Genomic DNA, 68,775 nt, shown 5'->3' on the forward strand with positions numbered 1-68,775 from the left:
AAAAAAACTGTGTATCTTTTCTAACAGAACTACGCACGTACATATGTGCAGGTAAACACACAGAAACGGGCCTGAAGAGCACAGACCAAATGACTGAAGGGTTACCTCAGGAAAGGAACCGGGCTGAGCACGGGTTGGCAGGTAAATGGGAAATTCAGTTTTGCTATCCTTCTGTCTTGTTTGAATCTTGTAGAATAGGTACTCCTGGGTTGCAGAAAACATGAAAAGCTTCAATGCCCAACGCTCCAATCCATCCATCCACAAGCAAAAGGATAGCTCTCCCAGGTGGGAGGGAGGGGGAACCTTCACCAGGACACGGATAGTGTTGTTCGCTCTCATCCCTCCCTGACCCAATCCTCCCCCTCCACTCCGCGCCCCCACCAGATGACCCCCACACAAAGAGCAGCCAAGGGGCCTCATTGTAACACTCATTTTTATATAAATATCCGCAAGTCATGTTACAGAATAAGCCCCACCGGGGAAAAAAGTCAACGTTATGTTTTTGTTAAACGGACCCCTGCCTTCTAGGTTGGGCCCCAGCCTGGGGGCGCCTGCTGCTTTGGGAAGGCTGGGACTGCCCCCGAGAGGCTGCTGCAGAAGCTGCCTGTGTGGCCCACCCCCGGGCCGACCCCCTTCTTTGGTGTGTGGTACGTGGTGACCTTCTCTGCCCACCCCCACCCCCAGCCTAGGGTAGGGTTCTGGGGAACAGGGTTCTGGAGGGCAGGGCCCAGGAGTCCTGGGGGCACTTGGAAATGGAGTTGGGGGATTGAGCCACTAAGAGGTGGAGTCTGAAGCTTAGAGATTGAGCCTTTTGGGGTGGCACACAGAGGTTAACAGGAACAAGTTGCGGGGGGGGGGAGACCTGGGCTGTCAGCCAAGCAGGAAGCATTTGCCCTTCTTTCCAGCCTAGGTACCCAGGTCCCTTCCCCTGCTGCTCTGTCTCCTGCTGACTCCATGTTCCCAGGGATAAGCCCTGGGTTCCTGCCTGTCCCCTCCCAGCTCTTCCCTCTACAACCCCCCCTCCCCCCCACAGAGAGGCCAGAGGCTAGGAACACAGCACCAGTCTGAGGATTTAATTAACCAGGAAGGGGGATTATTGGGAGGGGCACCCCTGTAAAAATGTACAAAAGGTCTGGGGGGCTATGTGGAAGGGGAGATAAATATGTACATGGAACCCCCCTTCCATCAGCCCCTCCTCCCCCAGCCCTGAGAGGGCATGAGGACTTGGGTGGTAGGTGAAGGGGAGGCGGGGGCACTTTGGCCTCTGGCTTACTGAGCCCTTGGGGAGGCAGGCCAAGGGCCTAGGGGCCCTCAGGGGGAGCGATGGTGTACCTCAGGAGGTCATGAGCTATGACCTCTGACATGACCCCCACTCTCACCTCTCATATACACACACACAGACACATATACACACTCTCACACACTCACACACACCCCTCTCTCTAGAGGTTTGTGACCTCTGCCCTCCCAGTGACCCCAAGGTCCATCTGATGCTTGATCTTGCGGGGGCTGGGGCTTCAGCTCCCAGGTTCAGTGACCTCAGAGGTGGCTGGTGAGGTCATGACCTTTGCCCTCCAGCCCTGGCTTCAAACCTCAGCTCTAGGACCTTGTCATTAGGAAAGGGGGATGGAGCTGTGCCCCCGCCCCTCCCCTCCCCTCACCTGTCAGCCCGGGCTGGGCCAGGGGCCCTAGGTGGGGAACTGGGCCGGGGTGCGGGCACGAGCGGAGGTGGTGCCCCCAAAAGGGCTCCTGGAGGGGTCTTGCTGAGAAGGTGAGGGGTCCCCGGGGCCGCGGCGGGTGGCGGTGGTGGCGCCAGGCGGCTGTAAAGCAGGGGATGGGCAGGCTCCAGACCGTAGAGGCGGGCGGCGGCCACAGCCCCAGGGCCAGTCAGCTCCTCACCAGCCTCGTAGAAGCGGGGTGGCCTGGCCAGGCGAGGGGGCCCTGCCAACCAGGTCGGCTCCAGGAAGCCAGTGCAGCGCTCTGGGGGGCTAGGGCCCAGAAAGGGGGGTGGTCGGGGCCTCTCAAACAGCAGGTGAAGGCCCTGAGGCCCGGTGGTGGCGGCAGCGGCAGCGGCAGCAGCAGCGGCAGCAGCGGCAGCGGCGGCGGCAGCGGCGGCGGCGGCCTCCTCCTTCCGCTCCTCCTTTACCCGCACGGATTCCTTGGCCGGCCTGGCCCCTTCCTCGCCGGCCCGGGCCTTGGGAGTGGCAGGAGAAACTCGGAGCTGGGGCCGCGAGAAGGGGAGGTCCCTGGGGAGAGAAGGCAGGGCCTGCAGCGGTCCGAGCAGCAGGCCGCTGGTGGCACCGAGGGTGGGCAGCGCGGGTGGCGGGGAGGCACACCTGTCTTTCTCCTCCTTGGTGAGAGAGGGCTCCCTCCGCTCCACAGGCCGCTCCTTGTCTGAGCCTGGCGTCCGGGCGGCCTCAGGGGGCCGGACCCAGGCAGGAAAGGCCAGAGGACTGCGGTGCAGGCGGCCCCATGGGTCTGGCGGGGAGGCGAAGGCTGGTGGGGCCCCTGGGCTTTCTTTCTGGGCAAAGACGGCGCCGGAGTCTAGACAGAGGGTGAAGCAGAGGGTGACAGGAGCCACGAGGAGGAGGAGGAGGAGGCCCCATCGGGGACCCCCCCCACCCCTGGCAACCAGCCCACTGCCAGAGCCACCCACCCACCCTGCCCAGCACTCACTGAATGTAGGGCTGCCCAGGCCTCCAAAGGCCCCGTTGGAGAGGGCAGCCAAGGAGGCGAAGCTTGTGGGACGCCCAAAGGGATCTGCAGGAGGAAAGGGCAATGGTCAGGGCACTGGGCAGCCAGGGCTGCGCAGGCGCCAAGACTGGCAGGGAAGGTGCGGCTCAGCAATCAGGCCCTGGAGCCCTCAGCTGTTCCGACTTGGTTTTAACAACAGGGTGCTGCTGTTCCTTGGGCCTCGCAAGATGCTGAGCTTTGACATGCATCGTGGTGTTTAACCTCACAAACGACAAGCCCCACGAGAGGCAGACAGGACCACTCCCACTTCAAGATGACGAAACAGGCTCAGAGAGGTGAAGTGACTTGCCAACGGTCAGTCATCTAGCCAGTAAGTGGTACACCGCCCCCCCCCCCCCCCGCCGGCCTCTCTGACTCCAGAGATCAGGCTCTAACCCGATAATCCCCCATACCGGCCACCCAGACCAGCTCTACAGTAAACCGTTTGCCTGGAGATCTCTGCCAGCTTCCTCCCACCTGACATGCAGGGCCCTTCCCGACCCGACCCTAATCTCATGCATATAGCCAGTCAGAACAACTAACCTATTCCACTACGGGAACACCTCACACCTTTCTTTTCCATGAACACGTTCCCCTGTGCCATCAAGCTCAATGCCCTCTCTACCCAGACCCAGCTGAAATCTCCCCGCAAAGCCCGCCGAAACTGCTAGGAGCCGGAGCCAGTGCCGCTGCTCTGCCTGGGCCCGCACAGCCCTCCTCCAGCCTCCTCTCCCAGGTGGCACACTACCTCTACCACTGGCTATTTCAGAGACCGCATCTGAGCTGGCAGAGCCTGGCAGTCACTCTGCCCTGCCCTAGCCCACTGCATAGAGATGAGGTCAAGGCTCAGAGGGGTTAGAGTAACTCGTCCAAGGTCACAAACCAAGTGGCACCAGGCCTATCCCCATTCCAGCTGCCTCTCAGGTCTAACTTCCATCCCCAGCTTGAGAACGCCTCAAAGTTAGGGACTGGGCTGGGGTTGCCCAACATGCCCTTGGCTCTTACCAATGTGGGTGCTGGGGCTCAGGAAGGGTCCGTGGGCCCCGGGAGCTGCCGTGAAAGGGTTGGCTGCAGCGTGGACGGCACCTGGGGCAGAGAGGTGGGAGATTCTGGTGAGGCTGAGTGGGCGCAAGGTGGGCCTCGGGCTATAGAAAGGGAACCTCCGGCCCCAAGAGGGCTGGCCAGACTCACCAGTCGCAGTGAAGAGGGAGGCGGCCGGGTGGGAGAGCTCCTGCCCAGGGGGCAGGGCCCCATAGGGCCCCGGAAGGCAGGGCAGGAGGTCGTTCCGAAAGTCAAGCTTGTGGGAGTCGCCCTGCGTGGGACAGGGAGAGGGGTGGTGAGTGAGGAGCCGGGTGAGATGCTGCTCTTGCTCTTCCACCCCTAAGGCCCCCCCCAAGGGCTGGCTGGCGCCAAGATGGGGCTTGGGTGCCTAACTTCTGCCTCTTTCAGAGCCCTCTCGGGCCACCCCCCCCTCCTCAGTCGGAGAAGCTAGTGCTAACTGTGAAAATGCTCAGGCAGCGACTGGGGACAGGAGGGGACGTTTCTGGCCAAGATGCGGCCAAGCTCTGCCAAAGGCAGATGCCCAGGGCTCAGGCCAGCCCACTCGCCCCACAGCCCTCCAGCCCCAGTACCTTCATCTTTTCCTGGTGTCTCAGGATCATGTAAGCCACGCGCACGTGCATGGCACACCACTTCCCTGGTTTCTGCCGCCCCAGAAAGATAACCAGAGGGAAAGGGAAGGAAAGAATGTTCACTCATCACCCACTCCAGGCCTGGTCCTCGGCCCAGCCTTTCCACACAACATCCCCACTCGTCACCCCTACAACTGAGGGATGACTAGGTTCGCTTCATGGCCTAGGAAACTGAGGCTCAGAGAGATAAACTGTCTTGCCCAAGGTCCCACAGCCGGTTACGTCGGAACCCAGGTCTGTGGCATATACGCCTTTTGCCCTTTCTGCTGTTCCAAATCTGGCTGCCTCCACGTCTTGGGCTTCTCACTCATTCCCAAGCAAGACCCGCCCTCAGCCAAATGCCCTGACACCAGCCCCCAGCCTCATGCAGCCTGAGGTCCTCACCAAACTCACCCTCAAAGGTGGCCGGAAATGGTCGGGGATCTGGGGATGGCAAAGCAGAGGTTGGCGGCGATTCAGACCTGTTTACTGTCCTGGGCACCTCGTCTCCACAGTCCCAAATCCCCACCCAAACACTGGAGACCTTGTGTGGCTCCCTCACGCTTTTCCTGCTCCTATGAAGACTCCTTTCCCCATCTCCTGCACTGGGCATCTCCCTTCCAGCACTAAGTTCCTGAACCGGGCCCCAAGGACGTGCCCTGCTTGGAAGACTAGGGACTGACTGGGTTAGTGGGCAGGCAAGACAAGTTTCTCAACCAGACAAGTCATTCTATCAACAGCTTTATGTCATGAGATTCTGTGTAAGATTTCTTTAGAAAAAAACCTTTACTGCTGCTAGAAAACACAATAAGATATCTGGTCTAGTCTCCCCTCTCGGAAACATATCCTGTGCTTTTCCCGATGTTCCCAGAGCCATGGGCTCGAAGGCTGCTCCCCGTGCCACTTCACAAAGGGGCAGCTTATCTTTTCATTGTTTTATGGACAGGACTTCCTGGTATGATGTCATTTAAAAAAAAAAAAAAAGAATTCCGTAATTTAAAAAATTTGAAAACTCCTACAAAAACCACTGTCCTAGTGATCTTATTTCTAGGGCAACTTCATGAAATTCCTATTCCTCATGCCTGGGAAACTTTGTCATTTACAGAAATTTCCTCTCGTCAGATTCTCAGGGATAGTCCCGATCGTACAGTAAAGGGAAGGATCAGGGGTTCACTCTCAATCAACTCTGCTCTCCCTCAACATATACTCTAGTTCCCCAAGGACCTGCCTTGGCCCCCCCTCACCTGTGTCCCCTTTTGGGGAAGCCCGCTCGGCACTGGCCCCAGTCGTGGTGGCAGCTCGGGGTTCGTGCTCTGGGAAAGGGGAGTGGAGGATCAGTCAGGAGAGCTGGCACCAGGCATAAAAGGGGTCCAGAACCAAGCTGGGGGCTAGGACAGGGAGGGAGCATAGCTCTGAAGAAAGCTGGGTCCACAATGGGAGGGCAGGAGAAAGGGCATGGCTCTGGGGAATGGAAGAAGGTATGTGGACCCCGGGGTTGGGGGCAGGGGGCACAGTGGTGTCTGGGTTTGCAGGGGTGGGAGGTGGTGGCGTTTGGATTGGGAGCTCACCTTGGGCTGGAAGGCCCCCTGCAGGGAGCCAAAGGAGACAGCCGGCGGGAGGCCCGGAGGTAGGCCGGGCACTGCGGGAGGGAAGGCCGTGTACGGCTGCGGAGAGAAGGGGACTGGTCCAAGCTGGGGTTGGAGGTGCGGCCCACGTCTGGTCTGCCCATCAGTCCTCAGGCCTCCACCCTAAAACCTCCCAGGGAGCTCTCCCAGGCTCAAGACTCTCGCTTTTGAAGCTGAAGACTGGACCCCGACAGTCAGGGCCACACACACGGATGCCTCTGTGCCCACACACCACACCACACACACACACACTCACATTATGCCGGAAAAGGCCTTCCATCTTTCCTGGGTATTTCTCAAACTAGGGAAGAGAAGGGAAGAGTAAGCTGCCAGCCAGGGACCCAGGACCTTCCCCTGGAAGCCACACCCTCCCTCCAAGTCTCTGGGCCTCATCAGCGGCCCAATGAGGAGCTCACCATGTGGGGGCCGTGGGGTGGCAGCAGGCCCGGGGGATAAGGGGTGAAGTGCTGGTGGGTGTGCTGGTGGGTGTGCTGGTGCTGGTGGTTGTGCTGGTGGAACTGGAAGGCCAGGGGCCGGGCCGAGCCCCCTGCCCCCACCACCTCGGGGCCACCCTGGGCATTCAGGTAGCGAGAGTTCAGGTCCTGGCCGATCAGGTCCTGCTCTGTGGGAGGGGAGGGGGAGAAGGCTTTAATGTCTGTCGCCACCAGGACAGCCTCCTCGGGCCCGGGTGACTGGCCTTCCCTCCTGGCCTTGAGCCACTCCCTCCTCAAGCCCTGATGTCTGCTGAGGTCCAGGTGCCCCAAAGCCGGCTGGGCCCAAGCCCGGGGCCATGGCCCCCCACCCCCCACCCCGGCCAGGACCCCAAACTCACCAGAAAGGGCGTTAGCGGCTGAGGCCCCAGGGTGCCCTGGCACCTGCAGCAGGGGTGGGGGTGGGGGCAGGGTGGGGCCAGGGGAGAACAAGGAGGGGTGGTGGGGTGGTGGGGGGGGCCGCAGCCCGGGGGGGGGAAAGCTGTGGGTGGACAAAGGCAGGGGCAGTGAGGGCGTCGGGGGCCGGTGGGTGAGCTGCGCGGACGAGGAGGAGGCAGATGAGGAGGAAGAGGACGAAGAGGATGATGAGGGGGGAGGCTGAGCCACGGGAGGGGCCGGGGCCTTGGGGGGCGGCCGTGAAGAGCTGGGGAGAGAAGTGGGGAGATGAGTGAGGGGTTGGGAGGTGCCAGCTCTGACGGGAGGGGGTCAGAAGCCTGGGCGAAACCTTGACCCTGGTTCTCCAACATGGAAGGTGGTAGAACCCGGCCCCCAGGACCCCCCACCCCCACCCGGGGAGCCCATCCTCAGACTGAGGTAACCCCCACACCCGGCAACCCCCTCTCTCTCCCTCTCTAGATCTCTTCCACACAGCTGCCTCGGACGTCTCCGGCCACGTGACTTGCCCTTTCCTGACTCAACCGCGGCACGAAACCCGTCACTCACTGTGACGCTTCCTTACAACAGGCCACCTGGGTTCCCACCCTAAGACAGTGGAAGCAGCACCTCGCTGGCCTGGCCTAGGAGTCAGGCGACCTGAATTCTAGGCCCGTCTTGCCATGAACACCCTGGGTGACCTTGAGCAAGTCACTGCCCCTCTCTGAGCCTTAGTTTTCTCAAGAACAAGAAAAGAGAACGGTAACGATGACAATAATAGAGACAGCACCGATAACAGAACGGTATCAGTGACTCTTACCCTTCAGTGAGCACTCACTGGAGGCCAAGTGCTGGCACCTGCTTTACATGCTAATCCAAATCTCCGCCATGTCACACCACCTTCCCAACGGCTGCCGCAGCCACGTACCCGCCTGCACCGTTTACTTTTTTTCACTTAACTCAGTTCCTTGCTTTTTAACTTAGCCTTGCCCGAGCAATACGTGTGACGTCAAAGAGTTGAGGTACTGATGTGTTTTTCTAAAGCCCGTTAACAGCTAAAATAAAAGTTGCCTCCGGAACAGCTGAAATTATCTCGCATACGGCTAACGATGCACGGGCACACTTTGGGAAACACTGCACGACCTCATCGTCGATCCTCACGACAGCTTTACCAGGAGAAAGGGACCATTACCAGTTCTTTTTGACCGAAATGGAAAATTGAGGCTCAGAGAGATGAAGTGACTTTTCGAAAATCACACAGCCACGACAAGCGGCAGAGCAAGAATTTGAACCAGGTCTGACTGACACCAAAGCCAGCACCCTTAATTAATCATGTCAGCATTTCCCAAAGTGTGTTCTGAAGAACACTATTCCTAGCAGATGTGCCTTACAAAAAGGCCTCAGCAGCGCATAAAGTTGGGAAACGGCACAGAGAGCACTTCCCTGAACAGAAATGTCCGGTGAAACGGTCCTGGGAAGCCCTGTAAGCGAATAATCACTTTACATTTGCTTCACCCAGCGTCTCTCAAGCTTTTCAGCCTCAGAATCCTTTTTTCAAGTCACATCCCATAGGCACCATCCCATGTCCCAGCCACAGAATGCAGGGGTTGGCGCCAAAGTGACCAGGTCCTTCCAGACCAGACCAAACCCCTGGACCACTCACCTGCCAGTGCTGAGGTCCAGGCTGCTGCCATAGGGAGAAGTGCGGAGGCCGAAGGGCGAGACCCGAAGCTGCAGCTGGGGCTGGGGTTGGGGTGGCAGACTGGGGGCGGCCGGCAAGGGTGCAGGGGGTGAGACAGGAGGCCGAGGGGCCGGTGGAGGCGGTGGTTCCTTCGGGGGGAAAGGCACTAGCAGCGGGTCGGGCCCTGGGGGCTGTTCCTGGCTCCGCTCCAGGCCCGACACTTTAGGGACCACGGAGAGTTTTGCTTCACAGTTCCCATTGAAGGCGCCGTGGGGGCCCGAGGCTGCGAGGACAGGACAGCAGATGTATTCAGTTGCGGCCCATATTCCCCCAAATTCCCTCCCTTGTATCCAGCCCCAGCCCTTGAGACCAACCTTTGCTGGTTGAGACAGTAAAGGATGGGTCGAGGTCATCATCGGAGACCTGGGGAAGAAGGGCAGGGACAGGGTAAGGTTTGGGTCAGGCGAGGCCCTCACCCAGGAAAGCTAATAGCCCCCAGGGCCTGCTAGGAAGTGGCAGTGCTGCCAAGTCTATTCTATCTGCTTATGTGAAATCCAGCAAAGACTGTGGGTTCCGGGGGGCCTATGCTTGAAGAAAGGGGTGGGATAGCTAAGCCTCAGAATTTGATAGGCCAGGAGGACTGAGTTGAGGCGGCACTCGTGTAGCAGAGAAGTAGGCACATCAAAGCCAAAAATGTCAGTTGTCACTAACTGCTGGCCCATATGCCCACCTGACTTACAGATCTGTTTGGCCCACAAGTGTCAGCAAAAACCTTTGAAACTAATTGCTGATATTTACAAATTCAGGAATTCCTCGTACAAACTCAGACTTGCAGGTTCTCTTAAGAATTGGCTCCTATTCTTGCATGGCAGCAATTAGCTAGGACTAGACAGTGGTCACCTCTTTTAGACAGACAAGAACTCTGGTTCACCACAGTCCCTGTCCAGCCAACTTTTTAAACTAAAACAAGACACCCATCAAGGAATACAATTTTTAGTCAGTTATAGGGATAAAGTGAGAGCTACTAAAACACATCATTTCAAAACAAGCAAATCCGACCAAACAATAAACTGAAACAGAACTTTATAAGACGTCTTCCTACACTGATCACAAGGGTTTGGTGTCCTGGCTGCCATAACGGTGGTCCCTGCTCAGATTCTGTGAGAGCAGAACAACAGTGAGCAGGAATGAGCAGCTCAGCTCGACAGCCACTCTGAATTTCTGTGGAGAACCACTGGTATTCCAAAGGTTTAGGAAAAGATGGTACACCAAGGCATGGGCTTTCTATTCTTTAGAAACTGGCTCTAGTTACCAAAGAAAAAAGTCATTTACCCATTCAATCTGCCCGTATCCCCCTTCCCCCATCCAGTCATGGCTCAACCTAACTTACGTTCCCCACTCAAGGGGGAGACTCTCTCTCGCTGTTCGTGGCAGACCTCTGAGCTGCACTTCACTTTACAAATTACAACACTGCCCACCCAACAAGTTCTAGCCCTACTCACCCTCTCGTCCAGATCGCTTTCTGCATCACACTGGAGAAAAGGAAAGACAGAGGTGTCACAAGAGGGAAGAAGAGCAGGGCCCAAGGGACAGAGGGGACTTTCAGAGAGGAATTGAGAGGGGAGGGGCCGGTACAGGTGGAAAGCACTTACTATGTATCCAGCTTCCAGAGAATGACGGGAGGAGGCCTGAGAAAGACCAGAGTCCAGAGGTAAGGAAGGCTGACTGGCGAGGCCTTTGGATAAAGTCTAAACTCCCCAGCAAGGAACTCAAGGCCCCTCACGACACACTCTCATTCTCTCTAGCTGCTTCTCCTACTATGACCCACCCCTGTTCCCAATGCTCTCGCCATTTTCTGAATACAGTCTCACATCTCTGTGCTTTTGCTCAAAACAACTTTGCCCGTTTCTCCTCTTAGCAAACTTATGACTATCCTTCAAGGCCTGACTAAGACATCCTAGGGGGCTTTCCCTAACCACAACCCTCCTCCCATCCCCCAGGCAGAATGAGTGGCTTCCTCATGTGGGTTTCTGTAGCATCTCTCCCAGATCTCTGCCTTCTGTAGCTTCTCAGGTTTTGATCAAGGTATTTGCTCAGATTCTTTCTTTCTTGCTAGACTGCTATTGCCTGGAGAGATCTGAGACTGTTCCTAATTCATTTAGGATTCCACGAATCTTTTTGATACATCTTTGAAAAATCAACTTATTTCAAATAGGCCAAGTCAAAAGCAGAAAAGCCTGAGTGTGGACATGTCACTGTCAGACCTGGATTGAGGAGTGAGGGCTCAAATTTGTTCTGCCATCTCCTCTGCCATTAGAGAATAAAATCACTGTTTATGATGAGAAGCAACACTGCTAATGGAAAACAACTCTATGTGAAGGGCATTCTGTCCAGAGTTTTAAAGGACAAGGATCCATGACAAGCTCACCTCTTTCCTTCTCCGCTTATTGGGCCATTTTCGGGCCCGATCCCCAGAGGGCCGGCCAGGCTCCCGATCAGAGCTGTCCCCTGGCTCCCCAGTGGCCCCACTGGAACCCCCCCTCTTCCGCTTCCCAGAATGCTTCAGCCGATGTTCCAGTCGCTCTGGGGGCTGAAGAGATGCATCCTTCTGTGGAGGAGGAGGTGGGACTAAAGTAGATGGAAAAAGGAAAGCTCCCAACCTCTCTAGGGGTGACCAGGCTACCAAAGTGGCTCTCAGGCCGGGTAACCAGGCTGGTCCCTGGAGACTGACTCTACCTCCTCCCACCCCAGGGTGGGGCAGAGGTCTGGCCAGAGGAGCCGGTTGCTCTGGTTTGGGGTGCCAGCATTCCCCCCTCAACTCCACCCACTTCAGGCACCATACCCTCTCTCTGCCCCTCTAAAGCCCCCAGAGGTCCCCAGCTCCAACAGGCCCCACCTGCAAGGCCTCAAGGCTGGCGAAGCTGGCGATGGCGAAGCCATCGATCAAGTCCTCCTCCTCTTCTTCCTCCTCCTCAGGCTCCTCCTCGGCCTCCCCGTCGTCTGCGCCCCCCTCCTCCTCCTCCTCCTCTTCCTCCCCGCGGCTGCCCGAGCCGGCAGGCCGCTTCCGAGCTCGGGGTCGCGGGGGCCGAGGCCTGGGACGGGGCCGCCGTCGTCTCGGGCCTCCGGGCCGCTCTCCGGACGAAGCTGACGACCAAGGCCTGGCGGGCGGTGGCGGCGACGAGGAGGACGAGGAGCCGCGCGGGGCGGCCAACAGGGCCCGGGGCGCGTCGCCGCCGGGACCTCGGCGGCGCCGCTGCTCCCGGTCTCGGTCTCGGCGCGAGCAGCGCCGCCGCCGCCGCTCCCCCTCCGCGGCCCAGCCCGGGCCCGGAGCCGCGGCCGCTGCCGTCTCCATGGCGACCGCCCTCAGCGCCGCATCCGGAGGCGGCGGGGCCCGAAGCGGCCTGTCCGCAGGCCCGGGGTCGCAGGCGCGGCGCTGGCGGCTGCACAGGGACGGAAAGGCCACGGCTTCCCCTTTAAAGCAGAATCTATTGGCCCCGAGCTTGCCCCAAGGCCAAGGCCCGGGGAGCCGGCGCCGCCCCCGGGGCGACAAGCCCGAGGGCCCCCCCTGTGGGGCCGGCGGAGCCGAGACGGCGAAAACGGGGCGGCCGTCCCTTTAAGGCGAGGCCTCAAGTTGTCCAGCCCCTGACCCCTTTAAGACGACCCGATGGTGTCCAGCCGGCCTAGTGCGGTGGCCGCCCCCTGCCAGGGGTCGAGACAAGTCTCCCCGAGGAAGAGGAAGGGCCACCCCTTTAAAAGGGACCGAAAGCTCGCCCCGAAACGCAGACCTCCCCTTTAAAAGTGTCTCAAGTCCTCCGGCTAAAAGAGGCCACCCCTTTAAGGAGTCCAGGGTCCTCCAAAGAGCAGGCCGCCCCTTTAAGGGCTCAAGAGTTAAGTTTCTGGTCCTCCACAAGCGGCCACTTCCCCTTTAAGCTGAGTTTAAAGAACTTCTTGCGTGGGGGAGAAAAGGAGGAGAGAATCCCCACTCGCTCCAGCTCGCCCAACAGCACAGTTCTCAGTTTGTCAGCTTCTGTTCGATGGCTTCCCCTTTAAGGTTGCCGATGTAGTATGCCGAGTTCAGCGGCCACCCCTTTAAGGAGATTTAAAGGGGCCTCCTCCAGGCCTGTCTCTTCCAGCCTCCGCCTCCGGTCGCCATGAAAGGCTGGGGGGGGGCGGGGCCGCGGGGCCAGCCCTCCAAAGCCCCGGATGTGAGGCAACGGTGACGGGTAGAGCTTCTCTGTCTGCCGACATAAAAGTCTCTTCCTCCTTTCCTCCGTCTCTGCCTGACTTGCGCCGTAAGGGATCCGGAACGGCCGTTGGGAGGCGGGGGAGCTCCAGCGCACCCTCCTGTTGTCTCCCTTGGCGTCTTGGGCCTCTTCTCCGCCAGGACTTCCCTGCCCCTCCTCCCTCTTCCTCCTCAGCCTACGCCTCCTTCCTCTCTCGGCCTCCTCCCACTCTCCGCCCCCTTCCCCCCCTCACCCCTCTACAAGCTTAGTCGTTGATAGGTTGAGAAGTGTACGACAAGGCGAAGGGCGGAGTCAAGCTCCGGGGAGTGGGTAATATGTAACCGCCCTCAAATCTTGGATTGGGTATACGTCAGATTAGCTCCTCCCTCTATCAGGTCTTGTGACTCGACTGGTTAGAAGTAGGCGCTTGGGGCGGTCCCCCAGGTGACCCCGCCTCTTCCTGCTCTCTGTTCATTGGTCTGCCTTCAGACAGCGTCGAGACTAGGAGTCGTGATGTACTGCGCGAGTCCTAGGGGGCGGTTGGCCGCTTGGCGGCGGGCGGCCGCGGAAGGTTCCACTCTACTGCCGGATACGTCGTCTCTCTCTTTCCGCCGCTTGGCTTAGCCCACAGGCCGCCTGGCTTTTCGCGCACGCGCGTGGTGAGACTGTCGAGCGGCTGGCAGCTCTGCGGGATCCCCCGCGGTGTGGGGTGGCCCGAGCACGCGGCGTGCCTTGCGAGCGCCAGATGCGCTGGGAAGGAAACCGCGTCCCATTATCGCTCCCTTCAGTGTGAGAGTGTTGGCTTGTGGTGTCCGCGTGCTAATAAGGAAAGAAAAAAAAACCACCTTGCGTTCGAGTGTCCGCTGCTTTGCTCACATGTTAACTCATTTGGCAGTTAAGAATCTTTTCGGGAAGGTACCGTTCTTAGACCCATTTTACAGAGGGGGAGGGGAATTGATACACATTTAGTTTCCTACGCAGGTTTTGGATTCAAACCTAACTCCACAGTCTGTGCTCTTAGGCACTGCTCTATTATGCCTCTAAGTTTTGAAAGATGGAGAACGCCACTCCTGGCCTCTGGTTGCCTGGGTTACCGTTTCAAAGAGGACATCACATTACACACTCAACTTGTTTTCTTCCTTCCTTCCTTTTTTTTTAAAAGTAATCTCTACACCCAATGTGGGGCTCGAACCCATGACACCCTGAGATCAAGAACTGCATGCTCCACCAACTGAGCCAGCCAGGCGCCCCTCAACCTGCTTTCCTATGTGTAAATGTGAAAATTCCTTCTCACAGCACTATGTGCAAGTCAGGCACATACTATAGGTTGTTGTAGGTGCTCAATTACAGGTGATTACTTTTATCTCTTGAATCCAGAAGCAAGTTCACGCCTGCATGTTAGAAGGAATTCAGGGCCATCCTGATCAAGGCCTTCGTCCACTCTGGATCCCTTAGTCTCCTCCTTGATGTAAGTGAATTTAGAGAACCCTGATCAGAGTCCGGGGTCACAGTATCTTCCGGAGCTAGTTCCAAAGTATCCCTCCACACAGGAAAATTTTCAAATCAAAGAAATATCTCCTATGATCCTTCCCCCACTTCTTCCCTGTATCCAACCCTCATTGCCTTCCCTGGTACCCCCCCAACCATTTCCCAGTCTTTGGGGGCCAAAGTAGAAACATCAGCCAGTACCGTCAATCAATCTCAAACTCAGGGAGAGACATACAAAAGGATCAGAAACATATCGAAAACTTTACTAGAAATATAGAGAAAAATATATAACTGCCTCAGATGCTTCAGGACGGATGGACAAACAGATGGAGCTCCTAGGTCCGATGGGGCCGCTCCCTATCCACTTCTTCCTCTTCCAGGAGTGAGGCATCCAGCTCCTCTAGCCGCTGCTGCAGCAGAGGTCCCACATCTGGGCTGGGGGGTAGGCTGGGGGTGAGGGTCCTGCTACCTGCAGCCCGCACCCCACGAGATGGCCGCCGGGATCGAGGAAGGCTGCTGTCCCGAAATTCTACAGCCCGCCGAAGCTTCTTTGAGCTGGTGAAAATCAAAGTCCCATTGCGCTCCCGGGGTTCCTCAAAGATGGTCTCAAAGGTCCTGGACCAGGCAGGGAGGGGTGCTGGTTACCAGCATGGCCTGTGGCTCCAGCCTTCCCTCTATCACCCCCAAGCCTTCAAAATGTCTCACCTCCTGGTTGTAGGCGACTGATAATTCTTGTTGGTATAAATTTCTTCTAAGCTGAACTCCTTCTTGTTCAACCTGGGAGCAAAGAGCAGAGGCCATTGAAAAACCCAGGGCCACTGTACCCTGGAAAAAGGATAAGCAAGGCCTGGTCTTTATTTCAGTTTCTGGGACACGCTAGGGCCAGGAGTGCTGCCTAAGGCAGACAGATGGTTCTACCATCTACAGATGGTGCAAACCATGTCCAGACCAAATGGACTCCTCCAAGCTGGACTGTGTTCCCTGAGAGGAGACAAAGCCACACTTCAGGGGATCTGAGCCTACACCTGTTTCACCAAGGCAGCTCCACGTACAATAAGCCACTCACCTGATTGGTCGAGGCAGCCCCATTGGTGTAAGGTTTAGCTGAGCACGGGCTGGTGTCCTGCGTATTCTGAATCGAGAAACCTTTCCCATGGTCTGCAAAAACAGGGCAGAGGATAAGGGTGCAGCATGGCCTCAGGCTCCCACTTGTCTCCTCCCCCCATCTGTACTCCTACCTTGGTCTCCGGGTCTGAAAGCACCTGGTCTTCTGAGGCTCTTGGCTCCTTCCCTTTGGTTGAACCCAACCTGCAGAGAAAGTGAAAGCTCATGGACAAATTTATAGCAATATCTCCATCTCCTGCCCACTGGATAATAGGGAAGGAGGCTGAGCCCAGACGGTGCCAGGGCTTTAAGAAGGGTTTATCGAAGGGCACCTGGCTGGCTCAGTCAGTTAAGTGTCTTACTCCGACTCAGGTCATGATCCCAGGGTCCTGGGATCAAGCTCCACATCAGGCTCTCTGTTCAGGGCAGAGTTTGCTTCTCCCTCTCCCTCTGCCCACCCCACCAACTTGTTCATGTACTCGCTCTCTCTCTCAAATAAATAAATAAAATCTTTAAAAAAAAAAAAAAAAAAGAAGGGTTTATCGAGAGCACTACCTGGGTTCTGCAGGTTCAGAGAAGGAGGAGGAAGATGCAGTGGACGAGCAAGTTGTGACAAGGGTAGGAGAGCCTCCTACTCCTCCAAGAGGGAAGACCTCTTTCCGGAGACAGGGCCGAGGGGGTGGTGGGGGTCGGGCCGTCTCTCCACCACCCACGGTGTGCCGCCGGGGCCGTGACCGGCTTGGGTGGTGGGGAGCAGGGGGCCAGCTGCAGGCATCTGGGCCAGGGGGTCCCAGATCAGGGCAGGAGTGGCTTCGGCCCAGAGAGGGCTTAGAGAGAGGTACTGGGGGGTTGTGGTCTTGGGCTCGCCACTGGCGGATAGGGGGCCGGGGGCTGACAGACGCAGTGTCCTCAGTAGCCCTGGACTGCTCGGCCTCTGAGATGGCAATCTTCAACTCCAACTTCATGGGGGGTGATGGGGGTGGGGGCCGTGGGACTTTGTTGGGTGTGAGGAAGATGTCAGCAAAGCTCTCCAGCTTGGAGCGGACGGAACGGAAGAGGGGGGCCAAGCCCCAGGGACTGAGGCGGGGGCGTAAAAGGCTGGACGGCGGTGGGATCGATGGGGGCTCCAGTACAGGATCCGGGGCTGAGGAGAAGGAGAGGCTCAGGTGGGCATTCCTCGGCTGCATGTGCCTAAGCTCTCCTTTGGTAGCCTCAGCCCCTCCCCCAACCACTAAGCTTTGCTCACAAAGGTATAAGCCCACGCCTAAAATAACAAGCCCTCAATTTAGGAGTTGAACGTCAGGCCTCTGAAGTCTATACCCCATCTTCACACACCAAACTCCCCTCAGGGAGAGAGATAAGCCTCTTCCCCTCACCCCCCACCTCTGCCCCGGATACTTTTAAGCTCAGCCAGGATTTTCCAGAGCCCTAAATCTCATCCCTCTGAGTCCTTACCTGGTGGTGGGGTCTCTGGAGGGTCCTCAAGCAGGGCAGATGGCTGGAATGGGGGATCCAGGTCCCTGGACGGAGGCATTGACTGGTGAACAATCGTCACGGGCTCGGCTCTGGGGTGAAGGGGGAAAGTAAAGGCTGAGGGAGCTTCCAGGTTCAGGTCCCACCCAAGCCAGCACCTCCCCAGTCCCTTAAGGCTTCTGAAGGTGCTACTGGACAAGCAAATTCTGATGCCCTTAGCTCTAGCTGCTGGGGTAACAACTGCTGCCTGGACATTTCGATAATCCCTGCCCCAGCCCTCTCACCTTCTCGTGGGGATGAGGAAGTTGGGAGTCTCATCAGCAAAACCCTGGATGTAAACAAAGGATGTTTTGGGGGAGGCAGGGAAGCCCCCTATGGCCTCTCTAGCTCCCCACATTCTGACCCTCTTCAAGCGTCCAGAAGCCTGCCAGGGTTCACACCAAAGACTTTTTCATATAGGTCTCTCCTCAGTGTCTTCCATATAGAATGCTGTTCTCCTTGCCCTGGGCAAAACCTATCCCAGCTGAACCCCTTACACCTTTACCCCCAAATTCTCATACCTCAGTTGAGGGTCTTGGGCTGGCAATGTCCTCTAGCATCACCACCAGAGTAGGCTGGGGGGCCCAGTCCACCTTTTGTGAAGGGCCCTCCTCTGGGCCAGGGGTTGTCCTTGATCGCCGCCTCAGGGTAGAAGAGGACCGGTGGATGCGGCTCAAGGGCTCTCGGCATAAGTGCAGTGGGTCGGGCGGCCTAGAGAGGAAACAGGAAGATCAGAGGGGCTCAGGTAGGCCCCTAGCCTACCCTCCATCCCGCCATGCTCACCTGGTCTGTGAGGGCCACGTAGCCTCTTGGGGTGGTGAGGCAGGCGGCTGGCTGTGGACAGAATCCCGCCGGTTGCTGCGGTGCCGTGGGGTGGGGGTCTTTTCTTGGGACACCAGGGGAACCTAATTGAGGAGGAAATGTCAAGGGCAAGGTGATGAAATGAGGTTGGAGTGGACAGGGCCTTTCTGAGCCTAACAGGGCCATATGCCACAGAAGTGACAGAGTCTATGGCTAGAATTCGCTTAAGAACCCAAAGAAGTGCATTTAAATGAATCAGTTTTGGGGCCAGAGAGTAGATGTCCCGAGCTGTAGTAATCTCACACAGGCTGTTTGGAGAAATGGAAAGGAGTGACCTTGGGTGAGTCACTGCCCTGTTTTTCTAACCTGTGCAATGGAGCCAAAGAAAGCCCTCAGCCTGCTTCCCAAGAATTGCCTAGACATTGGGCTGGGAAGAAAGCAAGGGTTTCTCATGCTTAAGAGCACTTGAAGAGATGTGGTTCCAGCCCAGCACGGTTTTTTGTGGGGAATGGGCACTAAAGACCCTGCACAGATCTAGGTTGGATTAAGTGAGAGCCAAGGAGATCTCTAGCATTAGGGAGGCTGCCTGGCAATGGGTGTGAAAATGAGGTATTTGGATCTCAATTATCCTCACTAGTGATCTGGTCTGACTTTGGTTCTGAAGAGGGGGCCTGAGGGAGAAAGGGGCCTCTCAGTTCAGGGAGCTCACCATGTGGGCAGCCATAATATCTTCCAGCACCACAGCCAAAACCCGCCGAGAGGCCTTTTCCAAAGGTGAAGGGGCCGCTAGAGACTGCAGTCTCGGCCGTTTGGGGCTCCTGGCTCCCCATAATGCTCGAGTCAGGGGCTGGCGGCACAGACGTGACCGGCCAGGTGAGCTGGAGGATGAGAGAAGCAGAGGACGGTCGCCTGAGCCTGTCGTTGGCTCTGTGGTTTCCCCGGTACGGCCGCCAGGGTCCCGTTTCCCGTGCTCAAGACAGGCGGGCGGGGTGCGCTCTCACCTGGAGTCCCCGGGCAAGTCCATTGGGGAAGCGGCGGCTCCGGGGAGTCCCTGGGGGATCCCAGGTCGCAGCCTGGGATGGGGGGAGCGGGGGAGCGGGGAGTGAGGGCCAGCCCCTCCCCTGGGGCTCCGCCCTTCATGGTCCGCCCGCGGCACCCGGTAGCCCAAGGGCCGAAGCCCTGGGGCGTGAAAGGGCGCCCCCGGCTGGCCGTCCGGAGCGGGTGTCTTCCCGCTGCCGTCGCCCGAGATCAGTGGATCCACCCGCGTCCTGACTGGCACTTGCTGGGAGAACCTGGCTTGCAGCGGCGCCAGTTCTCCCACGGCCCGAGCTTCTGGGGCCTTTGTCCCTGCAGAATCCGCCCTGAGATCTCCCGGGATCAGCTGGGATCCCGGTCCTGGGAGTCTCACTTTCCGCCGGATCCCTCTGCAGTCCTCATCCACTGCCAGCGAGTGGCCAAGAACTCCGACGCTATACTCCCACACACCGACGGTCCTCCCCCTTCCCCCGCCCCACCAGATCCCCTAGACTGGATCTCTCCGGAAAGAATCCTACAGCGCGGTTCCTCCAATGAGACGCCGCGGGGATCCTCTCTCCCTGGGAGTTTGGGCTCCGCAAAGCTCCACTCAGATAGGAGTGGCCCGAGCTTGAGCATCACGAACTCAGTCCGGATCCCCGGGGATCCACTGTCAAGCAGATACCCCCTTCACGCCAATCCAGGGAGGTCCCGCCCACAGACCCCCTCTCCCCCCACCCCCCGGCTCCCCGCCCAGCGCTCTCCCCAGCCCGGGACCAGATGGTTCAAATGTTTGCTTCCCTCCCTCCTCCCGCCCTCTCTCCAGCCGCTCGGTGCCCTCCCCCGCGCGCCGCTCACCGCCGCCTCCCGCGGATCCCGGGTCTTCGACGGCTCCTACCTCCGGCTCCTTTAAAACCAGCCTTACCCAGCACTGCCCAACCGCCGAGGGCCTTCTTCTCCGAGCCCTCGGGCACCGCCCAATCGCCGGTCCCCGTCTTCCGGGGTGGTGAGAAACTAAGTGAAGCCACCTGGCAGCCATCTTCCCTAGGGGCAAGAAGCCAAATTGGGCACCGCCGCCATTATAGTTGAGGGCAGGTAGCTCTGTCCTAGATGAACCAAGGTGGACCGGATGGTGTCATTTTCTGAAGCCCAGGCAGTCAGCGGCTGAAGACCAGGCCAAGTTTCTTGAGCTACTGAGGCAGCTGTAGGGAATAGAGTGCCGCCACGTTTTTTAAGGGCATCTTCCGGTTCTTTAGTTCTTAGGCCAATAAACGTGAACTGAATACTAACGACATGGGAAATTCCCAATTTCCTAGAGAGGCCTCATTGAGGGCGGTTCCGGTACCCTCCGGGAATCCTCAAGCTGGTCCCCAAGTCTGTGAGAAGATTTTGGGGCGGGACTAGGAGCCAGAGCCTCCGGCTCCAGTGTTTGCACGACGTCCCGGAGAGACTGGGCTGAGCCAAAACTGGGAGGAGGCTGCGGCCGTTTACCTTCTTCCCGGAGGTGTGGGGGTTTGTGTGGCCCGCGTCGAGGGCTCGGTATAGGGGGACCGACAACCACCTTGGCGTGCTCAGTGGTGTCTGGCAACTTTCCTTTCTGTTCCGGGCTCCCACGAGCCCTTTTTGAAGGGAAGCAATCCTCAGTAATAGGAGTAGTAGTGGCAGCAGTAGTAGCAGTCGTAGTCTTTATTATTAAGGGATGAAATCCTGCTGCTTGAGAGGCTGTATCATGAAACCTTTACCTGGAGGTGGGCTACTGGTGGGCAGGAAGTGGGCCTGCACTAACTTCTTGCACTGTAAAGGCACCCTCACCGCCAAACCAGTGCCTGTGCTTCCACTAGTTTTCCTTCCCCAGAATTCTCTGGTCCAAACCGGTACTTTTTTTCTTCAGGAAAAAGAAAGCCTGAAGCCTAGAATCCTGGGTCTGAGAAGGTGCAGAGTTCCCCGCCCAGCATAATTCTTTCTTCTGGGGCTTAGTGATAAAAGTAATAACACAGAGAGGATGATATGGAAAGAGCAAAATCAGTAAGAGCTGGTGTGGAAAGTGACTCCCCAACCCTGTAACCAAGGGCTCATCCAGAGTCATCCAGATGTAAGCAAGGACTCATCCAGGGCTCCCCCTCTAGACCAAGCCAACTCTTTGTAACCCAAGGCCTGCAGGGACCTCTGGAAATCCATGATGAGACTTCTGCTGAGGGTAGGCGGCACCTTTTCCAGCTAGAGGTGTTCTCTCTGCCCTGGATCCCCATTGGCTGTATGGTGCCTGAAGGGGTATAGGGATTCCTTAGGGGTATGGTGATGCTTCCAGCTGTGAGTGCTTGGAAAACCTCAACCTTGGTGAGCTGAGAGCCCTTCTGCAGACTCTCACTTTTCTGCTTAAACAGGTGCTTCCTAAGCCCCAGGGCAAGAAAAACTTTCAAGGGCAGAGCATGCCTGATCAGAGTTTTGATTCTCTGGGTCTCCTGAAGAGGTCAACCTGAGGAAGTAGTCTGAGGAAAGGGTCAGGGCCTGGGCCTGAGAATCTGGTAGGGAGGCGCAGCCCTAAGACCCTAAGTTGGTGTGCTGGCGTTCATCAAATTAAGTCTAATGTAGACTGGGGTGTCTTGACCCTAAGCCCAGGCTAGTAATGATGAGCGGTTTCACCTCTGCCTTCCTTGTGACTACCATTTCAACAACTCTTATCACCGCCTGTGCACACACTCCAGGGCATGGCCAGTGTGTGCTGATCCAGTAGCAAGAGGCCCCACATAGCTTCCGTTGGGGCAGGGGATGTGGCTGGAGGTTGACACATGGATGTATCATTCTCCAGAAACTCTGGGATCCCTTAGATTCGGCCTCAATTCTGCTTAACTGTTCCCAGCCTCAGTGGCCTCACTTGTAAAATGAGAACAACAAACTCTGTCATGCCTATCTCTAAGTAGACTTGAAAAATCAAAATCAAATCAGAAGATACATCTGAATGTGCCTGATAAATTAAGTCTTGGGCTACAGGTAAAATATGTAAAATATGGATGATAAAACCATCTCTTCTTTCTCTCAGAGTACCCTATCCCTTTTGGCCTTCAAGCTGTCTCTGCTCAGTACCTTTGCAGAAGCCTCTAGGCTGAGTTCCAGATCAGCCAGAGTGGGTGGGGTGGGTTGGGTTGTGGCTGCAGGGTATTGGGAGGGGTGGGATGGTAAGCTAGAGATCTTTGGTAACAACTGCTCCTGGAAAATGGCAGGAAACCTTGGGTTTGGGTTACTCTTCTGGTTGGCATCAACCATTTAACAAGATTTCAACACCTCCTGCACGTGGTGCCTGGGGATAGACAGGTGCTTACCTCAGGAGGTTAGAGTTTACGTTCCTGTATACAGAATTGCCATTACTCAGCCCTCTCCCCCTTAAAGGACTTGTCCCAGCCAGGTGTCAGCAATTCGTGATCAATTTAATTTCCCAGGTGAGGAGCTTTTAAGAACCCCTTCTGGGGCCTTTCCACTTTGGTCAGCTACTACGAGTTGTCAGAATTTGTATTGGTCTGAGAAAGCCGCTCCTGCCTCTGGTCTAACTCTGCTTCCCTAATTAGAGAGCCACCTGCCATGAGTACTATATTTGTCTCCCCCCCTTTTTTTTTCTTTTCAAGGGGGAGATGATAGGAAGGTGTCAAGTTTAGAACAACTGAATGGTAAAGTGATAGGGCTTATGGTGAGGATGTCAGAGGCGGGGAGAAGGCTGAGGAAGGTAGAGAATCAAGAAGGGTGAAGGGAGATGTCCATTAATATCTGAAACAATGGTATGTCGCTCTACCAGTTACGAGTTTATTACCTCAGCTGCAAATTCATGCTTCTTGCCTCCTCTCTGAAAAGGGATCTGAGCCCTTTAAGTATATTTTCTTTGCCAACCGGCATCATATTAAATTTGTCAGTAGGCAGGTAAGGGAGGGATTGCAGGAAAAAAAGGGGTTTGCTTCCTGGTTGCGGCGAGCCCTATTGGCAGACTCCTGGGGTATACAAGTGGGTTCCCCCGTGCCCAGATTCTGAAGTGCAGGCCACTTCTCCAGTGCCAAGCCCCTGCCGGGCACACTGGCCAGCAGCTCCCCTGCTGTATCCCTTGGACAGTTCTCTGGTGCAATGCCTCCGAGGCACCTTCCTATGAGCAGTTTTCCCTGGCGTCCCAGAGGGATTTCCAGCAAATTCCACCAGAAGTGGCACTCCAGCAACTTCGGTGCTCTCTCCAAAAAGTTCTAGATCTCACCCCGGAAGCCCAGGTAGAGGCTATGCCTTGGGTGCTGCATCCCCAGCTGAGGTAGTGACTTCTTTTATCTGCTATTCCTGCATTCTTGAGAATCTTTACTTCCTGTTATCTGTAATGGGCAGAATTGTGTTCCCCCGCCTCAAATATATGTTCAGGTCCTAACGTCTAGTTCCTGTAACTGTGACCTTATTTGGAAATAGAATCTTTACAGATACAAGTGAGGTCATACTGGATTAGGGTGGATCCTGATCCGATGACTGGTGTCCTTGTATGAAAAGGGAAATTTGGATACAAATAGAAAGGAGAGCGCCTTGTGAAGACATGCACAGAGACACAGACATCTTGAAACCCAGGAATGCCTGAGATTGCTAACAATCGCCAAAAGCTAGAAAGAGGCGAGGAAGGTTATTACCCAGGATTTCAGAAGGCGTATGGCCCTCCCGATGCCTTGATTTCAGATTTCCAGTCTCCAGAACGATGAGAAAATACATGTGTGTTGTCTTAAGCCACCTAGTTTGTGTAACTTGTCATGGCAGCCCTGGAAACGAATACACATTCCAGCCCCTCATTTCTCTACTTCCCTGTTATAGTTGATAATTCTTTTTTTTTTTTAAAAGATTTTATTTTTAAGTAATCTCCCCACCCAGTATGGGGCTCGAACCCACAACCCTGAGATCAAGAGCTGTGTGTTCCACTGACTGAGCCAGCCAGGTGCCCCAAGAATTTTTTTATTTATTTGACATGGAAAACAAGACAGAGCATGAGTCAGGGGGAGGGGCAGAGGGAGAGGGAGAAGCAGACTCCCCACTGAGCAGGGAACCCAACATAGGGCTCAATCCCAGGACTCTGGGGTCACGACCTGAGCGGAAGGCAGACGCTTCAATGACTGAGCCACCCAGGTGCCCCTGCCCCAGTAATTCTGTAGAATAAACTTGTCCTTGTTCAAATTACTGTGTACTTTCCCTCCCCTGATTGGACGTAGACTTATACCGTCACCAACAAAAATACTAGTGTTTTCGCTTAAATGAAGCAGAGTATCTGAAAGTCCCTGCTGTAATTACGTGCAGATGTTTCAGAGAGCAGGCCATTTTCAAGAGAGGCATCACAGACATATTCCATAAAGGCATTTTCAATGCTCCCTTCACACTTGAAGAGGAAAAAGAAGGAAAGAAAGGAAGACAATGAGTGCAGATGGTGCCTGTGAGAACAGCTGGCTCAGCTAGAATGGGGGAGGTTGAGCTGGACAGCCGCCATGTTGTCTAAAGGCAATCCTTGGCATCCTCTGGTTTCAAGTGGAGGTCAGCTCTAGACAGCACTCAGAAAACAAGTCTAGGTAGAGGTTTCTGGAAATGACTGTGCCTGGTGTTAGAGGCTGGGAAGGCAGAGGGACAGTGGTACTCACAGCTAGAGTGACAGTGTTGGGGCAGGGAGGTCCATAACACACACACACACACACACACACACACACACACACACACACACACATACTCACACGTCCATGATCTTAACGTCGGCGAAAGAGACCTAGATGGGGCCCTGGCTAGTGGAGAAGGCTCTAAATATGGGCTAAGGTGTCCATTTATTTGCTCAACACATTTGTTGAATTCCAAGCACATACCAGACACAAACGCTACGATGGTGAACGAGGCAGTGAGAGTCCTTTCCCCCAGAGAGACAAGTAAACAGACACAGTGCATAGTGAGATAAATGCTAAACTCAGTTTGTGCGCAGGTTCCTGAAAGAGCACAGAAGCAGAGCTGGAGAAGGAGACTTCTCTGAGAAAGTGATGAATCATCTTGAGAATTGAAGGAAAGAGGGTCAGGAAGCGAGACGGTGCCTGGATTACCTCAACTGTGCAGAGGGCCAGAGGGCAAACTCAGGAGGCTGCAAACAATTTGGTGGCGGCCTAGCAGAACTATGGCACGCCTTTTAGAATTATTTTGAATGCTCCTTTTGCTACGATCAAATGAATGAATAGAGAAGTAACACATTTACAGTGATACTTTTATTTTCGTCTATTTAAAAGATTTTATTTATTTGAGAGAGAAGTGGAGGGAGAAGGAGAAGCAGACTCCCAGCTGAGCAGGGACCCTGACTCAGGGCTCGATCCCAGGACCCTGGGATCATGACCTGAGCCGAAGGCAGCTGCTTAACCAGCTGAGCCAGCAGGGCATCCCTACTGTGCTACTTTTAAAAACTCAATACAATCCTCAGTATAAAAGACAAAGTCATTTATTTTAAAATGTGTATCCAATAGTATAATAGTGTGCTTTAATAATTTAGAATAAAAATTACAATTAAAGGACAAGGATATGAACTTTAGAAGGCAAAGAATCCAGACACAAAAGAGTATATCTGTGCATATATATATGCATGTATAGTATGATTCCATTTGTATTACATTAAAAAGAGGCAAAACTAGGGGTGCCCGGCTGGCTCAGTCAGAGGAGCTTGCAACTCTTAACCTTGGGGTGGTAGAGATTAATAAAAAAATAATAAACTTTAAAATATATATTTAAGGGGTGCCTGGGTGGCTCAGTCGGTTAAAGTGTGCGACTCTTGGTTTCAGCTCAGGTCATGATCTCAGTGTCCTGGGATCGAGCCCCATGTTGGGCTCTGGACTCAGCATGGAGTCTTCTTGTCCCTCTCTCTCCCTCACTGCTGCTTCTCTTGCTTGTGGCTCACTTGTGCTCTCTCCCTTAGTCTCTCTCAAATAAATCTTTAAATATATATATATGTATATATATATTTATGTGGGACTCAGACAGAGATCACAAGCAGGCAGAGAGGCAGGCCGGGGTGGGGAAGCAGGCTCCCTGCTGAGCAGAGAGCCCCATGTGGGGCTCGATCCCAGGACCCTGGGATAGTGACCTGAGCCAAAGGCAGAGGATTTAACCCACTGAGCCACCCAGGCACCCCTATTTACTTATTTTTAAAGATTTTATTTATTTGAGAAAGAGTGCATGCACAAGCAAGGGGAGGGACAGAGGGAGAGGAAGAAGCTGGCTCCCTGCAGGGCAGGGAGCCTAACGTGGGACTCGATCCCAGGACCCTGAGATCATGACCTGAGCGGTAGGCAGATTTAACCAGCTGAGCCACCCAGGTGCCCCAAGAAGTAAATTTTTAAAGTCAATAGTTTATTATCTGTAAGCTTCCACTCACTCATTTGTCCTCCAACTCACTTACCAAATTGTTATGATTCAAGCCTGTTAGTTCCCTCCTTCCCCCCCCACTGCATTTCTCCTCCAGCTAAGCTGACTTTCACTGAGCTCTAAATAATCTTTTCACCTCCCACTTCTTTGAGCATTCCTCTCCAGTTGCTGATCTTTATGCCCTAAATCTGTGGCCCTAAACCAGTGGCTCTCAATAAGGGACATGCTACCCCCAGGGAGTGTTCTGTGAATTTGTGGGGACATTTTTTTGGTCACAGTGATGGAGGACCTATTGGCATTTAATGGGTGGACCCGGGGATATCAGTTGTCTTACACAGCAGCAGACAGCCTTGTTCAATGGAAAACATGTCCCTTGTCCTCCACCAGTTTTGGAATGGTCCATGGACATTCATGTAGGTCAAAACACATTTATAATTATCCAAGTACTGAACCTAAATCCATTTTATATATAAACACACATTTATAAATACAGTTATAAACCTGGGGTACCTGGCTGGCTCAGTCAGAAGATCCTATAACTCTTAATATTGGGGTCATGAGTTTAAGCCCCACATGGGGTATAGCAATTACTTACACAAAACTTTAAAAAAACTGTTTAAAAAAAGAGTACAGTTTTTTCCCCAAAGATTTTGTTTGTTAATTTGAGAAAGAGAGAGGATGAGTGGGGTGAGGTGCAGAGGGAGAAGCAGGCTCCTGGCTGAGCAGGGAGCCCGATGTGGGGTTCGATCCCAGGACTCTGGGATCATGACCAGAGCTGAAGGCAGATGCTTAACTGACTGAGCTTCCCAGGCACCCCAAAAAGAGTAGTTTTAATTCTCACTTTTCCAGAGAGGCAGACACCTGTATATATCAAGGAAAGATTGTATTTTGTTTTGTTTGGAATTTCACCAAGAATTGTTTGCCATTTTGGAAAATCATGGCACAGAGGGGCATACTTGAATTTGAGTCACCAATGCAACCCATCTGTGACAGTCTGAGCTTGTAGCTGCTGAATTCATAGAAATCCTGTATGTAGATCCAAGCGTATGATGACTTCATTATGACCACTTCACTAAGTCTTTGACAAAGTCCTCCCTAAGCATTTACATATTGAAATATACATTATTTAATTTTTTAATTTAAAATTTTTTAAGATTTTATTTATTTATTTGACAGACAGAGATCACAAGTAGGCAGAGAGGCAGGCAGAGAGAGAGGAGGAAGCAGGCTCCCTGCGGAGCAGAGAACCCGATGTGGGGCTCCATCCCAGGACCCTGGGATTGTGACCTGAGCCGAAGGCAGAGGCTTTAACCCACTGAGCCACCCAGGCGCCCCTACATTATTTAATTTTTTAAAGAATAATATAATACAGAAAAATATGCAATTCTTAAGTGTAAGCTCAATGAATTTTCACAAAGTGAATACACCCATATAACCAGTACCCAGATCAAGAAACCAAAACATAGGGGCGCCTGGGTGGCTCAGTGGGTTAAGTCTCTGCCTTTAGCTCAGGTCATGATCTCACAGTCCTGAGATCATGCCCCGCATTGGGAATCTCTGCTCAGCAGGGAGCCTGCTTCCTCCTCTCTCTCTGCCTACTGCTCTGCTTTCTTGTGATCTCTCTCTCCGTCAAATAAATAAATGAAATCTTTAAAAAATAAGTAAATAAAATTCACTTCTTTTTATTTTTTGAAAGATTTTATTTACTTATTTGACACAGAGAGAGAGAGAGCGCAAGCTAGGGGGATGCTTGACCGACTGAGCCACCCAGCCATCCCTAAAATTCACTTCTTAAGTAGTATATTCACATGGTTCATATTTTAAAATAATTTTGTAGTCAGTCCGGCCCCCACCATAGGAAATCATTCTTATTAGGTTCTTATCTATCCTCCAGAATTTCTTGGTGCATATAAAAGCAAATATACTCTTCTACCCCTGCCTTATTTACACTTAAGAGGTAGCGTACTACACACACTGTTCTGCTCTCCACCCATACCTACATCCAGAAGCTTTTACTTTGGCAGTGCATAGAGCACTTCTGTGTTATTTTCAACAGCTGCCTAGTTGGTCATTGTGTGAATATACCACAGTGTCTTTAATCACTCTCCTGTTGATCAGATTTAAGTTGTTTTTTACGTTTCAGTACTAGAAACAATGCTTCAATGATAACCTTTATATACATGTCACTTAGCACCTGTATTTTATAGTGGAGAGTTTTGAGGAAGGACAAGACAAAATTAAGATGATGTTTTAGGGAGATTTAGCAACTCTTGTGAGTTTGGGTGTAAGGTATATATGGGGGTGAGTTATTAAAATAGGCTAGATATAATAGGGAGGGAAGTGTGATGATTTTACAAGTATATCCATTGATTCTTAGAATCTTCTCCCCTCAGAGTTAGAGCCTAATTTCTTTCTCTTGAGTATGACCTATTGCCTCGAACCCAATAAGTGGGAGAAAGCAGAACTCGCAGTGTGCAACTCTGGGGACCAGGTCATAAAAAGACACCCTCTTTTGCTCTTTCTATCCTGGATCACTTGTTCTGTGGGAAGCCAGCTGACATGTTGTAAGTAGCTCTATGGAATCCTATAAAGAGGCTCACATGGGGGAAACTGAGGCCTCCTGCCAACAGCCACGTCAGTGAACTTGGAAGCAAATCCTTCAGGCTCCATCAAGCCTTGAAATGGCTACAGATATGGCCAACATCTTGCCTGCCACCTCACAAGAGACCTAGAGCCATCTGACTAAGCCGCTCTCAAATTCCCGACACATGGAATCCGAGATGATACCTGTTTGTTGTTTAACCTACTAAATTTTGAGGCCATGTATTACACACAGGTGGAATGATGGGAATGGAAAAGAAAGCGAGGGTAAAGCAATCATCTAGAAGTATCTCTCACTTCTGTTTTGTTTTGTTTTTAAAGATCTTATTTATTTATTTGACAGAGAGAGACACAACGAGAGAGGGAACACAAGCAGGGGGAATGGGAGAGGGAGAAGCAGGCTTCCTGCTGAGCAGGGAGCTCCATGCAGAGCTCGATCCCAGGACCCTGGGGTCATGACCTGAGCCAAAGGCAGACGCTTAATGACTGAGCCACCCAGGAACCCCTCTCTTACTTTTGTTTATTAGAAATTGTCTATGCTCTCTCCTTGCAATGTAAGCTCCTTGAGGAGAGGAACTTTGCCTATTTTTTCTTTTTATTTATTATTTATTTATTTATTTATTTATTTTTTAGAGAGAGAGAGCGAGCACAAGCAGAGGGAGGGGCAGATGGAGAAGGAGAGAGAGAATCTCAAGCAGCTGCCACACTGAACAGGAAACCCAAAGTAGGGCTCGATCTCACAACCCTGAGATCAGGACCTGAGCCGAGACCAAGAGTCAAACGTTCAACCAACTGAGCCACCCAGGCGCCCCTTTACTGATTTATCTTAAGCTCCTAGTATATAACAGGCTTTCAGGATTGGCAGCGGAAAGCCATGAAGAAGAAGGGGTCAGATAAAGGAGCAGTAGATCTAATACGCCAGTAATAGGAGTGAAGTGTGGTTGAATAGTGAATTAAAATATCTAGAAAAAGTAACAAGCAGCCAGTTAAATGTGGACGCCTAGTGGAGGGTTTCTCAACCTCAACAACTCTTACTAGTTTAGACCAGATTGTTCTTTGGCAACGGGGTAAGAGGTTTAGCAGAAGTAGGCCTACCCTCTTCCCACTAGATGTCAGTAGCACACACATCCCTTCCCTGTCCTCCTCTCCCGGTCACCACTCTCCCTCCTCCAAACCAAAAAATGTCTCTAGACATTGTCAAGTATTCCGGGGGAAGGGAGATCAGTCCCCCACCCCTAGCTGGAGATCACTGGCCTAGAGGATAGAATGACAATTGAAACCAAGGGAAAGGGGTTGGATGCCTGAATCTTGGGGAAACGCACTTTAAAAATGAGGATTGTCAGGGCACCTGGCTGGGTCGGTCGAAAGAGCGTGCGAGTCTGGATCTCTAGGCCATGAGTTCAAGCCCCACGTTGGTGCGGAGATTACTTAATAAATAAATAAATAAATAAGCTTAAAGATTTTTTAAAATAAATAAATAAAGATGAGGGCTGTGGAGCTCCTGGAGGTTTAGTTAGTTAAGCGTCGGACTCTTGGTCTCAGCTCAGGTAATGATCTCAGGGTCCTGGGATCCAGTCCCACATCGGGCTCTCTGCTCAGCAGGGAGCCTGCTTCCCCCTCTCTCTCTGCCTGCCTCTCTGCCTACTTGTGATCTCTGTCTATCAAATAAATAAATAAAATCTTAAAAAAGAAAGAAAGACTGTGACAAAAGACAGAAGAGCCAGAAAAGTAAAACCAACAAAACGAAAAGGGATTCAGAAGCCAAGGAAATCAAGTGGCAGTGTTTTAATGAGGAAGTTGGCAGGAGTGGGAGAGAATTGTTTTAATGGAATCACGTGACAAAGCCCTGTTGCGGGGCGATTTGTGTGCTTGTGTCCAACTATGCGTCCTAGGTGAGACAGGTGATGAAAAAGTAGGCGCATCGTGGTAGCTAGCAACAAGAAAGCAACCGCACAAATATGGAACAACGTGGTCAAAAGCAGAAAGAAAGAATCAGAGAAGGTGAGACTGCAGGGAAACTGGGAAGAGAGAAAGCAAAGGTGTATCCCACCGCCATTCTTCATCCCTGGAGGGTCATGGAAAGGACAGAATATTAATCTTTCCCCTTCTCAAGAGGGAAAGAAGTTGTTTGTTGAAGGAAAGAAGAAGGGAGCAGAGCTTTAAACAAATTAAGTTAGAGAAAAGCATGAAATGGCATCTCGATCCAACCCTTAGCTTCCTCAGACTAATTTCAAGAGATTGGCTTTCTGGATTGGGAGCCATAAGAATTTTCTCTTGTGGCACCTGGCTGGCTCAACCATAAAGATCATGTGACCCTTGATCTCCAGGTCATGAGTTCAAGCCCCATGTGGGGCATAGAGATGATGTAAATAAATAAAACTTAAAAAAATAAAAAGTAAATTAAAAAAGAGAATTTTCTGGGACTAGAACAGTATGAAACCATGCCATTCTTTTAGAACATGGTAGACCACAGAAGTCTCTGGAAAGGACACTCTTGTGCATTTCTACTCCTCTTCCATGAGTTAAGACCCCTGTTTACTCTGATTTGGATGAACTAAAGCAAAAGTCTTTTCTCAACTCCAGGTTCTCCTCTTCCAAATCTTTTTTAAAAAAAGATTAATTATTTATTTATTTGACAGACAGAGATCACAAGTAGGCAGAGAGGCAGGCAGGGGGTGGGGGGAGGAAGCAGGCTCCCCGTGGAGCAGAGAGTCCAATGTGGGGCTCTATCCCAGGACCCTGAGATCATGACCTGAGCCAAAGGCAGAGGCTTAACCCACTGAGCCACCCAGGCATCCTCCTCTTCCAAATCTTAAAGCCATATAGCTCCCTTGCTCAAGAACATTTACTACCTCTCTGCCACCTACAGTGTAAGGACCAAAATTCTTGTTTTGTGTTCAGGGAAAGGGAGGAAACTAACACTTATCAATGCCTACCATAGGCTAAGTGCATTTGTTTCCTAGGGCTACTGCAACAAAGTACCGTAAACTGGGTGCCTTCAAACAACAGGAATTTATCCTCTCACAGTTCTAGAAGCTAGAGGTCCAAAAGCGATGGGTCTGCGGAGCCATGTTCCTTCTGAGACCCTGGGCAGAATGCTTCTTTGCTTCTTCCTAGCTTCTGATGGAGGCCACCAATCCTTGGCATTCCTTGGCCAGCAGCTGCGTCCTTATAATCTCTGTCCTGTCGTCACATGGCATTCTCCTGGAGTCTGTCGTTGGATGTCCATTTTATCTTCTTATAAAGACACCAGTCACTGGGACACTTGGCTGGCTTAGTCGGTAGAGCATGTCTCTTTTGATCTTGGGGTCATGAATTCAAGCCCCAAGTTGGGCATAGAGCCTCTGGTCCATCCTTGAAGGCCCAGATCAAATGGCACGTCTTCTCTGAAGCTTTCTTCAAGTGTCTTCCTCTGATCTTCTAAGGGCATTTCTCATGTCCCTTCTGTCCTGCAATTATTTGTGTTCCCTTCTAAAATGCTGCTCAACATGGGGTGCCTGGGTGGCTCAGTGGGTTAAAGCCTCTGCCTCTGGCTCGGGTTGTGATCCCAGGGTCCTGGGATCGAGCCCCGCATTGGGCTCTCTGCTCCCTGCTCCGTGGAGAGCCTGCTTTCTCCTCTCTCTCTCTCTGCCTGCCTTTCTGCCTACTTGTGATCTCTGTCAAATAAATAAATAAAATCTTTTTAAAAAGTGTTTAAAAAAATAAGATGCTGCTCAACTCAAAGAATTAGATGGGGGACAAATTAGATAATATAGGGAAGTTTTGGAATACTAGAGTGCCCCCAAATTTTAGTGAAGTGACAAAAAACTTTCACACACTTTAAAAGAGCTTTTCTGGGGGCTCCTGTGTGACTCAGTGGGTTAAAGCCTCTGCCTTCGGCTCAGGTCATGATCCCAGAGTCCTGGGATGGAGCCCCGCATCGCATCGTATCGGGCTCTCTGCTCAGCAGGGAGCCTGCTTCCTCCTCTCTCTCTCTGCCTGCCTCTCTGCCTTTTTGTGATATGTCTGTCAAATAAATAAATAAAATCTTTTAAAAAAAGAGCTTTTCTGAGGAAGAACTCACTTACCACATAACTCACCTCTTCAAAGAGTGCGATTCAAAGGCGTTTTGTCTATTAGCATCACTACTACCTAATTTTAGAACATTTTTATCACTCCCCAAAGAAACTTCATACCCATCTACTGTCACTTTCTATTCCCCAACCCCCTCCCCAGCCCTTCTACAGATCTGTTCTAGATATTTCATATAAACCTTCACACATTTTTATTTGACTTCCGTAAGGACTTCTTTCGTGGGATTTTTTTTTTCAATGATCTTTGCGGATCAACGCCCCTATTTTACAGGACAAAACTGACCATTGTTGAGGATGTGTAAAACCTAAACTCGCACACGGATTTCGGATTCCCTGCATAGAGGAGCTGCTGTCTTGAGCTCCGGAGTGGGAAGTCCGCGGGGCTCCATCCAGCAGCCCTGCTGGAATCGAAGCCGCGTTGGGAGGAGCCAACCCCGAGCTCCGCGGGAAGAGCCGCCTGGGTTCTTGCCCCTCACTCTGGCCGCTGCACTGCAAGTGAGAGCGGCCTTACGCCGCCTTTTCCTCCAGGCACCGTGGTCACTCGCCCGCCTAGGATCCAGAGCGGCCCGGCGGCGGGTCACTCCACGCAAGCGCAGTTCAAACCTCCCGCCCTCCCTGAGGCCCAGTCACCGCGCAGCTCGTCTCGGCGTTCTGCTGGAGATGGCCTATCAACGAGCGCGATCGTGGGACGGCCCCCAGCTCCGTGGCTCCCGGAGCCCAGTGCCCCAGCGCCCACCGGGGCGAGGAACCTGGAGCCCCGGCCGTGCTTGCTTCAGCAAGGTGAACTTGACCTAGCGAGGAAAGGTCATCCATCACACGGCTTTGTCCCCCAAAGCTGGCGTCGTCCGGTTTTCTATGGGACTTTCTCAGGATACGGATCAAAAGTTGAGAGGTCCTCCAGGGGCTCATCAACTTAAGGGGCGGCCTGGGGTTCCGAGTGGGGAGGATCTCTGGGCGGAAAGGAGGCGTCCTGGGAGCGCTGGCCCAGGCCGACAGGGGTCTAATTAAAAAGTCGCTGAAGTCCTATCCCTACATACCCACCCCCTGCCAAGCTGCTGTGTTTTTTAAATGGAGGGAGGGGGGAGAGACTAAAAAACAAAACAAACAGTACGGCAGTGGTGTATCTTAAATGCATTTAGCATACTGATGCTTTTAACACAAAAATACATTTCAATGTGGGGCACGTGGGTGGCTCAGTTGGTTAAGCACCTGCCTTCGGCTCAGGTCATAATCTTAGGGTCCTGAGATTGAGCCCCAAATCAGGCTCCCTGCTTAGCGGGGAGTCTGCTTCTCCCTTTCCCTCTGCTCCTCCCCCCCACTCGTGCTTTCTCTCTCTTCTCCCAAATAAATAAATAAATAAATAAATAAAATCCTTCAAAAAAAAAAAATACTCTGCGGGCACCTGGCTGCCTCAGTGGGTTAAAGCCTCTGCCTTCAGCTCAGGTCATGATCTCAGGGTCGTGGGATCGAGCCCCGCATCCGGCTCTCTGCTCAGCAGGGAGCCGGCTTCCCCTTCTCTGTCTGCCTGTCTGCCTACTTCTGATCTCTGTCTGTCAAATAAATAAAATCTTAAAAAAATACTCCGCAATGTAATTGTTCTATTTACAAAATAACTGTAAGAGAAAAATAATACATAAGGTAAGGTCTAGTAATAGTTTCTGGGTCCAGACTACTTGTTTGAAGACAAAGTCAAAAGTTTACATTTCAGGGACGCCTGGGTGGATCACTCAGTTAAGCAGCTGCTTTCAGCTCAGGTCACGATCCCAGAAACCTGGGATCAGTACTGCATTGGGCTCCCTTCTCAGCGGGGAGTCTGTTTCCTCTCCTTCTGCCCCTGCCCCTACCCGGCTCTCTTCTCTCACTCACTCTCTCTCAAATAAATAAATAAAATCTTTAAAAAAAAAAAAAAGGTTTACATTTCAGAGTTTCCTGAAAATAAGGCCTGGGGCTAAAGACTTTCTGCCTCCCATCCCCCTTGGCCATGCTTCTGAGTCCCTAAATCTGTGGGTCACAGAGGCAGCATATTCAGAACCTCCAAGTGGCTAAGTGCTTCTGCACTGATACCAGACAGACTTGAATTCTGATCTGGATTCTTTTTCTTACATGTGGTGTGGGCTTGGGAAAACCACTTAATTTCTCTGAGCCCCCAGTTTTTTTTTTCTTTTTAAGGCTAAAATGGTCCCAATAATGCCTAGAAGGCCTTGCAGGAGTTGTATCCCCCCAACACACACACACACACACACACACACACACACACACACACACACACACACACACACTTCTTCTTCCCTAGGTTCTGAGAGAACCTTTTGTTTCTTGGGGGAGGACAAAAAGTTGAGGTCTGTGGTCCTCTGGAGCTCCGGATCCTAAAGAGAAGTTACATCCCAGAGAAGTCTGTTGAGTTGAGGGGATCAGTGTACATCTCAAGTCAGACTTCTTGGAAAGCCTCAAGGACACATCCCTCACAAAGATCTCCTTTTCAAGGAACTATCTGGTGCAATTTCAGTACCTATTCTAGGCTAGTTCCATTTTCTCAGATTGCAAGTGGTACCAAGCTCCTTCTAGGTTTGGGGAAATAACAATAAGTTTCTAAAAAGAACCCTTGACTATTCTTCCTCCACACATCTTTTCTCCAATGAATGCTATAGAGAGAGGGGGTCCTGATGTGGAACTGGGGAAGAGAAATAAATTTTGTTCAGCACTTACTGAGCTCAGGTCCTGAACCTCAGTGCTCCTAAAGAGGATCTTTAATTACATTATCTCATTTAATCCTCACAACATCCATAAGAAAAAGAAAGGATTATCCAGGTAATTTCCAGATTATTTCCAGGTAAGAAAATTAAGGCAGAGAATTCTGGCCCTTTGTTAGTGGGGAGCATAGGATCAGAGTGCTTTATAAATGGTAATTCAAAAGGAAATATGAACTCTTTGGAAAGGGTCCCAAAGATGAACTATGTATGGGAGCTCAGGGTACATTTTCTTTCATTAGGGTGGGAGTGTTGTAAGAGCTTCGTTGTACTCATGATCACTTCAAGTTTTAGTATGCCACTCATTAAAAAGAGGTTAAAATCTAGTGAGTTTTTTTTAAGGTGTCCAGTTACACTTTTCTGAATACTCATCTTGGGCCTTCGGAAACATGAAATATAAAGGATATCAAAGTAGTTTCTCAATAGAGTGACGATCTCAGGACCCTTGTCTTTAGCTGAGCTAATCCTAGAGGGTCCCTAGAGGGTTCCTGTTATTGGAAAGGAGTGTTGGGGGGAGTCAACCTTCACAGGTGGAGAATAATATCTCGACTGAGACATTCGATCAATCCTCCTTGACAAGATGGGCTCTTGGTTTCAAAGATTTTATTTATTTATTTGACAGAGAGAGAGAGATGCAGTGAGAGAGGGAATGCAAGCAGGGGAGTGTGAGAGGGAGAAGCAGGCTTTCTGTTGAGCAGGGAGACCAATGGGGGCTGGATCCCAGGACCCCGGGACCATGCCCTGAGCTGAAGGCAGATGCTTAACTAATTGAGCCACCCAAGCACCCCATAATGGGCTCTTGGTGAGGGATTAATGAATGGCCCCAGGATTCTATAAGACTGTGAGCCAACTGTGGGGACTTGGGCACCTCTCTTAATCAACTATCGGAGGGCTCTGACACAAGCCTTTGAATTTGCCCACTGCCTCCATGAGCCAAAAGTGGTTACAGACTAAGTTCTGAGATTCTATTTTCCAGTAGAAAATAAGAGGAAGGAACTGCAGAAGGAAGGGAACAAGAGCCAAGAAAACTTGGGAGGTAGAAACATCAGGGCCAGAGTTGGTGCCTCACCCTGAGACTGAAGACCAGGGCCTGGCATTCATGATGCCCTGACATCTTAAGACCCACAGTCTGCATCCAAGTCTGTGTTAATCCCCCAGTATAAACCCTGTAATCAGATATGTTACCTTGGCTGTAGCTGGGCCTTCTGAAAAGTCCCTACCTTGGATTTGCACCAAAATGCATGGCCTTGCCTCTTTCCTGAGTGTGATTGTCGCTTCTCAAAGGCCTAGGAACTGATTAGCCACAGAAGCAGGAAGCAGGACGCAGAAATACTCACTACTGGTACAGGAAGTGCTGGGCCCTTTTCGGCTCTTACAAGGACATCACCTGAATGAGTAAGCGGGAAGTGACCTCACACTTTTCCCAAAGACCTGAAGTATTTTCCCATCTATTAGCTCTGATTAAGCATCAACAGAATGATCCTCAGTAGTAGGAAAAAAAATCCAGAAACATGTCAAGAAGCAGCAAAAAGAACAGTTCTGAGATCTGGACTCACCTGATGACACTAAGCACTATCCAGATACCTTCCAGAAGTCTAGGTTAGTTGAGTCTGGGAGAGTGAGGGGGACACCAAGGATACTCGTTTGGGACATACTTGAATAGCTAAGGGATGGGACTCTGAAGAAGATGGGGCAAAGACTGCACCCCTAACCTTCAGGGCTTCTCCAAGAATAAAAAAATATAAACTTACAGCATTTCTCACTGCTTCAAGATAGTAGGAAGCCTCTCACTTGTTGGCAAGTTTCATCTCCCTCAGATAATAACTCTCTTGAATTAACTGCTTCCCAGGCCCCAAACTTTACACACTCATTTAAACTTCAGTGACATGTCTGTGAGACAGATGGTATAAGCTTAGTTTTACAGACAAAGAAACCTACATTGGCAAGGTAAAGTACTTTGCTTACATTACCCAGATGCCAAAAGGTGGAGCCAGGGCTCAAGAGAGATTCCTTTTTCCTGAGCTCTTCCCACTCAGGTCCTGTGTCTCATATCTGTAATGGGAGTGAACTACAGAATGAGGGTCTGTTGCAAACCTCTCGAAGTAGAGGGACCATCTTAGGGCACAGGAGCAAGGGGAAAGCAAAGAAAAAAATGTTTCATTCCTTTGATTTTTAAAAAAGATTTTATTTATTTATTTGACAGGCAGAGATCACAAGTAGGCAGAGAGGCAGGCAGAGAGAGAGAGAGAGAGAGAGAGGAGGAAGCAGGCTCCCTGCGGAGCAGAGAGCGCAATGCGGGGCTTGATCCCAGGACACTGGGATCATGACCTGAGCCGAAGACAGAGGCTTTAACCCACTGAGCCACACAGGTGTCCCTCATTCCTTTGATTTAAAAAAAAAAGATATTTTGTTTATTTATTTGACACAGATTGAGAGCGCAGGGGGAGGAACAGCGGGAGGAGCAGAGGGGGAGGGAAAGAAGGGTGAAAGAATCTCAGGCTCACTCTTTATGGAGCCTGGTGCCTGATGTGGGACTTGATCTCACAACCATGAGATCATGAGCTGAGCTGAAACCGAGAGTCGGGTGCTTAACCAACTGAGCCACCGAGGAGCCCCAATTCCTTTGATATTTTTGAACAATTGCTGTGCTTAGCAGTAGCTGTATAGCACAATGGTTAGGATAAATGGGCTTCAGAGTCGGATACACTAGATTCTAATGCTGACTCCTTAATTTAGCAGTGTTACAGAGGAGGCTATCCTCCTGGACTGAGTTTGAGTGTCCCCATTCAGAAAGCGAAATGATCAGCCTCGTGGGGTTGTTTCAAGGATTGAATGAGATAACGTGTTGAAGTGTTTTTGCAGTTCCCGGCACATTGTGTGGGTTGTTGTTTTGTTATTACACTACAGTTGTTAGCTGTTTTTAGGAACAACAAAGAATAAGATTCTGCCTTTGCCCACTCAGCCTTCAGAGAGGCGGATAAAAGGGAAGAGGGCGCTTCTGGAAGCCACTGAAGTCTAACTGGTGGCCAGGACTTCTATCCCAGAAGTGTGTGTGTGAACTGCTTAAGCGCTGAGATGGCTCAGGACGGAAAGTTCTAGTGATTCTATCAGTAGAAAGAGCACTGGACTCGGAGCTAGATAGTCCCGAGTACCAGCGAGCCAGTCTCGATGTTCTTAAACAGGGACCACACTCCCTACCCTCACGAAGAGCGTTGCTCAGAGTTAGATGATTCACAAGAAGGCTGTTGGTTACCTGGGATAATGAAGAAATTCCATCAATTTCCATAGATAATGAAGAAATCCCATAACTTTTCCTAGAATTGGCTTCTGTCAAGACAGGAACGCGGTTCATTTTGCAGCCCTCCCAGAGGCCTGGGGGTCAGCGGAACAGAAGGAGCCGAGGTAGAATCGGGCAGAGCACGCTCCGTGCGGGTTCACGCCACAGTAACGGCGCCTGGTCCAGTGCGTGTGAACCCGCCCCCTGTCAGGCGTTACCTAGTAACAGCGTCCTAGAGTCGGGCCCCAGGGACCAACCAGCGCAGACCTAGTTATTTCAGTGATGGAGTGGTCCAATCACTGAGCGCTTCCAGTCCTCTAGCCAATCTCCGCCAGCTCCAGTACCGGCTTAGGAATTACATTAGCTGGAGCTGAGCGTTCGCAGCTGACTCTTGACAGATAAGGTCAACCGGAACGAGTAACAAGCTTCCCAGTGCTTCAGTTGTGAAGGTTGTGAAGGCAGGTCGCCGCCATATTCTCATGGGGCATTTTCCGGTCTCATTGTACCAGAATGACCCAAGATGCAGTGATTCCTCCTTTCTGGAAGGGGCTTGGCCCCACGCGAAGCCGGATCCGGACCAGCTCAGACGCCGGGCCCAGTGGGGCAGTGTCTCCTCAGCCCGGAAAATACAGTGACCCTGGGGTTGAAGCATCCAGGATCTGGGGGCTGGAAGAGTCCAAAGCGCCGCCTTCAGCCCCGCTCCCTATCTGGAGCGCAGAAGCTGGACCCGAGCCGAGGAGGCTCGCCGCGGTGGTCGTGTATTTTCTCTTGGGGGAAATCTGAGGCTCTGAAGGCCTTATGACGGATGGGATGCAGGAGACCTAAAGACCACGTGGGGGCGCTCGCTCTGCCCATTTTTTTGCGGCTCACTCATTCATTTTTCACAATGTATCTAAACCAGTTCTTGGTTGAAAGCTGCAACACGGAAACCACCCAGGCGTGCAAAATGCCTAGAGGGGACAGAGGAGGTAAAGTGGTGGGGCTGAGACTTAGGGAGGGACTGTTCCAGAATGCCTCCTGGATGCCTTGGATTTTTTGTTTCATTTTATAAATAATTTACACAACCATCTTTCCCTGTCTAATAAGACTACAACATAGTTGGTTTTTTAAAAATTAATTATTTATTTTAAAATATTTTATTTTATTCATTAATGAGAGACACAGAAAGAGAGGCAGAAGCAGAGGGAGAATCAGGCTCCCCGAGGAGCAGGGAGCCCGATGTGTGACACGATCCCGGGACTACTGGATCGTGACCTGAGCTGAAGGGAGACGCTTAACCTACTGAGCCAGGCAGGGTTTTGTTTTTTTTTTTTTAAACAGTCTTATTAAGATATAATTAATTCGCCATAAACTTTGCCCCTTTAAAGTACACAATTCAGTGATTTTTAGTATATTCAGAGGGTTGTACAACCATCACCACAATCTAAATCCAGAATGCTTTCATCACCCTGGAAAGAAACCCTTTAGCCATCACAACCCCGTTGTCCCTTCCTTCAGCCCTTGGAAACCACTAACCTATTTTCTGTCTACTGATTTGCCATTCTGGATATTTCTTATCATTGTAATCATAAGATATATGGTCTTTTGTGTCTGGCTCTTTTCACCTGACATACTGTATTGAAGGTTCATCCGTGTTGTACAATGAATCATTATTTTTTAAACAGTTTAATAGATTTTATTTTTTAAAGTAATTTAGGGTTAGGCTGAAAATACCAAGAGTTCCTGTATCTCTCTACCCCCATCTCAGCCTCCCTACTATCAACATCGCATACCAGATTGGTACATTTGTTATAGCCTATGAGTCTACATTGATATATCTTTATCATCCAAAGCCCACAATTTACATTAGGGTTCCCTTTTGTTTTTGTACATTCTATGGGTTTTGGGAGAGGCACAATGACATGTATCCACCAATTATTATAGTATCATTACCCTAAAAACTTTCATCTTTTTTTTACTGTTTCCATGGTTTTGCCTTTTCCAGAATGTAATATAGTTGGAATCATACAGTATATAGCTTTTCCAGATTGCCTTCTTTCTCTTAGTAATACTCATTTAAGGCTACTACATGTCTTTTTTTTTTTTTTTAAGATTTTATTTATTTATTTGTCAGAGAGAGTGAGCACAGGCAGACAGAGAGGCAGGCAGAGGCAGAGGGAGAAGCAGGCTCCCTGCTGAGCAAGGAGCCCGATGTGGGACTCGATCCCAGGACGCTGGGATCATGACCTGAGCCGAAGGCAGCCGCTTAACCAACTGAGCCACCCAGGCGTCCCTACTACATGTCTTTTCATGGCTTAATAGCTCACATCTTTTCAGGGATAATATTTCATGTGAATGTTCTTTGGTTATTTATCTATTCACCTACTGAAGGAGTTGCTTCCAGGCTTTGGCAGTTATGAATAAAGTTGCCATACCCATCTGTGTGCAGGTTTTTGTGTGTACTTATGTTATCAACTTATTTGGGTAAATACCAAGGAGCATAATTGCTGGGTCATATGCTTAGACTATGTTTAGTTTTGTAAGAAATTGACAGCCTTATAGAATGGCTGTACTAATGGCCTTTTTTCCTTTTCCTTTTTCAAAGTGAGCTCTACACCCAGTGTGGGGCTTGAACTCATGACCTCGAGATAAAGTCATATGCTCTACTGACTGAGTTGGCCAGGCACCCCAGTACTAATGGCTTTTTCGGTGAATTCCTCAAGAGTTTATGTATCATGTCATCTACAGATAGTTTTACATCTTTCTTTCTAATCTGGATGCTTTTATTTTCTTGCCTAATTGTTCTGGCTAGAACAATGCAATGTAATAGAATAAAAGTGTTGAGGATAACAGTGTTGAGCAGAATAGAATGGAAGCGATGAGAGTAGACTTCCTTGTCTTGTTCCTGACCTTAGGGGGAAAGCATTTGGTCTTTCATCAGGTAAGGACATTTTCTTTGAGTCCTAGTTTTTGAGTGGTTTTGTCATGAAGGGGTGTTGGATATTATCAAGTGCTTTTTGCACTTCTATTAAGATGATCATGGGGCGCCTGGGTGGCTCAGTGGGCTAAGCCTCTGCCTTCAGCTCAGGTCATGGTCTCAGGGTCCTGGGATCGAGCCCCGAATCAGGCTCTCTGCTCAGCAGGGAGCCTACTTCCCCCCCTCTCTCTGCCTGCCTCTCAGACTACTTGTGCTGTCTGTCAAATAAATACATAAAATCTTTTTAAAAAATGATCGTGTGGGTTTTGTCTTTATTTTATTGATATATGATGTATTATATTCATTGATTTTCAGATGTTAAACCAACTTTACATTTCTGGGTTAGTCCTGTGCAATTCTGGTATATAATCTTTTTTATACGTTGCTGGATTTGGTCTACTAGCGTATTTGAGTAAGTATTTTTATTTTTATTTGTGGCAAAATACACACAACATAAAATTTACCATCTTAACCATTTTTTAAGTGTACACTCTCTTAGTTGTTGGGCAACTAATCTCCAGACCTTTCTCCTCTTGCAAAACTGAAACTCTATACTCATTAAATAAACCCTCCCCGTTCCCTTCCACCACTCAGCCACTATCACAATCACCCAACCTCCTGCTTCTATGAATTTGATACTATAGACACCTCATGTAAGTGAAATCATACACTATGGCTTATTTCACTTAGTGTAATGTCCTCAAGTTTAATCCAAGTTGTAGCATGTATCTGACATTCCTTCCTTTTTCAGCTGGATGGTATTCCATAGTGATGAGGGAGCAGGAGGCTGGCTGAGGACAAAGCAAAAGCTGGCACCTTGCACCCCCTCTCCACCCTCTCCCCTCCCCTCGGTAATATATGTGACATTCCTCAGGCACCTCTAACTGCCCTAAAAGAGAAACAAATAGTTAACTTGCAGAGATCACAATCCTGCAAGGCAGGAGTCTCCCTTGGTTTACAAATGTCCTTGAGATTTACAACAAAGAAGTTACCTTATCAATAGCCCAATTTCCAGAGGCACAAAACTCAGTTCCTCAAGCCCTAACGTCATCCTCCCCTCCATAAAAACTGAAGGAGGCTGAGGTAGAAGGATAAGTAAATAAAGTTAAATTTCTTCTAAACCTAAATCTCACTAACAAGGATGCTTGATAGCAGGAATGCGACATTCCACCAGGAGACTCCCAATTGTCTTTATGTTAGTGCCTCATTAGAGGGAAAACGGCCTTGGCTTGATAGTAACCAGGCCTTCAATATCCTGACAGTCTTCTTTACCCTGAGAGCCCTTCTGAACACCCCCTTTGTCCTCACCTACCCAACTCCTGTGTATATAACCAGCCACTCCTCACATCCCCGGGGCAGCAGCTCTTCCTGCCCACGGGTCCTGTCCCCGTGCTTTAATAAACCACCTTTTTGCACCAAAGATGTCTCAAGAATTCTTTCTCGGTCATCGGCTCCGGACCTCACCCCACCGAACTGAACCTCGGTTCTAGAACTTCATCAATAGCACGTGATCAATCACATTTTGTTTCCCCATTCATTGATCTACAGACACTTGGGTTCCTTCTATCTCTTGACTGTTGTGAATTTGCTGCTATAAACATATGTAGACAAATAGCCCTTCAAGGCCATACTTTGAATTCTTGGGACACATACCTGAAGTGGAATTGCTGGGGTCATAAACCAATTCTATTTTTAATTTTTTTAGAACCCATCATAGAGTTTTCTGTAGTGGCTGTGATGAGGGAGCAGGAGGTTGGCTGAGGACAAAGCAAAAGCTGGCACCTTGCACCCCCTCTCCACCCGCTCCCCTCGGTACTATAGGTGACATTCCTCAGGCACCCCTGACTGCCATAAATGAGAAACAAATAGTTAACTTGCAGAGATCACAATCCTGCAAGGCAGGAGTCTCCCTTGGTTTACAAATGTCCTTGAGATTTACAACAAAGAAGTTACCTTATCAATAGCCCAATTTCCAGAAGCACTTAACTCAGTTCCTCAAGCCCTAACATCACCCTCCCCTCCATAAAAACTGAAGGAGGCTGAGGTAGAAGGATAAATAAATAAAGTTAAATTGCTTCTAAACCTAAATCTCACTAACAAGGACGCTTGATAGCAGGAATGCAACATTCCACCAGGAGACTCCCAATTGTCTTTATGTCAGTGCCTCATTAGAGGGAAAGCGGCCTTGACTGGATAGTAACAAGGACTTCAATATCCTGACAGTCTTCTTTACCCTGATAGCCCTTCTGAACACCCCCTTTGTCCTCACCTACCTAACTCCTGTGTATATAACCAACCACTCCTCACATCCCCGGGGCAGCTGCATCTCTGCCTGCCCACGGGTCCTGTCCCCGTGCTTTAATAAACCACCTTTTTGCACCAGAGACGTCTTAAGAATTCTTTCTTAGCCGTCGGCTCCGAACCTCACTCCACCGAACCTGACCTAGGTTCTAGAACTTCATCAGCTGCACCATTTTACATTTCCACCCACTGTGCATAGGAACCTAGTTACTCCACATCCTGGCCAGCACTTACTCTTTCCTCTTTTTCTTTTCTGTCCTTCTCTCTCTTTTTTTTTTTAAATTTACATATAATGTATTATTTGCCCTAGGGGTACAGGTCTGTGAATCATCAGGCTTACACATTTCACAGCACTCACCATAGCACATACCCAATGACCATAAGCCAGCCCCCCTATCCCTACCCCTCCACCCCCCAGCAACCCTCAGTTTGTTTCCTGAGATTAAGAGTTTCGTATGGTTTTTCTCCCTCCTGATCCCATCTTGTTTCACTTTTTCCTTCTTTTCTTTCCTTCCTTCCTTCCTCCATCCCTCCCTCTTTTTTCTTTCTTTCTTTCTTTCTTTTTCTTTCTTTCTTCCTTTCTTTCTTTCTTTCATAGTAGGCCTCCCAATGGTTTGGAGAGCAGCATAGTTTTTTGAATATTGAACAGGTTTATCTAATCATCCCTGTTTTAAACAACTGCTTTATTTTTTTTTAAAGATTTTATTTATTTGACAGAGAGAAACATAGCAAGAGAGGGAACACAAGCAGAGGGAATGGGAGAAGGAGAAGCAGGCCTTCCGCCAAGCAGGCAACCTGATTCGGAGCTCGAACCCAGGACCCTGGGATCATGACCTGAGCCTAAGGCAGATGCTTAACGACTGAGCCACCCAGGTGCCCCTAAACAATTGCTTTTAAAAAAAAAAAGATTTATTTATTTTAGAGGGAGAGCACCAGAGCATGTGCAAGAGCAGAGTTAGGGGCAGAGGGCGAGAAGAAGACTCCCTCTAAGTGGGGAGCCCCACATGGGACTCAGTCCCACCACCCTGGGATCAAGACCTGGGTCATAAACCAGGAGTCAGACAGAGCCACCCAGGCACCCCTAACAACTGTTTTTTTTTTTTTTAATTTTTAAAGATTTTATTTATTCATTTGACAGACAGAGACCCCAAATAGGCAGAGAGGCAGTAGAGAGAGAGGAGGAAGCAGGCTCCCTGCTGAGCAGAGAGCCCGATGTGGGACTCGATTCCAGAATCCTGGGATCATGACCTGAGCCGAAGGCAGACACTTAACTGTCTGAGCCACCCAGGTGTCCCTAAACAACTGTTTTTTTTTTTTTTTTTTAGATTTTATTTATTATTTGACAGACAGAAATCACAAGTAGGCAGAGAGGCAGGCAGAGAGAGAGGAAGGGAAGCAGGCTCCCTGCTGAGCAGAGAGCCCGATGTGGGACTCGATCCCAGGACCCTAAGATCATGACCTGAGCCGAAGGCAGAGGCTTTAACCCACTGAGCCACCCAGGCGCCCCCAAACAACTGTTTTTAACGTAATTTCTCTAGCTCTTTCTCCAGGTTTCAGTCAGTGAGGAGCTATTGGCCTTTTTGCTTGCTTGCTTGCTTGCTTGTTTTCCAAATTGATTCACAATGCCTGCCTTTTCCCGTGTTTCTGTTTTTCTCAGCTCTGTCCAGAGGCGGGTTTATAATTCCCTGGTGTGTGTCCGTGCTACCACTGAGGCTTTCTTATGGTAGATCCCGTGTGAATCTTCACAGTTTTACCAAAATGTTGGAAAAGGGGTGTCACCTGAGGTGAAATAAGCAAGAGGCTTACTGGTTGCCTTCCGATGCTGATATAAGTCATACTAAGCTAGGAGTGAAGTCTGCGTGCATTATGATGTCTTTATTATCTCGGGACTGGGGCTTTTCCAGCCCTGGAGGCACCCAGACCTTTGCATATTTGTGTGTCTACCTCAAGAGGTTGTAAGCATCACCGACAGCAGCCACCTAAATGCGACCTCTTCCCAGACCCCAGCCTTGTGTTCGAAGATGCCTCGTTTAATCGTCATCAGACACGGAGACCTGCAGGTGCTCTGGGACTAAACCTTGGGTCCGACCCAGCGGAAACCTGAGAATGTGGAAGGCTGTGGAGAGCCATGGTAACCTCCACGGCTTAAGAGGTTTTGTTTAGCGCCCTGCTCTGTACCCAGCTCCTAGAGCTGAGCTCAACACAGGCGCGCTCAATGCAAGTTGCAGCGTCGTTCAAGTCTGAGTGCAAAGGCGGCAGGGAGCCCCCAACAGCGACGCAGACCGGGCTCTGGCGAGACTGGGGCCGAGCTCGCCCCGGGGGACGAGGGGTGCTCTGGGCCCTGGGGCAGCCGGGCTGCGCTGCCGTGGCTTCGCACGCGCGGCCCGACACCGCGCGGAGCACCGAGCGGGTGCTCTGCCGCTGACTGCCGGGGTTGGCTGGGGCTCCAGGAAGAAGGCGGGCTCGCAGGCTGCGGCCGGCTTCCCTCCAACCGAGTGTTTCGCCGAGAGCCAATCAGAACGCGGCTCCTGGCTTCCTGCCCCTCATCACCCAATGACCGTGCAGGGGAGGGAGAAGGGCGTGAAGCCCAGCGGTGCCATTATCCTTGCGCGCGAAGGGCTTCTAACCCCCGTTGCTAAGCACTGGGCCCTCCGCCGGGATGTGATGAGACCGGCCCCAGACCATCTGGGAGTGATCGAAGCGTCCCAGCTCTCCCCTTCTCCGCATTTTAGCGAAAAGGGGTACCATTCGGTATCGGTCCGGATGCGCTTGTGTGTCTGTTATTGGGAGTGTCTTCGCTCCGGTTTGGGAGGCTATACTCACCTCTGCCCAGATCTAGGTTCCATCCTCGCACCATGCCTTGTTTTCGGCCTCATCTCCTTAGGATTCGCAGGCCCCAAGCCCCACTTTGTCTCCTGGAAATGGAAGAAGGAGGCTTGGAGCCTGAAGACCAAACGTCCGGAGGCGGCGGCGAGGCACCGAGGATCTGGGCTAGGTGAGGAAAGTGAGGCTGAGCTGGACGGCAGCCTCTCTTGGAAGCGAGCCCGGGGCAGGCTCTTTCTTCCCGCAGCCACACCTACACTGCACCCTTCTCTTTGAAGACCCCAATTCCTAAGAATCCGATGAACCTTTTAAAGTTCTTTTTCCCAGACCTGGGTGCATCCTTGCATTCAAGGGTAGCCCCAACTGGCGGTTGGGGCGAGGCAACAGTTGGGGTTTGAGGTCTTTTGCCGTCTTGCCTCTGAGTACTTTGATTATTGCTTTCAATAGAGCTTTACTCAGTTACGGGAATGTTCTGTCTGTGAGGTCGAACACAGAAGCCATTAGCCACATGTGGCCATTTAGCACTTGAAATGTGGCTCATATGCCCCAGGAAGTGAGTTTTTTCATTTTAATTAATTTTAAAATAGGCATGGTGTACTTCTTTGTTGTTGTTTTTTTTTAAGATTTTTATTTATTTATTTTGAGAGAAAGAGACAGACAGAGAGACAGCACGAGAAGGGAAGTCAGAGGGAGAAGCAGACTCCCCATGGAGCTGGGAGCCCGATGTGGGACTCGATCCCAGGACTCTGGGACCACGACCCGAGCTGAAGGCAGTCGCCCAACCAACTGAGCCACCCAGGCGCCCGGCATGGTGTATTTCTGACGGGACTTGGAAGGGTGCCTGTTTTAGTTTGTTGGGCTGCCCCTGTTTCTCAGGGCATATCCTGCCATAGGAAGCTACCTGGAACCCTCTACAGAATTTAAGGACTTGCCACCTTTCATTTAGGTAGAAGACAGGTGTTTTTGTGTGCGCCACAGGCACTGAGATGTGGTTTGTTTGGCTTTTTGTTTTTGTTGGTTTTCTTTTTTAGAAATGTTTCCACGGAAATGTCCATATGTAAGGTCTTTAACTAGGGAGAGGTGCCAGCTTCCCTCTGAAAAAAATCCAGCCCTTCTTTATAAGAACGCTCTACACTTCTGGAGGCCTGCGGTGAGAAGGGATGCTTCTCTTTCTGAAAATAGGAAACTGCCTGAGGCTGGTGGAGCATGGCCGGGTGAGGGCTTCACCTTTAGAACCTTCTGCCCTGGTTGAACCGGGGTGAGTCTGGGGTGGGTCAGAGCACCCCACAATCTTTAGTTCCGATTCTCTTTTCTGTGCAGAAAGCAAGGGGGGTGAAGGAACTGAATGCAGCCTGGGCGAGAGGGGCCACCCTGTCTGGGCTGTGCTCTTCCTCCTGGCCAGCCCCCAGCAGGCCTTCTGTGCTGAGCAGCGTTTCGCTTCGACAGTATGGAGGCTGCTTTCATGGTGCAAGGAGCTGCTCTACCGTCAGCTCCTCTGCCCAGGCGAGACAGCACACCCCCTCGGTGTGGCTGCTGTTTTTGAAAAAGTAGGGCGCTGGCCACCTCCATAAGGAAGAAGTTTTGTACACATCTGGGCTGTGGGCAGCTCTTTGCGTCCCCTCACTGTTAGACACCGGTGGATCCACTCTCATGACCGTCCCCGTGTGTGTGCGTGTGTGTGTGTTGGGGGGTGGTTGTGCAGTGTCCACTTTTCCCAGAGGGTGCACATGGTCTAGCACAGCTGCTCCACACATGGCACACCTGTGTCTTGACTGCAGCTGCCGCTTGCTCCCGAGCCAGGCCCAACACGGGCGCGGACTGTGGGTGTGCCCTCTCATGCCCCGCCCTCCTGGCCCACCACCTGAGCATGCGCGGGAGGAAGCGCCGCCATCATTGTCTGGAGTGTGGGGCTCCCTGCGCTCACCGGAAGCCCTTGCGCCGCCCCCAACTTCTCCACACGTGGAAGAGGCCCTACCGGTCGGTGATGGGGCTATAGGTGGTGCTTCAGCCACAGGCGCCCTTGGCGGTTCATAGATAGGTACTCACACCGGGGAAACTACCCCTGCTCAGAGCTTGGCCATCTTCTCCTCCCTGTTGCTAAGCCACGGGTACCTCCACTCTGATGAGAGGCCCTTTCTCAACCCTGAGCACTGGGAAAAGCTCCCAGAGGAAGTTAACCCTGCAAGCCCGCCAGTGAATCCATTGGGCAAACATGGAGAAGTCAAGGGGCATCTGGGTGGCTCACTCAGTTAACTGACTGACCCTTGATCTTGGCTCAGGTCGTAATCTCAGGATTGCAAGATCCAACCCCGCACTGGGCGTGGAGCCTGCCTAAGATTCTCTCTTCCTCTGTCTGTCAACACACCCTGCCCCGTGCTTGCTCGCTGTCTCTAAACAAACAAACAAACAAAAAACAAACAAACGCGGAGAGACCCAAGGTGTGGGAGACCTGTGCCCTAGCCTCCTCCCTTGGAGATCAGGAGCCCTCAGTTCATGTCCACTATTAGCTAAATTCCAGAAGTGTGGGTGCTGTGAAGAAGCTTATGATGGAAGATATCCCTTTTGATCAAGTGGTAGCCACACAGAGTGAGAAGAGGCAGAAGAGAGAGGGAAAAAGGTGGTGGTGGGGTTGATGTACAAAGTGAAAAGGTCTGTAGTGCCTTGGCGTCCTCCTTCAGAGAACAGAATATAGAGGTAATCAGAAATGTTCCAGTGAGTTACCTCACCCAGAGATGGACAGGCCAGAACTGGACTACGTGAATCTGCTAAGAAAAGGTCAGGTTTGGGGTGCCTGGGTAGCTCAGTTGGTTAAATGCCTGCCTTCCACTCAGATCCTGATCTTGGTCTGGTCTTGATCTGGTCTTGGGATTTAGCTCCATGTCGGGCTCCCTGCTCAGTGAGGAGTCTGCTTCTCCCCCTCTCTCTGTGCTTTCTCTCTCTCATATAAATAAAATCTTTTAAAAAGAATTTTTATTTATTTATTTGACACAGCACAAGCAGGCGGAGTAGCAGGGAGAGGGAGAAGCAGGCTCCCTGCTGAACAAGGAGCTAGATGTGGGGCTCGATCCCAGGACCCTGGGAACACGACCTGAGCCGAAGGCAGTCCCTTAACCAACTGAGCCACCTACGTGCCCCTCATACAGATAAAATCTTAAAAAAAAAAAAAAAAAAAAAAAAAAAAACAAGAGAAAATGTAAGTTTCCTTCATTATTCATGACATGACTTTCTCCCAGGACTAACATGGTTTGCTGGAGTCTGGGTTTATGCTACAGTGACATTTGAGGCAAAGGTTGGGTTCCAGTTAGTGTATAAGGTGAAGTCCATGTGTGCTATAATCGAAGGTTGCACTGCCAGTTACTTCCCCCTAATTGAGGATGAACCAAGGAGAAATTAATCTCAAAGCCTTGCACCCAGTTTAAGCTGCCAATGGAATGCAGAGGACATTCTAGGTTCAGATCTCATCCCTGCCTTTAATAACAGGTTTTGGATAAGCTACTCAACTGTCTGATAACTGTCCTCATTAGGACTCTGGAAGGTGAGCTTCATTTTTCTTTAAGTTTTTATTTATGAAGTAATCTCTACACCCAACATGGGGCTTGAACTCATGACGCTGAGATCAAGTCTCTCCTCTTCCTTCGACTGAGCCAGCCAGTTGCCCCTGGAAGATGAGTTTCAATTGAGATCATCTATATTCATGTGCCTACAAAGTGGCACCTGGCACTTAGTTGGCCCTCAACACCATTTCCCTTTTTCCAAAACAATGTATCTTTGGTCTTATGTGGCCTCTTGTTGTGTAGATTCCCTAGATCTTCTCCATCCTTGTCTACAGTGGGAAGCCTTCAAGAAGAGCCCTGCTTGTCCCTATGCCCAAGATGGATCCAGGAATTTATACAGAAAAGGAGCAAGAACCTTAATGCTCTCACATTAAGTCCTGAGTGCTTCTCTCTCCAGAATGTTTCCCTATAGTTAAGAGCCTCCAACTCTGCCTGATTCCTAGGTCCTACATTAGGAGTTCCCACCAAGATGATGGCAAGCCAGGACTTTCCAGCCCAGGGCCAAATGGGGCCTTTCCAGCCAGGGCCAAAGGGCTAGGCTGCACCTCAGCCCAGCCTGCTCTCCCCTTTCCTGCATGTGGGAAGAGGGCTCAGCACCTTTTCATCTCAGTAGTAAATCATCCTTCCTGTTCAATGTCAGCATCATTGACAGCATATCATTACCATTCGGGCAATATGTCCACAGATTTCTTTCCAGTCTTCTGTTTAGTCACTTTCTTCCAAATTAAATGGTTTGCTCTCCATTGGCCTTTGTATTCCCTTAGCAGTCTAAGTTTACCATCTTATTTCTCCAAACTGAATTATGTATAGACAGAAAGCTTAGACACAAAGCTATCGGTTTGCCCTGCAAACAAACTACCAGAGTAATTTTCTGAAAACATCATCGGAAGGTAAATCACTCTTCTGGACTGATTTGGAGCTCCCCAGTGTGCAGGGTGAAGCCGTCCAATATCTGGTGCCAACCTATGTGATCAATCCTTCAGTTTTACCCTAACAGTATTTTGTGCTGCACAGAAAGTGTCCTCATTCCCGCCACAGTCAGAACTTTCCTGAATTCCTGCCTTTGTACCAGAGATGGCCGTGGAATTCAGCTGTTTATTCAACAGATGTACACTGAGCACCACTGCCCTTCCCAAACCCTACCCATTCATAGACCAAACTCATTTTCCACCTGATGTATCAATCTGGAAAGTCATTCAGAGGGGACTCTGTCTTACTCATTTTGACAAGCTTGACATTCCGCTTGCTCCCCCAGTAGTTTGTTCAATAAACCATCACTATGCTTGGGACAGAGTAGAACTCAATGTTCACTGCAGTTGTGTGTGTGTGTGTGTGTGTGTGTGTGTGTGTTTCCTACTTCCTCTGTTCAAAGTCAATCTTCCTTGGAATCTCTTAACGACCTATGTTATCTTGTGAATTCCTGACATGTTGTCTTAGGCTTTGGGATAGTGTTTTTGTTTTTGTTTTTGTTTTTTGAGAGAGAACAGAACAGAGCAAGCAGGGAGGGAGAGGGTGGAGCAGACTCTCCGCTGAGCAGGGAGCCCAATGTCCAGCTTGATCCCAGGACCCTGAGATTATGACTGGAGCAGAAGGCAGATGTCCAGACGACTGAGCCACCCAGGCTCTCCGTGGTGTAATGTTTTGCCCATAGTAGGTGCTTTGAAAAAAATTTAATGTGTTGGAGAGATAATGTATGTCACCGATGAAGTATGTAGTAAGTGGCATATTGCTGACCCTCGAATCCCCTGGGAGATGACCCTGAGCTGGTAAAACCCTGCACACTTACACAGGAGCCCGGGGCTGATGGAGTCCGGGCTGACTGGTTCCATCAGCAATTTTCTTAACGTCTTTCACGGACATGCTTACAGCACTGTTTTTAGTTGTAAATGCATATGCCTCAGTCAACTAGAAACTCCATTCAGAGCGTGGTGCATGACTTATTTCCAAACTGCCTAGAGCTACGCTTTGTACATTGGACAGATGCCATGTAAACAAAGTATGGTGAGATGTGCAGAAGAGTGAGCCTGAGAAGAGGCCAGGAGCTCAGACTGTTGAGTTGACAAGCGAATTCGGATAGTAGGGGGAAGGGAGCCGAGTTCAGCGGTTTGGATAAAGGCCGGGTCAGCCCCGGGTTTAAATCCTTGTTCCTTCTCTTTACTAACAGTATCCCTCTGAGATTTTCCTTATCAGTAGAACCGGATGATGACCATCACTTAACACAATGGTAGCAAAGAAAAAAAAAGACGAAATGTGTAACAGGGGAACGGTGCCTGCGCGCGGGAAATGCCAACGTTAATTTCCCTCCCAAAAGGGCAACAAGGAAATTGTCCAATTCTCAGAGAGCCACCCGGGGTAATCTCAGCCCCGGGTTGGCCGGAGTGGCTCCGTCACTCAAATCATTCCGTCCCTCAGCGGGGCAGCGCCTGCCAGAGAACGGGGGCCTGTCACTGACGCCGGGCCAGCTCGCCGCCGCTCGCCGCCGCCCGCCTCTAAGCTGGCTGCAGGCACCTGGCGCAGAAGGTCGGCTTCCTGCCCTTACGCTTCCGTTGGCTTCGTTCAAACAGGCCGCTTTCGCCAGCGGCCAATCAGAACGCTCGATCTTCGGTCGCCGCCCAATGAGCGCGCGGAATGGGGGAAAAAAGGGCGTGAAGCCCAATCGCAGCGCCATCACACTTGAGGGCAAAGAGGTTAGGAAGCCGGCATGGCGCTCCGGTCAATAAAATCGATAGCTGGAAGCTGCCTGTGTTCCAGGCTAAGGCGGTGCGGTAGCAGCGCCGCCATCTTCCCCGAAGGCATCTTCCGGTGCCTTTCCCCCAAGTTCGGGCAGGAGTTGCCTGAATAACAGCAAAAGGTTTCCGTTAGCCCCGCAGGGCGGCCGATTCCGATTCCCTCAGGGCCTCCCCAGGCACGCTCAGCCCCGGTGCGGCGGGGGCTCCCAAATCCCGGGGTCCGCCAGGGGTCCGGGCCGGGGAAGGCCGTGGCGCCGGCTTCTGGGGTCCAATGGCGCCACCTTCGGCTCCGCTCTCCGCGCGGGGACCAGGAGAGCCCGTTCCCGGCCGGAGAAGGGGAAGGAGGCCGAGGGCGGTGAAGTTCGCAGACGTGGCCGTGTACTTCTCCCCGGAGGAGTGGGGCTGTCTGCGGCCCGCGCAGAGGGCCCTGTACCGGGACGTGATGCGGGAGACCTACGGCCACCTGGGCGCGCTCGGTGAGGCCCGGCCCAGTTCGCTTCCGCGGGGCCCGAAGGGTTGGAGGATCTTAGGTCGGGCGGTGGGTGAAGGCGTAGGGCGGGGGTGGGGGAGGAGAGGGGGAGCGGAGGCCGACCGCGGGGAGTTCAGAGTGTCCAGAGATCTGGCCGTGACCAGGTTGTGTCAGGGGAGGAGGCCCTGGGCTTGTCAGGAGATTACACCGGGTAGATCTTCACCCAGCCTTATCTAGAAGCTGGACGTCTGACTGGTTCTCCTTCCCCAGGGTGCTCAGGTCCCAAACCAGCCCTCATCTCCTGGTTGGAACGAAATACCGATGATTGGGAACCGGCTGCCTTGGATCCGCAGGAGTGCCCAAGGGGGTTAACAGTCCAAAGAAGTGAGTGAAAAATGCCCGAGCAGGGCCTGCAGCCTCTAAACTTGTCTAGAATGTTAGTGGCCACGGGTACCCATGCTCTAATGCTTTATTTACTGATTGTTTTCACAGCTTCAGGGTCTTGTCTCTCTGATGGTGTTGGGTGGGTCCCACCATAGGGTGATTTACATGTCAGTTTGCAAACTAAGGGTCTGCAGTTCTCTATTGCGTGAATGAATCTGTTAGCTTTTAAAAGGAGCTACCCTCTGGCCTCCTTCTCAGGATCCCTGAACCCAGTCTGCTCTGTACTGTGCTCTGAGACACAAGATACCTCCCTGAGTTTCTGGATTTTGGTTGAAGGGATTTCATGGGGAACAGCAGCCTGGGGGTGCAGAGCCCTCTTTTCTGCCCTTTTGGCGGGGTGACTCCTAATCAGTGCAGGAATCTACACTCTCCCGGGGATCAAACAGGGCTCTCCTTAATGCCCCTCAGGGAGAAGGGCCCCGGATCCACCCGTGGGGCTGGATGTAAGCATCTGGACTGACGTTTCTGTGCTAGATTCTCTGACACTGGGGCTCTCTTTCCAAGATAGTTCCTTACTAAGTGATACTTCCTTACTAAAATGACACTTCCTTACTAAAAACCTTTCTGTTTTTCCACGGTAGGTTGTCAAATGGCTGTCAGTTATCTCTGAGTCACTTGGGGAACTTGGTTAAAAAAAAAAAAAAAATACAGATTCCTAGGGGCACCTGGGTGGCTCAGTCGGTTAAGCATCGGCCTTTGGCTCAGGTCATGATCCTGGAGTCCTGGGATCAAGCCCCACATCAGGGTTTCTGCTCGGTGGGAGCCTGCTTCTCCCTCTCTCTTTGCCTGCAGCTCCCTCTGCTTGTGCACACTCTCTCTGTCAAATAAATGAATAAAATCTTTAAAAAAAAATAGAGATTCCTGGACCCAAAACTGTTGATTTACTCCGATGGATGTCTAGCACTTTGTATTTCTCTTTTAACAGCCCCAGCAGGTTGGCATGCATGTTTAAGTTTGAGAACCATTGGATAAAATAGAGTTCATGGTCCTGAATGGCAGTGGTTCTGAGGATGTCGTTCTCAGACCAGCCTCAGCATCACCCGGAAAAGAATCAGATACAAATTCTTGGGCCCCATCCCAGACCTGCTGAACCCAAAATTGTTTCAGTGAGCCATCCAAATGATTCTGATCACCATAACATTTGAGAACCACTGGCTTAGAGGGCCTTATCACCTAGTCCCTGCCAGCCCATATCTCATGTTCCTACTTCCTGCCTTATACTTACCGCTTCAAAAACTTAATTTCTCAAGCCTGCAGAACCTGCAAGAAACACTTCCCGACTTCTCCAGATGGAGCTGGGGACTCCTGGAATATCCTCCCCGTTTCTGTAGTGGTTGTGTCACAGTGGGATGTCTGTGGCACTAACACTCCCTGAAGACGGGTTGAGTGTCTTCACCTTCTAACCTATAACACTGCCATAGGCAAGGGCAGGGGCCCTGTATTTGTTAAATTAATGTCTCCCTGTGTGTCCATAGAAACCAGAACCAGAAAGAAGAACGGAGAGAAGGAAGTGTTCCCACCTAAGGAGGCCCCCCGAAAGGGCAAGCGAGGCCGGCGGCCCAGCAAACCCCGACTAATCCCCAGGCAGACCTCTGGGGGCCCCATCTGCCCGGACTGTGGTTGCACCTTCCCTGACCGGCTGGCCCTGGAGAGCCACAAGTGTGCCCAGAATCTGAAAAAGCCTTACCCTTGCCCGGACTGCGGGCGCCGCTTCTCCTACCCCTCCCTGCTGGTCAGTCACCGGCGGGCACACTCTGGTGAGTGTCCCTACGTTTGTGACCAGTGTGGCAAGCGCTTCTCCCAGCGCAAGAACCTCTCGCAGCACCAGGTCATCCACACGGGCGAGAAGCCCTACCACTGCCCTGACTGCGGCCGCTGCTTCCGGAGGAGCCGGTCCCTGGCCAATCACCGGACCACGCATACCGGCGAGAAACCCCACCAGTGCCCCAGCTGTGGCCGGCGCTTTGCCTACCCCTCCCTGCTGGCCATCCACCAGCGCACGCACACGGGCGAGAAGCCCTACACCTGCCTGGAATGCAGCCGCCGCTTCCGACAGCGCACCGCGCTCGTCATCCACCAGCGCATCCACACGGGCGAGAAGCCCTACCCGTGCCCGGACTGCGAGCGGCGCTTCTCCTCGTCCTCCCGCCTGGTCAGCCACCGGCGGGTGCACTCCGGCGAGCGTCCCTACGCCTGCGAGCACTGCGAGGCCCGCTTCTCCCAGCGCAGCACGCTGCTCCAGCACCAGCTCTTGCACACGGGGGAGAAGCCCTACCCCTGCCCGGACTGCGGCCGCGCCTTCCGGCGGAGCGGCTCCCTGGCCATCCACCGCAGCACGCACACCGAGGAGAAGCTGCACGCCTGCGAGGACTGCGGCCGCCGCTTCGCCTACCCCTCACTCCTGGCCAGCCACAGGCGTGTGCACTCCGGAGAGCGGCCATACGCCTGCGACCTATGCTCTAAGCGCTTCGCCCAGTGGAGCCACCTGGCACAGCACCAGCTCCTGCACACGGGGGAGAAGCCCTTCCCCTGCCTGGAGTGCGGCCGTTGCTTCCGCCAGAGGTGGTCTCTGGCCGTCCACAAGTGTAGCCCCAGAGCCCCAAACTGCGGCCCCAGAGCTGCTGCAGGGGGCGCCGCCCAGAAGGGCAGTGCCCTTTAGTACAGGAAGGTCGGTAGATTTTCATTTCATTTCACGGAGGGGCTCAGGGAAGGGAAGGTGAAGCCCCGGGTCATACAAGGCAGAGGCAGAAGGAACACCCAGGTCTCCTGCGATGGCGACCTGAACTTGAGTCTGTCTCACCACACTGGCTGCCTTACCGGATGTGTCTAGAACAGTCCTGTTAGGACGGGTGACATCACGTGGTTGTTTTCCAGGCTACCCTATCCCAAAAGAATTTCTGTGTGTGGATATCAGGGCTGAAAGTTCTCCCATCCATTTTAGGGGCTGTTTGCTTTTCTAGTTCCAGCGTACAGTCGGTAGGGGGGGGCAGTATCTTGCCCTCCTTTGCCCCGTCCTCCATACCAGGTTTAAACAAACCTGGTTTAGCCCCTTTTCTTCAACACTCCTGCCAAGTGGTTTTTTTTTGTTTTTTTTTTTTTTTTTTACCCTTGCTTTAAAACCTCCCTTGACAGGGAGCTCACTACCTCACAAGGCAGGTCATTTCGTTGTGGGATAGCTCTGATCTTTAGAAGGCGGTTAAGTACCACCTTCTCCTTCCCTAGAAGCCTAGCCCAGAGTATGTAATACTTCATCAACATGACAGCATTTCAGATAACTTAACCACAACTGCTTTGCCCACGTTTTCAGGTTAAACAGCATGATTTGGTCAATTGTTCCTTAAAGACAGGGTTTCAGTTCCCACACGTGATCTCTCTCCAAACAGGTGTTGGTTTTTCAGTGTCCCTTTTAAAGGGTCATCCAAAAATAAGCCAGCACCACAGTGTACAGTGCACACCTCCTTGGTCTCTACTTATTTTAACAGCTCTAGATTGCACTGAATTTGGGGGTGGTGACATTGGAGCAGGGCTTCATTGGGTTACGGAGACGTAAATACCTAAGCTTTTTTTTTTTTTTTTTTTTTAACCACATACTGTGAAGCTAAGTCTTCTGCCCCCTGTGTTTGGAAAATTGATTCAAGTTGGGTCTGGGACATAGACAAAGTGAGTTTTGGGAGAAGACTGATTTTAAGGAGAAGCAGGGGAGCTATGGTCTAGCAGCAAGAGGTAAAACTGGGACCAGCTTACACTTCATCCAGGGGATTTGGATTAGTTTCAGGTAGCTAGTGGCTAGAAAATCCTTGAGAACTGGGTCTCACTCCTCCCTAATTCTCAACCGAATAAAGAGACATCAGCACAGACCCTTCCGTGAGTCCTCAGTCAACATTTTTTTCATAAAGTGAGGTGAGGCCATCCAAGGAGGGTAGAAAGCCAAGTACTTGAATACAGGGCAGGAGGAATCTACAGCCATCTAGTTGTGTTTATGCCTGCCTTCCTCACAGAAGCTCCCCAAAGCAATGGCAGCAACATGTCTTAACCTTTGATATGCCTCCCTGGCACCTGCCCCTGAGTAGATGCTCAATAAAGCTTTACCGCATTAAATGAACAAGGCCTACCACTTTGCCTTGGGTAGCTGCACCAAATTGGAGTTTCCAAACATGGCTTCTCTCCTATTCAACAGCTGGAGTGAGTCATGTTCCTACCCCTGTTGCTTGTTCCTTCAGCTCTCCTAATCTCAGCCCTAAAGTGGGAGAGCAGCTGGGGGGATGCAGTGTTTGTAATTACCTCTGTTCTGGTATTTAGCAAGATGCATTGTAACTATTTGTCTGTTTCTCCTTGGATGAATGGATGAGCTGCCCCAAGACAGGGGTCATACCAGATTGGGTCTCATTAAAATGTCGATAAATGGTGTTCCTTGTGGAATCCCTGTTTATAAACTGTAAGTCTAGGTCCTTGACTGGGTAAAAATTTTTACTCGACAGAGACCTGCCCTGTCCTAACAGCTATTCGAATGTGTGCCTAGCTCTGTATTAGAGGTGGCCGTTCTACTCTTATCACCAGGCTGACCCAACCCTGCCTAGGAATTTTGTAACTTTTCTTTGGGCCTGGACTGTGAGTCATAAGGCTTGGAAGGCCAAGTTCCAGGGTGTGTGCAGTCAGTGGAGTGACAGTTTCCTAGGTTCCCTAAGGCTTCAGTCCCAGCGTCCATTCCTGACCAGCTGTGATCCCGGCCCTGTTTTCAGTGGGAGATCCCAGTATCCTTCTAATTCATTCCCCTTCTGTTTCAGGTAGTTTGAGTTTCTGTTACTTGCAACCCAAAGAATGAACTAATCCACCCTCCCATATTAATTTATCACCCATGAGCTGCAAAGAGGGGAAAATTGCAGGCTACCTACAGGGGCCAGCACACCCTTCCTGATCTCCAACCTCAGTGAGCCTTCAGTATGACTTAAGTCTTCCCTACATCCTTAACCAGTGAATACCTTCTCTTTCACTAAGAAACCTAAGGTTTCAGATAGGAGCTCTTAACATTGCATTCCCCACTTTGGCCAGTATTTTCACTTAGGCGCGACGCTCACCAACACAGCTATGCTCATGATTTCCCCTATTGCCCTCTCGGGGACTTTGCTACATCTGTTATTCTTCCTCTCCTCTTAGTTTTATGGTTTCAGAGCCCCTCTCTTTTCTGGAACACACACATGCCAGTCTAAAATCTGTCTTTAAGATTTTATTTTTTTAAAGATTTTATTTATTTGACAGAGAGAGGGAGATCACAATTAGACAGAGAGACAGGCAGAGAGAGGGAAGCAGCCTCCCCACTGAGCAGAGCCTGATGCAGGGCTTGATCTCAGGACCCTGAGATCATGACCAGAGCCGAAGGGAGAGGCTTGACCCTCTGAGCCACCCAGGCGCTCCTAAGATTTTGTTTTTAAGTAATGCCTACACCCCACATGGGGCTCAAAGTCACAGCCCCAACATCAAGAATCGCATGGTCTACCAACTGAGGCCACCAGGCACCCCTCAGCTAAATTTCTTGAAACAGTAGCCTGCATTCACTGTGTTCTTTGGCCTACTGCAGTAGTGTTATAGCCACCGTGTTGAGCATTTACCATGGGCCAGGTACTGTGTAAAGCACTTTACATACATTCCCATGTAATGTGGATGAGAACCACACAAAGTAGTTGTTACGAGATGTGCTCCCATGTGTGTCTCGCACTGCCCCACACTTGCTGTGTAGGCCAAAAATGCAAGGCCTTGCCTTCAACAAATGGTCAGATGAGCGGATTCCAGACCTAGAGGCTCCTGAATGAGGAAAAGTTGAGTCCCTTGATGAAGGACTACGTTATATTGGCGAAGACATGCTGTATACGTTCCCTCGAGCCTTTTCCAAATGCACCTGCAGCCATTTCCCAGGGTGGCAGGGCACGGGAAAAGGGGAAGTAACTAGAGTTTTCAGGGCTTACTGGACGTTGGATCTAGACACATCCTAATTCTTGGAGATCCAAAACATCACTGTAGTTCACCAGGCACTGGACTCATGAAGATCAGGCGTGTGCAGAAAAGGACTAACTCAGCAGACCCAGGCTGCTCAAACCCTGCACATTCCAAAGAAAGCTCATCTTCAGAACTAGCACCTGGCTCCTTCCTGGGAGGTAAATTCTGAGCCCTTGTACTATTTTGCCTGATGAGGGTGTTCCTGTACACTGGAGGCCTTGAGTCATGTGGTACCAGTCTGACCAGATGAGTTTATCCTAACAATGTGGTTTATGATGAATGCCTGTCTTTGCTCTGGGAGACGGAGTCTGAGCAGCTGAGGTCAGTCATGTGAGTCTCCATGTCTGTGTAACTGACTCCCCAATAAAAACCCTAGACACCAAGGCTTGGGTGAGTTTCTCCACTTGGCAACAGTTCACACATATTGTCACGAGTCATTGTTGGGAGAATAAAGGGCAACTCCATGGGACAAGGACACCTGCAAGTTTGTAAATTCGTGTCTGGTTTCTCCTAGACTTTGTCCCATGCACCTTTATCCTTTGCTGATTTTAATCTGTATCCTTTTCCTTTAATAAGCTATAACCTAGAGTACAGGGGGAAAAGAAAAAAAGACAAGGCCCTGACTACTCGTTTACTCTTCCCCCAGCCATTTCTTGGGGTTGTGTTTGCATTAAGCAACCGCGAGGGAGAAGCAGTGTCTCTATGTGGGACAAAGAGCAGCTTGCTTACTACTTACCATAAAGCACCAGGTTCCCCAAGTTCATTGTTCCTCCTCCACAGTGCCACTCGCTGTGTGCCCGGCATGCATCAGGCCCCTCCATGTTGCCAGGGGGGCTTGGGAGGCAAAAGAGCCGATACAAACATGATGCTCCGTTGGCTTGTGCCATAAATAAGGCCTTTTGTCCATGACACTGGCATCTCTTGTCTTCTGCCAGCATCCGTGAAACAATGGGTAACCTTAAATTACACACCTGACAGTAGGTATTATTTCCCTTTAATAGATGAGGGAACTGAGGCTCATTAATAATATTAAATAACTTGTCCAGGATCACGTATCTGGTAAACCTAAGGGCCAGGATTCCAAGCCAGGTCTGCCTCCAAAGCTGGCTGCTACACGAGGTACTACTCCACCGAAACTGTCCCTTAAGACACCTCAGGACTTTGTTAGCAAATCGATAATTTAATTTTTATCTTATTTATCTTAGTTTTCCAACTGATGCGCTTTCATAACTTGGCTTTCATGCTCCATTTTCTTCTAGTGTTCCTGGTGCCTCTTGTGGTTCCTTCTAGTGTGCACATGTAGGAATTCCTTCTCGGCATTTCTTGGGAAATGTATACATTTTCCCAAGTTCCAAGAGCAACTGGTCAAGAAACCAGGAAAATGCAAAAAAAAAAAAAAATGTATCACGACTGTCCTGCGAATTAAAGCTTAACAGCAAACACAGAGAAGGGGCATCTGGGTGGCTCAGTAAGTTAAGCATCTGCCTTCAGCTCGGGTCACGGTCCCAGGGTCATGGGATTGAGCCCTGCATCCAGCTTGTTTCTTGGAGGGGAGCCTGCTTCTCCCACTCCCTCTCTCACTGTCAAATAAATAAATAAAATCTTTTAAAAAAATAAATAGAGAGGTTACTGGTTTAGGGGTCATCAAAAACAAGACCAGGAAACACTCCTACAGAGTTGAAAGTGAAAGGCAACATACCTGTGAAAGGGACAGAAGCACCCAGAATAAAAGATGTCACCACAGGATCGGGTCATCTTGCCTGTAGCTGTGGCCTTGTGGTAAGTCTGCGTTCCTGGGCCTGCCGGCTGCTAACCAGGAGTCAGTCTTGCAAATAAAATATTCCATTCACAGGCTACTTTGTACAAATCTCCTACAAATGGTGTTCAAGAAGTAAGTTTTGGAAGTAAAAAAAGTTGATCTCTTACATTGCTGTGGAAGTTCCAAAACTGCGGGGTTTTTTGTGGTAAAATATAAAATTTACTATGCAGTTCAGTGGCATTAAGTACATTCACAATGTTGTACAACCCGTGACTATATCCAGAACTTTTTCACCAATTTCAATAGTTGTTACCAAATTGCTTTCCAAGGAGGTGGTATGAATTTACACTCCCATCAGCAGTATGTGTGACTGCCTCCACCTCCTGAAACACGGCGCATCGTTCATCCCTTCATTCAACAAGTATCTAGGGCAACGGCCACAGGCCATGCAATGTTCTAGGAGATGGAAATGCAACAGTGGACAATATAGTCTTTGCCCTCATGGAGATTCCAGGCTAAAGAAAAAGATAAACCATTATCAGGAAGTGCTCAGTGCAGGATGAGGGGATGAGTGACGAGGGGGACTATTTTGGGACAGAAGTGTCAGCAAACTTCTTCCCCCTGCCCACCCTCTTCAGCAAACCCTCCCCCCGCCATCAGTAAACTTTTTGATCCTTGCTCATCTGAAAGCTGAAAAATACCATCATGCAATTCTATGTTGCATTCCCCTGTTACAAGTGATTATATTTTCAAAATGCTTTAAGATGTGAATTGCCATTTATATTGTTTATCTATTCTTCTGTTGTTAGCCTTTGGCTTCTGCATTTGTAGTTCTTTAGCAAGAAATGAGTCCTTTGGAATATAATTTGGAATATAATATTTTTCTCAATTTGTCATTCTATATTGACTTAATGATTTTTTGCTACATACTCTTTCTTTATGCAGGTTTTCACCCCTTGTTCTTTGAAAGTTATACGTTCTTTTGGAAGTTACTCATAAATTTTCAACACATATTTAAGTCTAACATTTCTCATTATCTGTATGCCTCCTTTTATTTTATTTTTAGTATTTTTCTAGCAAAATGCCACAATTTTCATTATTCAGTGCCACATGTTGTGCTTTGACTCCTATCATTTCCTCCAAGTTCATCTGGAAAGCGTGGCCATTTGGTGGGGGACTGCACAAAATATGGAACACTTCACGAATTTGCGGGTCATCCGTGAGCAGTGGCCATGCTAATCTTCTCTGTATCATTCTGATTTTAGTATATGTGCTCTGTAACTGCCTATTTTTTTTTAAGATTTTTATTTATTTATTTATTTGACAGACAGAGATCACAAGTAGGCAGAGAGAGAGGAGGAAGCAGGCTCCCTGCTGAGCAGAGAGCCCGATGTGGGGCTCGATTCCAGGACCCTGAGATCATGACCTGAGCCGAAGGCAGAGGCTTTAACCCACTGAGCCACCCAGGCACCCCTGTAATATGCCTATTTTTAAATTTATTTTTTATTTTTTTTTTAGAGAGAGTGATAAATGGAGGAGGGACAGCGGGAGAGAGAGAGAGAATCCCAAGCAGGCTCCACACCCAGTGTGAGCCCCATGCAGGACTTGATCTCACCATCCCAAGATCCTGAGATCCCAACTTGAGCAAAAATGAAAAGTGGGTCACTTAACTGATTGAGCCACCAAGGTGCTCCTGCCTATTTTTAATCTAAAATGAAAAATACTAGGGCACCTGGGTGGCTCAGTCAGTTAAGCATTGGATACTAGGTACTCACCTTTCACTTTTATTGTACACAGTATAGTATTTTCACAGGGACTTGCTAAAGGATTTAAAAGGTTTTAGCTTTTGAAGGAAAAAAATCTAATGAACAAAATCTCCAAACTATAAGCAAAACATAAGGACCTTACATTTTCACTTAAGTCATTATACTCCCACTTAGGTCACAGTGGACACTCCTGTGCAACTGAAGGATGGAAGGATTACATGACAGGAATTTATTAAATGAGAGAAAATGTCCTTCCAGAAACAAACCCTTGTATTTATGATCAAGTGATTTTCTTTTCTTCCTTTTTTTTTCTTTTAAGATTTTATTTGAGACAGAGAGAGCATGAATAAGGGGAGGAACAGAAGGAGAGGCAGAAGCAGGCTCCTCACTGAAGAGGAAACTGGATGTGGGGCTGCTCCCAGGATCCTGGGATCATGACCTCAGCAGAAGGCAGGCACTTGAGTGACTGAGCCACCCAGGCCCCCACTTCTTTCTTTTCCAGTAGGCTCCATGCCCAATGTGAGGCTTGAACTCATGACCCTCAGATCAAGAGTCCCATGCCCTACCAACTGAGCCAGCCAGGCACCCCTGTGACCAACTGATTTTCAACAGAATTGCCAAGACAATTCAAAAAGTGAAACCGTCTTTTCAACAAATGGTGTGGGGACTAGATATGCACATACAAAAGAATGAAGCTGGATCCCTACCTTCAACCATATATAAAAATTAATTTGGGGTATCTGGCTGGCTCTGTTGGTTAAGTGTCTGCCTTCGGCTCAGGTCATGATCTCAGGGTCCTGGAATCAAGCCCTGCATCAGGCTCCTCACTCAGCAAGGAGTCTGCTCGTCCCTCTGCCCCTCTACCCACTTGTGCTCTCTCTCTCAAATAAATAAATAAAATCTTTAAAAAAAATTAACTCAATGTGGACAAACCATAGACCTAAATGTAAGAGCTAAAACTATAAAACTCTTTTTTTTTTTTTAATTTATTTATTTGTTAGAGAGAGAGAGCGAGCGAGCACAGGCAGACAGAGTGGCAGGCAGAGGCAGAGGGAGAAGCAGGCTCCCCGCCGAGCAAGGAGCCCGATGTGGGACTCGATCCCAGGACGCTGAGATCATGACCTGAGCTGAAGGCAGCTGCTCAACCAACTGAGCCACCCAGGCGTCCCAAAACTATAAAACTCTTAATAGTAAAGGCAGATGTCAGTCTTTGTGACTTGGATCAGATAATGGTTTCTTAGCTTTGACACAAAAAGCACAGATGATGAAAGATAAAAATAGATTCACTGATTTCATCAAAATTAAAACTTGAGCTTCAAAAGATATCCTGAAGAGAATTGAAAGACAGTCTACTGAATGGGAGAAAGTTCTTTCCAAAAGATATATCTGAAAAGGGGTTTGAGTCTACAATATATTTTAAAAACTCTTACACTGATACCAGAGCTAGACAAAGACATTATAAGAAAATTATAGACCACTATCCCATACAAAAATTGATAGAAAAATCCTCAAAAAATACTAGCAAACCAAAGCAGCATATTAGAAGGGTTGTACACTATGACCAGGATATATTCCTGGAATACAAGAAGGCTTCAACAGATGAAAGTCAGTCAATGTACTATGCCACAATAATAGGACAAAATGATCAAAAAATGATGATCTCAACACAGAAAAAGAATTTGACAAAACTAAACATGACAAAAACATGAAAAAAAAACCAAACTCTTGATACATTCGATATAGAAGAAAACTTCCTCAACATGATAAAGGCCATAGATGAACAATCCACACCTAACATCACACTCAGTGGGGAAAGGTAGAAAACTTTCCCCCTAGAATCAGGAACAAGACAAAGATGCCCAGGATTTTGTTCTCGCTTTTTTAATATTTTACTTATTTTTTTAAAGTCAGCTCCTCACCCAAAGTGGGGCTCGAACCCATGACCCCAAGATCAAGAGTCGTATACTCTCTATCAACTGAGCCAGCCAGGAGCCCCAAGGATGTCAACTTTTGCCACCTCTTTTCAATACTGTATCGTAAGTTCTAGCTAGAGCAATGAGGCAATATAAAGAAACAGAAGGTATCCAAAGTGGAAAGGAAGAAGTAAAATGATCTCTATTCACAGATGACAGGATCTTATATCTAAAAACCCTAGAGAGTCCACACACACGAACTGTCGGAGCTAAGAAATAAACTTAGCAAAGTGGCAAGGTGCAAAACCAACACACAAAAATCAGTTGCATTTCTATAGATCAGCAATGAACAATCCAGAAGAGCGATTAGGAAAGTAATTCCATTTACAGTAGCATTAAACAGAATAAAATACTTAGGAATGAATTTTACTAAGGAGGCAAAAGACTTGTACACTGGAAACTACAACATACTGCTGAAAGAAATTAAAGACTTACACACACGGAAAGACGCCTTGCGTTCATGGATTAGAAGGCTTACTATTGTTAAGATGGCCACAATACTGAAAGAAATCTACAGATTCAATGTAACCAAATCAAAATCACAAAGGTGACAAAGTTTTGAAAGACAGGTGGCAGTTGCCAAATATTATGAACAAATATATATGTTATGACAAATATATATATTATGAACAAATATTATTTGGCAGTTGCCAAATAAATGCCACTTCATTGTATGTTTTTAAAAATGGTTATTCATGCCTTGTCTGGACAATATCCAGCTTGCTTCTCTTTTCTTTTTCCCCATTTTATTTTGAAAGTTTTCAAATGTAAAGCTGAAGGAATTTCACAGTGACTACCCCCCATACACACCACCTCATTCTAGCGTTAACATTTTACTGTACTTACTTCATTGCATTAACTATCCACCTCTATTCCAGTCCACTTTATTTTTTGGATGCAGTTCAAAAAAATTGTCAACATCAGTACACGTTACCCTGAACACTTCAGCATGCACATCATTAACTAGAGCTCAGTATCTGCTTTATGTATTTTTTTAGTTAAACTGACATAGAGGGGCGCCTGGGTGCCTCAGTTGGTTAAGCGTCCGCCTTTGGCTCAGGTCATGATCCCAGGGGTCCTGGAATCAAGTTCTGGTTCAGGCTCTGTGCTCAGCAGTGAATCTGCTTCTCCCTCTGCCTCTGAGTCCTCTCGTGCTCTTTCTTTCAAGTAAGTAAATAAAATCTTAAAAAACAAACTGCCATAGAATAAAATGCAAACAAACTTCAAGTGTGTATCTGCTGAGTGTTGACAATGCTTACACCCAGAACCTTGATCAAGATATAGAATATTACCATCATCCTGGTTAAAACCATCTACATTCCGCCAGAGTAGTCCTACAGTGTGTATTCTCCTGTCCACGGCTTCTTTCATTCAGCATAATCTCTTTGAGTAATGCTTTTTGCAGATCTTCAGTTCTTGAATTCAGAGCTGGGAGAATGCTCCCATACCCAAGACAGTGCTTGACAAAGCTCAGAAACAGCTCCCCAGTAATGCTACCTGGATTAGTTTCCAATTGCTACTATAAGAAATTACCAAACTAGGTGCTTTAAAATAACACAAACTTACTATCTTACAATTCTGTAGGCCAAAAGTCTGAAAATGGGTCTTCCAGGACTAAAATCAAGGTGTTAGCAAGGTTGCATTTGGCCATCTCTAGAGGAGAATCCTTTCCTTGCCTTTTCCAGCCTCTAGAGGCTGCCCAAAGCCCTTGGTTTGTGTCCCCTTTCCAGCAATCCATCACTCCCATCTGTTTTGTTGTCATATCTTCTTCGGCTTTCATCTTCCTGCCTCCTCCCTCTCTTCTTTCGTTTATATAAATTAACTCAATGAAAAAAGTTCCTTCAGTCATCTGATGGCAGACTTCACTGTCACAACAGAAGTGGGCTTGTAGATCCAGAAACTACCATTTTCATGCAGGAACCACAGCGCCAGATCATCATGGCTCATGTTTTCATCTTTGGTTTGCCACTGAGGAGCAAAAGTGTACTTGGAGTGCTGGCTTCTTTCGATTTTTTTTTTAAAAGATTTTATTTGAGAGTAAATGAGAGAGAGAAAAGAGAGAGAGCATGAGTGGGGGAAGGAGCAGAGGAGAAAGGGAGAAGGAGCAGAGGAGAAAGGGAGAAGCAAACTTCCTACAGAGCAGGGAGCCTGATGTGGGGCTCGATCCCGGGACTCTGGGACCATGACCAGAGCTGAAGGCAGATGCTTAACCGACTGAGTCACCCAAGAGCCCTTTATTTCGATTTTCTTCATCATTTTCCTGAGGGAGGCATCATGATGGGTCCTGTATTTAATGACAGTTCTGACCTTCTTGGTACATTTTAGCCATGTTGCTGCAAACCAGCTCCAAGCCCAGAAGAGCCTCCTGTCTCCCTTTTAAAAGGATCATTGTGATTACATTAGATCCACTGGGATAATTCAAGATAGTCTTCTGATCTGAAAATCTTTAGCTTGATCATATCTGCAAAGTTCTGTTTGCCAATATAACATATTCACAGGTTTCAGGGATTAGAACATGGACATCTTTGGTGTCCCTTACTCGGTTTGCCAGGCCACCTGAATAAATAAAAGACCTTAAGCCATGCTTCTCAAAACAGAGTAGCTTGAGGATACAAAATAAATATCATATATCTTCTGGATATATCAATGCTTCTTGTGGATCTGGGAGAAAATCTTTTTTTTTTTTTTAAGATTTTATTTATTTATTTGACAGAGATCACAAGTAGGCAGAGAGGCAGGCAGAGAGAAAGGGAAGCAGGCTCCCTGCTGAGTAGAAAGCCCGATGCGGGGCTCAATCCCAGGACCCTGGGATCATGACCTGAGCCGAAGACAGAGGCTTTAACCCACTGAGCCACCCAGGCGCCCCGGGAGAAAATCTTAATTAATAAATGGCTTAAGACACTAGCCTTCCCTTTGAATCAGCAATTCTGCTTCTAGAATTTTATTGTACAGACATGCTCATATATGTGCCTAAAGAAATATATCTAAGGATGTGACTTACGTATTTTATGATAGTAAGACGGGAAACCAATTAATAGCTCATCAATGGAAAATGAACTAAATAAACTGTTTCATCCATACAGTGGAACACTAGGTATGCAGCCATTAAAAAAGCGATCTATATGTGCTGAAATTAAACAAACTATAAGATGTATCAAGTGAGAAAAGAAAGCAAAGTGAACAGTGTGTTTATTATGCTACTTACAAAAAGAAAA

The 68,775-nt window shown here is 50.1% G+C and overlaps 3 protein-coding genes across 5 annotated transcripts; 1 reads left to right on the forward strand and 2 right to left on the reverse strand.

Annotated features, from left to right (window-relative positions):
• Nucleotides 1–420: 420 nt before the first annotated feature.
• FBRS (fibrosin) lies at nt 421–12,962 on the reverse strand. 2 transcript variants are annotated; one of them, XM_080829801.1, is made up of 19 exons: nt 11,469–12,962; nt 11,001–11,180; nt 10,225–10,260; nt 10,075–10,104; nt 8,947–8,995; nt 8,555–8,855; nt 6,861–7,162; nt 6,445–6,650; nt 6,285–6,329; nt 5,972–6,067; nt 5,648–5,716; nt 4,818–4,847; nt 4,365–4,436; nt 3,925–4,045; nt 3,739–3,819; nt 2,677–2,760; nt 2,337–2,544; nt 1,900–2,246; nt 421–1,820 (listed from the first exon to the last, which is right to left on the reverse strand). In XM_080829801.1, exons 1-19 carry the CDS (start codon nt 11,922–11,924, stop codon nt 1,600–1,602), a joined length of 2,934 nt encoding a protein of 977 aa, XP_080685927.1. In that variant the 5' UTR covers nt 11,925–12,962; the 3' UTR covers nt 421–1,599. The 2 variants fall into 2 exon arrangements, with proteins under 2 accessions (XP_080685927.1, XP_080685926.1); XM_080829800.1 differs by having other exon boundaries at nt 421–2,246.
• A 1,563-nt stretch (nt 12,963–14,525) lies between these two features.
• On the reverse strand, nt 14,526–19,656 carry PRR14 (proline rich 14). 2 transcript variants are annotated; one of them, XM_080830646.1, is made up of 12 exons: nt 19,573–19,656; nt 18,702–18,773; nt 18,410–18,578; nt 17,683–17,804; nt 17,421–17,610; nt 17,145–17,188; nt 16,843–16,952; nt 15,943–16,531; nt 15,522–15,591; nt 15,350–15,441; nt 14,989–15,060; nt 14,526–14,898 (listed from the first exon to the last, which is right to left on the reverse strand). In XM_080830646.1, the coding sequence occupies exons 2-12, from the start codon at nt 18,722–18,724 to the stop codon at nt 14,619–14,621; spliced, it is 1,761 nt and encodes a 586-aa protein (XP_080686772.1). In that variant the 5' UTR covers nt 18,725–18,773; nt 19,573–19,656; the 3' UTR covers nt 14,526–14,618. The 2 variants fall into 2 exon arrangements, with proteins under 2 accessions (XP_080686772.1, XP_080686771.1); XM_080830645.1 differs by lacking the exon at nt 19,573–19,656 and having other exon boundaries at nt 14,526–14,838; nt 18,702–18,946.
• Nucleotides 19,657–53,095: 33,439 nt separating this feature from the next.
• ZNF689 (zinc finger protein 689) lies at nt 53,096–61,441 on the forward strand. Its single transcript, XM_080831042.1, has 3 exons — nt 53,096–53,634; nt 53,898–54,011; nt 55,547–61,441. Exons 1-3 carry the CDS (start codon nt 53,430–53,432, stop codon nt 56,728–56,730), a joined length of 1,503 nt encoding a protein of 500 aa, XP_080687168.1. The 5' UTR covers nt 53,096–53,429; the 3' UTR covers nt 56,731–61,441.
• The last annotated feature ends 7,334 nt before the right edge of the window (nt 61,442–68,775 follow it).

This window comes from Martes martes (assembly GCF_963455335.1).
Source record: "Martes martes genome assembly, chromosome: 18".
Classification (NCBI taxonomy): Eukaryota; Metazoa; Chordata; class Mammalia; order Carnivora; family Mustelidae; genus Martes; species Martes martes.

What these genes read in the sequence shown, in the direction of transcription:
- FBRS (XM_080829800.1), bottom strand. Translation starts at nt 11,924, where the DNA reads ATGGAGACGGCAGCGGCCGCGGCTCCGGGCCCGGGCTGGGCCGCGGAG. An exon ending in TACTGTCTCAACCAGCAAAG is followed by an intron (nt 8,856 to 8,946) that starts GTTGGTCTCAAG and finishes CTGTCCTCGCAG; the next exon opens with CCTCGGGCCCCCACGGCGCC. An exon ending in GACACCAGGAAAAGATGAAG is followed by an intron (nt 4,046 to 4,364) that starts GTACTGGGGCTG and finishes TGTCCCACGCAG; the next exon opens with GGCGACTCCCACAAGCTTGA.
- PRR14 (XM_080830646.1), bottom strand. Translation starts at nt 18,724, where the DNA reads ATGGACTTGCCCGGGGACTCCAG. An exon ending in GACTTGCCCGGGGACTCCAG is followed by an intron (nt 18,579 to 18,701) that starts GTGAGAGCGCAC and finishes CTCATCCTCCAG; the next exon opens with CTCACCTGGCCGGTCACGTC. An exon ending in GCCCAAGACCCTCAACTGAG is followed by an intron (nt 17,189 to 17,420) that starts GTATGAGAATTT and finishes GTTTACATCCAG; the next exon opens with GGTTTTGCTGATGAGACTCC.
- ZNF689 (XM_080831042.1), top strand. Translation starts at nt 53,430, where the DNA reads ATGGCGCCACCTTCGGCTCCGCTCTCCGCGCGGGGACCAGGAGAGCCC. An exon ending in CGGCCACCTGGGCGCGCTCG is followed by an intron (nt 53,635 to 53,897) that starts GTGAGGCCCGGC and finishes CTCCTTCCCCAG; the next exon opens with GGTGCTCAGGTCCCAAACCA. An exon ending in GGGGTTAACAGTCCAAAGAA is followed by an intron (nt 54,012 to 55,546) that starts GTGAGTGAAAAA and finishes GTGTGTCCATAG; the next exon opens with AAACCAGAACCAGAAAGAAG.